The sequence below is a fragment of the Gasterosteus aculeatus genome, chromosome 4 (genome assembly GCF_964276395.1).
Source record: "Gasterosteus aculeatus chromosome 4, fGasAcu3.hap1.1, whole genome shotgun sequence".
NCBI lineage: Eukaryota > Metazoa > Chordata > Actinopteri > Perciformes > Gasterosteidae > Gasterosteus > Gasterosteus aculeatus.
In genome coordinates, this window is record NC_135691.1 from 13026472 (window position 1) to 13095199 (window position 68728).

The following is a 68728-nucleotide window of genomic DNA, read 5'->3' on the forward strand; positions in this document are numbered from 1 at the left end:
CCGCAAGGAACAAGCAGCACAGAAAGAAAAAAACACTCGCGGTGAACGGGGAGGCCCTGAAACCGTCATCCTAGCACACATAAAGAATCTTATGAACAAGTATCGGCGGTGGAATTAGCTCGATACAGTAGCACGTCGAGGCATTCAAGTGTCTATGAGTCAATAGCTTCATTCAGCACCGTGCCCGCGCTGGGTTACCCAGCAATTCGGTGAATACAAATCCAAAATTGAATTGTTCCTCAGATGATGGAGCTGACTGCGAGAGCATGAGAAATGAGCATGGCTCAAAGAATTCTTATTCATATCTTATGAATGCTCTCCATTGACACGCTTGTCCCTGTTTATATTCAAACACAATAGAACCAGGAAAATTCCCTCAGTAGAATGTTTTATGGAATCTGCCTTTTTGGCAATGAAGCCGTTAGCGAGTTAGCTAGTCAGCGCTTTACTTGGCTAATATGATGATTCATTTTTAAGGTGGATACAATCAGTTCTTTTATATTAGCTAACAGCATATTTTGTTATTTGGGGATTGAACAATTAGAAGCAGATGTAATGGATTCATTTATGGTAACTTGGGGGCGGCACACCCGAAAAAGAAAGTAATGATAACCCTACACACTTATTAGTGTAATGCTGGTTAAAATAATGTATTTTTTGGGGGAAAAAATATTATAATATGATAGTATTATTATTAACTATATTAGCAAAGCATAAATAATACACTCAAATAAATCTTAATCAGTGGTGTGTTACTTTTTTTGTGATCCATCAGGTAGTCGATGCATTGGGTCTCTGCGTTCCTCCTCCGGGGGTTTCCTCGGCTCTTCAGTCTGTTTTTATGTGAGTTTTCTTTATGTCTCTCAGGTCCCCAGATTTTCATTAATAAATACAATTACAGAGCCGTGTCTCTGCTGATGGGGCTGCAGTGAAAAAGACACGGTTGCTCACAGAGGAGTTCTGCCGAGCTGGAGGCAAGGCAAGATTTTACAGCCTGAACAGCAAAACATCACTGTTTAATAAATTGCCTGAGACGGTGAAAACTTAGGGATTTAGGGACAGGAGCTTTCAAACTCCAAGCACTCAAAGAAAGTTCAGATGTTAACACACATGACTGTGTGCATTTGTGAAAGGATAACTAGACGCTGCTGTTGACCTCAATCCTGCAGGGCACTTTAACAACTTTCAGCGTGATATTTGGGTTTTAAGGCCGGAGGCGGCACTGTTTTCTCATCTTTGTCAGCCAGCAGCAGGCCGCTTTTTAGTAGGGCTATTTCCATTTTATCGGTTTATAAATACTTTAACTGCACTTTTTTTAGCAAAAGATACACATTTTACCCCAGATACATGTATTTAACGGGTCTACAACCTTTATTACAAATGTGTCGAATTGGCCTTTAATTCCTACCCGTTCCTGTTTAACAGAGACAAAACGCACCCCGAAACATATAACTGAAACAAAAACGGTCAATGAATAAGTGCAAACGGTTATTGTTTTCTAATCCCGCTGTGCAGTGTCGCCTTGAGAAAACGCACAAAGCGGCCCAAAAAGCCTCCCTAACCTGTTTCGATCCTGTGAGGAAAAAGAAAAGCGTTTCCATGCAGAGTTCCACAAAATGGTCAGCAACGGCGAGCAGCACGGCATAAACAAAACTCAGGGAAAGGCCTCTCAGATCCCGATAAGAACGCTTCTTGGGATAGACACCCGGAGCGAGAGAGAGAATTCATCATTGTCTGGGGGAATGGGACACATTGTCCAATTCACAGGAGATTTATAGGTGGGAAATCAAACGCCGAAGCACATCAATTAGCCCAGGTTAGACCGCCGCAGGGACAGCGCGGTAATGCAAGGGGTGGAGACGTCTGAAACGATGTACTGCAATATGGGACGCTATTATTCTGTTAATTGCAACCGCTCTGGCTGAGATTTGATGTCTTATGATTGAATTTGAACATTTAACTGATTAATGGATATGGGTGGCTGGAGAAATTTACAGCCGTCATCTTCCAACAGCTTGTGGGAGTCACGAGCCTCAGTCCACCACTCAGCTCCCCGTGGTAAAATACCAAAGCGCCTATTCCTCCTGCACAACTCTATCATCTGCCAGGGAAAGCCTCTAAATCTTGTTATAAGCTCAGAGAGGATAGATAGGCACACCATTTAGGAACGCTGCATTGAAGCCCGCAGGATGTTATAGGAATTATTGCTGCCTTTTTTTTCTTTTTTTGACTCCAGAAAAACAATCCCAACAACAAAACTGGTTTTAATTGTGGCGGGTTGTGTTTGTTGGGAAAGAAGGCGGCAGATACCGAGGGGAATGAGACGTGTGACCTTCGTCTCAAACGAGGCCAGTAACCTCCTTTTTCCACAAAAAAAAAAAGCTCCTACATGTACTAGCCTGAAACGTTTTCAAAAATGGCTTATAAATCATAGGAGATGCATGTGCCTAACTATTCCGGTCCTGAATGATCTGCTTCTCTAAGTCATTGTGCCCGCTTCTTGAAAGAAAAGCGTGGCAAACGTGCTTAGGCTGAGCCCTCAGTCACAGGCCCGATGAGGGTTACTTTGAATGTCTTTCTCTCTCTACGATTTTACTATTTTATCGTCCAACAATTGAGAAATGACTTCTTGGGGGAGAGACAAGAGACAAAAGCATGTCTACTATACCAACAAACCATGGAGCGATCAGATGCATGCAGAATATGAAACAATGATGTTCTTTACATGGCATTTGTTTAATCAATATGATGCTGTTCTAGTTTGGGACTGTCAGGACACGGCATGCAGTGTTTTTGATTTACGGCTTGGCGATGCTGCCCTTCAGTGGCAGCTGACTAGAATCACTTTTTTATCCTGCAGATGAGTTGCAGGAATGAAACATATTGCGTGGAGTTGAAATAGGCTTTGATGCAGTGCTAGAGCAAATCCCTAGAAATTTAGCAATACATTCTCACCTTCTTGCAGTAATCAACGTCACGCCGGCAAGAGTTTATGGTGATGAAACGCTGATATTCTCATCCCCGGTTTTCTCCCTTATTTCCTCCCGCAATGTCAGGTGAACACCAGCGATTAGTCAGCGGGACAGCGTGAGCTCACATCATGACAAAGTGTACCTCTCCGTAGGTCAAGTGCACTCAAATGTCAGGTTGTGTCCCGAAGAAATAAAGACAGATGTTCGGTGGCACTTGCCTGAAAACAAATCTAAGTTGGTGATCCATCAAGCCCCCCAAGTTTCAGCCGCGCTCCGTGCACTGGTTTCATCACCACAAGCTCAAGGGCGGACGGATCCACAGGCCGCCTCTGGTTGCAGGCCTCGCAGATCAAAGTGTCTACATGGGAAATGAACTAAATTCATTTTGACTTTGGATTCTGGAAATGCCACATTCAATCTGCTAAAAAGTGATGTCCTCAGCTGGCTTTTTGGTAACATTCGTGTCAAACTGAGCGACCTGTGTTTAGAGGATCAGACGGTGTTGTTGCACTGAGCTCATCCAGGCACGCTTATCTTACCGTTCAGCCTGTTTGGGTTTAAATGCAAAGAAATGTAATAAACCATGTGTATTCTGTTCAAGATCATCTCTTTGATGATGCTTGGCAATATTTACCGGGGTTCTGAATGGATCCTTGACACGGGACCACAACTGTGTGTGCCACCCACATCACAAAGCAAAGCACCAAACAAACAACCCATGGTAAATAGCACGTCCGGAGCCTAAAACACGAGTAAACAATGTACACTACATCAGTTGACAACCCGTTCCCATTCAAAATAAGTCACTGGAGAGGATCACTCACGAAATTAGACGTGGTGAAGTAAAAATCACACAACCCAAACAGATGCAGGGGGCAGAGGGGAAGATTCTCACGCCGTCACCTCATCTCACAGGTGCTGCAGTTGCCCGTTTTGTCCGGCAGGTGTCACTCGACTACTGCACCTGGCGTGTTTCAAGCTTCCAACCTCTGGCCCGGTTTTTCGTCTGGGTCCTTTATTTTGTCGCCGACCAATCACACGGGAGGTGGGCGGGTCTTTGTCGTTACTACTACTACACGCAAAGTCTCGCAGAAGTTCGCGCTCGACCCGCTTACAGCTGCACCTTATGCGTCCTCACGTGAATGAGATGCCGAGGTAGAGAGCATCTGACTCGCGCTCCGACCGACGATGACACGCGACGGTTCACCCGCGGAGGACTTCTCGGACAAAGTGATGCTCCCCTGCACGTGCAACAAGAAGTGCAGGAGCCGGAGCGGCAGCGTGGTCTTCCTGGGATTATTCCTGCTGTCGCTGTCTCTGCACGCTGTCACGCTCGTCTGCTACTTGGACCTGCGGTCCGAGGTCAAAAGGGAAATTATCCACCAGAAGCGGGATACAATGTTGACATTTGCGGGCATCGACCCGGCCGACCCGGCGGCGGTGCTCGCGCCCGGGCAACCGCGACCGGACTCCGGCGTCGGCCGCGGCGGAGAGGGTCATGAGGTAAAAAAAAAAAATTAAAATAACTTTTATAATTTCATTTATATTCAATTAAATGAAACACACATCAAGTCATTTAATACGACATTGTTTTCATTTCTCGCACGGGGGCTGGTCCTGTTCATTCACCTCCGTGCGGTCCTCCCGGTTCCCGGATCACGGTGTCAGGTTGTGTACCTGTGCTCTGTTGTGGCATGTTTCTTATTTTACAGTAGCCTGTCAAAAAAAAAGTTAAGCCAGCTCATTTTCCAGACTAATAGGCTATTTTTAATCAGCGCTTTATTTATTTATATATATATATATATATATATATATATATATATATATATATATACATGGGGCAAATTGTGCCTCCTATTAAACAAGAAACTGCTCAAAAAAACACACCACATGTAACGCACTTGATCTTGTTTCCAGAGATCCCCCCCCAACAGGCAGAGGTTGATGCTCAGAGCTTATAGGCGGCAGTGCCCAGTTGGATTCACACACACTGGTCAGTCGCTGTGCTGCAGCAGGTGGACGGAAAAAACGAACTGGATCCCCAGCAGGTGCAAAGCCCCAGGGGCCGATGTAAATTCATCAGGACTTAGATGGAGCCGGGTCTGGTAGTTGGATCCGAGCCAGCCGCGTCCCACATGTGTTTTTCTTTTTCTGGCGGGGGCTGATTCAATGTTCGTTGTGTTGTCTGTGGCTTTGGCAACAGAACACGACTACCCCCCCCCCCCCTCCTCCCCACTCCCCTCTCTCCATCCCCGACCACCACACAGTGCCTAATTTCATCAGTACAAAGGGACCAAGCATGGGTCTCAACTTTGCATTGCTTGCTCAATTAGCTCCCATGTCACCGGTTGTGTAACCTTTTTCTGTTTTCTTGCAGAGAAACTGATCCTCTGCGTGGGGCATTGGACCGGACGCTTAGTTGTGCACATGCGTCAGCTCGGAGGGCAGGGGCGTTTGTTTCTCCGTGGGGGGAAGATTACAGATTGCTGGTTACCGGTGTTTGCTCTGCAACCTCGTCCCCTCGGCGGGATGCTCAGCCCATTCGTTTAGCCGTCAATGTGTCCTTTCGCCAGGCATGTTTTAGTTTGGTTTCCCCAGTTGAGGCCGAGTGAAAATGGGCCCGGTATTCAAGCCAGATGGTGACGCTTCATGAGGCGAAAGACTGTGGCCCAGCTGTAAATATTTAACAGCGCTGTGATGCTGTCCTCGCCAGATGTCTGCATTAAACAACCCTGATTACACATCCCACAGTTTACATAGTTGGAGAAACAGGAGCATGTGGCATTTGGACGCAGCAGCCGCACTTGTTAGTTTCTCGGGCTTTTCCTTTGAAGAATGTCTTTTGTGGAGTTTGAAATTGTTTATTACATTTTTCACGCAAGTTTCCATCAAAGCAACTTCAGTGTGATTTGATGCGATGTGCAGGTATACAGACAAGTGTAAAAGACACACCACGTAGACAGAAACACAGACGGCATTATGCGCTTAGTCATTGTATACGTTATATAGTATCGATGGGCGACCTCGGATCGGATGGACTTACTCACTTTGTGGTTGAGTGAGAACAATAGCCTTGAACAGCAAATTGAGTGTGTGTTTTTCAGCTTTCAACCGGTCTGGTCAGTGTCGAACGTCAACCGTCTTATTTTGTTCTCGTGGCTTTGCGGGTCAATCAGGATGTAAACAACTTTTGCTCAGTTGAGATTGTAGCATTGAGGGTAAAGTAGTTTCTTTTTCTGGAAGAAAAGATGTGAGTGTTTTAAAAATATTTTTTTTTCAGTGCCCTGTAACAAGACATATTGTGTCTCTTTGCATTTGGGAAAGTTGTTTTATTTTATCATAATAGTTTATGTGTATGTGTATCCTTTTGATATTGTATTGTGCTTATATTAGACAATTTTGGATCGAAATGTTATCAATCCACAACTGATGTGAATGCCGGGATCATAGATGAGGATCTACCTGAGTGCCATAACGCCACTAATGTCAACAGATGTTGTGGTTGTGGAGTAATCCGAGGCAAATAAGTAAACGAAGGCAGTGTGTGCTGTCATACTCTCTTTGTAACAATATAACACAATTTGAGCCAGGTCTATGAGAGAGGTTTCTAAACCCTTAGAGAATTTCCTAGCAGTAACACTTTTTTTCACACGAAGGTAAGCAAAAAAAAAAGCAGATGAAGTTTGATGTAGAAATGCAAATCAAACGGGTGTAGCTTCTAAATGAGGCCAGATCATCTGGCCGCGTATGATCCGGGACAAGACAAACACAGTTCCAGTTGGTATGCCCTTGAGCAAGACAGTAAACCCCAGTTGTCCTGCAGACCTGCGAAGTTGCCAACAGTAGAAAAAAAAAAAGAAAATGTAAAAAGCCCCTCTCGGGAGGTGTGTCTAGCTCTCAGGTCTAAAGCATGGGTGTAAGGTGGGGCATTACTGAATAAGTGTTGCTCGCAGTCAGCCTGACCCTCCGTCACCTGACGTAAGTGAGTGACACGTCATAAAAGTCAACCCGTGGAATCTCTAATGGTGTCAGCTCTGATAGCGTTTTGTATTTCAGGCCGACATTTTTTCTAATAACCATTATATGAAATGATTTTCTCCTCTGATGTATTCCTTTAAAGTCTCACAGAGAACAGATGCTAAAACATCTGGACTCTAGTTAACGGCTATTAAAAAACAAAAAAGTCGGTTTGATGGGACACAAAGTCCTCAGCAGCATTCAAGCTCTGGGGGCGCCGGGGTGGGCTGTCACCCACATCTACTCCAGATTGTGACCTGTGCAGGATTAGTTAAAACAGCAGTGTCATGCGTACGGATGGAGCGAGCCTCCGTTGCAGGATTTGTCATAAAATCACAAGGCAGAGGAGGTTTGAAACATCAGAGGTAGGAGGTCTCAAAACGTTCCCACTTAAGGCTGAATCGTCCTGGTGGACGGATAGAGCAGACGCCCAGTAAAGTTCAGAGTCGAGAGTCACAAACCTCTAGCAGAATAATAAATTCTCTAAGCGTTGGCGGCATTCTGCCAGCAGTGTTGCAACAATCTGAGGTTTGATTGGCTGCTGACAGGCAACATTTCCCTTAGGTTGTTCTCCATTTTTCTTTTTTCTTTTTTTAGATCACAATCTATGGACACTGTTATAAAATCTCCCAAGTTGGTTTGGAACACTTGGCCTTCCAGAGAACCGTGTCTTGATATTGGCCGAGGAAGGAACACTCCTTTTTTTTTTTTTTTTTTTTTTTTGTTAATTTGAAGGGGAAAACGAGTTGTCTTACTCATCGGTTCGCATAGCTTTTTAAAAGTTTGCAAAGCTTGCACAGCGGCGGTGGGGCACCCAGTCTGCAGCATCTGGCGCCCACAGCCACCGGCTCCGAGTTTCACCTCCTCAACCCTGACTTCACTTTCTCAACCGCACTTTAGTCATTGAAGACTTTTCTTTTAAGAGGCCTTTCTGTAACCAGAAGGTTCTGGAAACAGTTTGGGTAAAGAAAAGAAACGAAACAACACTTTTTTTTTTTTTTTTTAGTTTCAAAAACTGCATGAAAATGTATCAATGTCTGTGGTGTGAGTGTGGAATTGTGTAGAGATACCGGGTGTTGTAATAATAAGTGCTAATAGGGCACTAAGAAGTCTTGTGATCACTAAATTACACATCCCCGGGGTGACTGAATTTTAGTCATATCCTCACGGAGCAACGGGGAATCGCGTCGTCTGCACGCAACCCCCCCCCCGCCTCCCCTCCCCTCCTCTCCTCTCCTCTCCCCCTCCCACACTTTGAAGATTTGAAAGCCCTCTAATTAATAGCATTTTCCCCTTGTGCAGAAGAAGAATGGTTTACTCAATAGTTGGCACTTGGCGTACATACCAACACGTTGTCATCCTGATTTACTGTAACCCTGCGTGCCTTTGAAGGTATGGAGGCCGTGAATGTTGTAATGAAGTGAAATGAAGCGAGGGCCACTCCTCATAATAAAATGAATAACTTTCTTTTAAAGATCAGCTCAGCCTTCATGTGTAACGGCGGACGCAGCAGCAGTTGTGGTGGTAGCCTGGCCAGATTGCTTGTTTGGTTGTTGGTTGGTTTTTTTGTCGTTCTGCTCGTGCTTAATCCCGGGCCAGAAACTGGCTGTTGAATCGTGTTTGGCTGTCAGAACAGACGAAAGTGCGATGCCATATGCCTGAACATACACACAAGAGTCCTTTTGAGAGGTACGAGCCCCCTATACGCCAACAGCTGCAGAGGAGATGTGGAGACACCTGTGCGCCAAATGAACGGCGAACGGCGCTGCTCATGAGAACATCTGGACGTCCGTGTGTGTGTCGATGAGCAACTCCAACACATCCTCCTCCATCGGGCTGGAATTCCCTCCCGCGTGTGAGGTCAGACGCGGTCGGCAGCTGGTCAGCAATGTAGACTTTTAACGACTTTTGACCCACGGCCAGCTGGGGGTGTTTGACATGATGCGGCGCATCCGTCAACATGAGGGAGTTTGGGCGGAGGACGGGGAGGGCAATCCCACATCTGAGACGAGGTACGGAAGAAACTCAAAACCCCGTCTGTCTTCTTCTGGTCTTCTGAGGGACTCAGAAAACCACACGAAGAGGCACTGGGAGTTCACGCCGCTCTGGCGAAGAAGGAGATTGCTTGCCATCGGGAGGGGGGGTTGGAGTAAACATAACTATGTTTATTTGAGCGTCACAGCTGGAAACGTGGAATATGTCATCTCCTGCCCCCGTGGAAAAAAAAAAAAGAGAGGTCAAACTGTCTGTCAGTAGGGCCGTCTGATTTATTCCCAGTAAGAATAAATGATACCGATAATAAGCGCTGTTTGTTTTTCTTGGGAACACCCCACCACTCAGACCAGCCGCATCACATCCTTTTTCTTTTACTTTTACTTATTCACTCACCTCTTAATAGGGCCGTGACCAGGTGCCACATGAATAGGCATCGCGCTCACGTTGACCGCAATTCATCCTCCTTTTTGTATAACGAGGTGAATATACATACATATATATATATATCGTGTCGAGGTGACGAGACGCACAGACAGAAATGACTTGTGTTACAGCCCCGATTGGGACACACAATGACTGATGGCTGACAGTGTCTCACATCTTTTCAAATGGGTCTGTGCAAACATTATAGCCCGAGAATAGAAAAGACCACTTGCGCCTTGGGTTTCGCCTCTCAAATACTTGTATCACTCATTCATTTTGTTTGCTTCATCTGAATTACTACACAGTGGTATTCATGTTCTGAGGAGCGTCTAGGTGCATAAAGCAAATAGCCCTCTTGAATTTCCTGCCACAAGACTTTTCCACGCTGAGTATTTTCCTTTTTCTTTGTTTGTTTGTTTTTTGCCAGGAGAAGTTACTACACAGAAATGGCGAGTTGCATGCCACACAGGATAACCGGGGCATAACTCAGCGGGCGAAAAGAAGTCCCGGCAAGCAGCCAGAAACAGGTACGTTTGTTTGGATTCATCAGAATCGACCGATACTGTCTTGTCCTCGCGCCTTGATACAGGATACACCTCACGCCGCTCTGTTGGTCACCCTCAAACTTCCAATTCATTTGCTTTCATGGCAAGAAAGAAACCCAAATCCTTGCTTTCTGGTGCACCTGCATCAGTCTATTTGCTGGATATGTTTTTCTGTTTGTCTTGTTTGTTTGGGGGGGGATTTGTTACGGTTTAAATAACTGTCGGTGGTTTCAAAACAGGTTTTTGGTGGCGTCTCACTTTTTGTGGAATTTGCTTTTTTATCGTTGTGTCAAAAATGGGCATGGGACTGATTATTGGGACTGATTTCAGGAGGGTTCAGCTAATTTTTCAAACAAAAGCAAAGCCTGCGTTGATTTCCCCCGTCTCAAAATAATGTCGCTCCCCAAAATATCTTCTGTGGCCGTCGAAGACGCAAAACTTGGACTTCAAAATCCAAGCGTGCTCTTAATCAAGAAAATATGATGACTTCATAGTACGTCCATTCGTTTTAAGGAACCAGGTGGGCCGTTCCTGAACAAGCCTATCATCCGAGGCTCCGATGGCTTTCATTAATTCCACCGAATTGATTTATCGTAATCAATGGCTATGCGGAAAACCACATGGCCAATGTGTCTGAATTAGCTTTTGTAGATTTTTGTTTAGAATGTGAGCTATGCAATAATGAAAAATAAAAAAAAGCAAAGCCTTTTGAAGTTTCATGTCTGAGTGGAACAAGTGCAGCATGATCACAAGGCATTCCAATGTCTGTGGCGTGACACTGAATACTTGGGCGGGGGGGGGGCGGGTGATGGGGGGGAGGAGGGGGATTTTAGTGATTGTGTTTAAATTAGAAGAAAAAACTCACCTTTGAGACTTTCTACATAAATCAGTAAAGTCCCGAGCCTCTAAACACTAATCATTCCCAGGTCTCTCCTCTGCTCTCAGTGCACAGACAAAAGCTTTTGTAATCTCGGCGTGTGTGTGCGTGTGTGTGTGCGTGCCCCTGCTTTTGCACATGTGTGCGTATGTGTGCACTCTGGGCACTCCTAACGGGCACCAGATCCCAGATAGGGCTGCTCGTTAAGAGAAATCTATGCGGATGCATCCAGTCATTTAGCCAGAGGAGAAACACTGGCCATATGTTTGAGGGGGACTCAAACTGTGAGGTTTTAAGGTTAAATGGCCTTTGTAGTTGTAATGACATGGTAAACACAAGAGCAGCGAGACGGCCCTTTTGAAAAGGATTCTTCAGCTGCGCACAGAGCGTAAACACGGACGGACGGACGGACGGACGGACACACACACAGATACACACCAAGTGCATTTCGTCTCTCGAGCACTGACATAGATGCCCCATCAACATCCATTCATGAACACACGCAAACACACATGGCTGTAAAGGCGGGACGTGTACACACACACACACACGTGCACACACTTTCATCTGCATTCACCATCTGGGCTTAATTCAAAGAAAAGGATTTTGGCAGGATAAAGTATCTCTCTAATGATCTTCTCCAGTTCCACTGCCTGTGAATGCTTAAGGCACTTGTTCATACAGAGGAGGTGAAACCGCACTTACAAATTACTACACTAGAAGATACCACAGACTGACATACCTCCAGTGTTCAATGCCGAACATTTGAATCTGTTATTTTGGCCCGTTTAGGATACCTGAGATGTTATTTGAGATGAAAATTGTACAGGAGAACGTTTCAAGCTTAATCACACGTTTTTTTTTGTTTCTCACAGAATTGACTGGAAGGGAAAGAAGGAAAGAAAAGAAAAAAGGTAAGAAATATTTCTGACTTTTTTCTGGCTAGCTCGGAGAGGTCGTCCAAAAATACAACAACCACGTTGACAAAAAGCGTTTCCATATTTCACTCTGTCCGTCAGCCACATTGTTCCTGCCTTTAGATCATTTCTTAAAATATTTTCCGATTGGTATAAATAAAATTGACAGTCAAAAGATCTAATCGATCATTTTAGTTTGCCAACCGCTTTGCTTTCGCTCTTCACAGGGAAAAAGCGGCCTGTGCCGGGCCCCCCGGGTCCTCCGGGTCCCCCCGGCCCACAGGGGCCACCGGGCATCCCTGGAATCCCGGGTATTCCGGGAAGCAACGCCGTGGGGCCTGCAGGACCCCCCGGGCCCCCCGGGCCACAGGGACCTCCGGGCACTCCAGGTCCAGCAGGTATTAAAACTTATAGAAAAACGGCGTGATCTCGTGGCGAGATAGCCGGAGGACCGGAGAACACCCACGAGTTCAGAGATTTGTTCTTAGATTACAGTATTTTCCCAAATGTCGACGCGTTCCCACACTAGAAGGAGGCTCGGGTTGTCGAAATCGATGAACTCACTCCCTTCACTGGGAGAGCGTCCGATGCAAGCTGTCAAACATGGTGTGGGAGAGCAGTGATCGTTCTTTCAAACTATTTCACTGTTTGTTTTGTTTTAGTCATCATCATCGTCTCCTTTGTTTCCCCAACAGTGTTGAAGGCCAGAAATTGATCATGTCTCTCTACCTTATTGTTTCAGGGGTTCCCGATAAGACAAAAACAAAAGAATTCCAGGTAGAGCATGTCAGCTATTGAAGTAAAGTCTTACCACAGACACAAGCGCTGATAAAACAGCGGCTCCTTTGTTTAAATGTGTATCATGTGTTGCTCACCAGGGATCTTCTTTCTTTATTTTCTTTCAGCCTGCAGTGGTTCATTTGCAGGGTCAGGAGACGACCATCCAAGTGAGAGAAGGTGGGGCTTCCGTCCGCTCGGTCTCTTGTAGTTGCGGCGCTGTCTTTGACGCAAAGTCATTAACGTGTCAACACCCTTTGTCACAGAACCGGGCCTGCAACCGCTACACACGGACTTACACCACAACAAATGTATAACTTGTTGTGTTTTGGGATGTCGCTAACCATATTTACTTTAATAGGGTTGTGTATGATTTTGGTTAAGCGAAAGTAATCTTCTAGCTATTACACGATTAGTTCAGTAGGCTTGTATTTTAAATCAGACGTGTCAGACTGGGCCAGAGCTGAACCCTCGAATGTTAGCAGGTTGAAGTCATCCTGCATCATTTGTGTGTGTGTGTGTGAGAATCATGAGAAGGTTTATATATTCCGCCAGTGCTGAGCTCTGGTTGTAGTTAAACCCTGCTGAGAGCTGTTTTATGTTGACTGTGCGCCTCTTGTTTGTTTGTTGTTGCATGCTTAGATCTTTCTGAAGGCATCCTCAGGAACTGGAAGATGGTGTCCATCCATCACCGGGTGTTTAAAATGCACTCCCGCTCTGGAGAGCTAGAGGTGCTGCTGGACGGTGTCTACTTCATCTATAGTCAGGTAGAAGTGAGTACGGTCCTTGACGTAACTCTTATGATTTACAGTTCGGAGTGAAAAGACCTGGCAGCATATCTGTAGCTAAGCGTAAAAACCTATTCCATTGATCTACCCATCAATGTTTGACTTTTATTATGAGAATATTTTCACTCTCCCTAGGTGGACGTCTATAACTCAAACCCGTGTTCGCTACTCCGAAATTCCAGCTGTTCCAGTTTTTAAATAATCTCTTTAATATCGTGTGTGGATCTCTTTTGACTACCCCTCTTAGTCGGCTGTGAATTGTTTGTCCTCGCCAGGTGTACTACCTCAACTTCACCGACATTGCCAGCTACGAGGTGATGGTGGATTCCAACCCGTTCCTCCGGTGCACCTGCAGCATCGAGACGGGCCAGCGCAAGTTCAACACGTGCTACACGGCCGGGGTCAGCCTGCTCCGTGCCGGCCAGAGGATCTCCATACGCATAGTGTATGAGGACACGCTCATCAGCATGACCAACCACACCACCTTCCTGGGAAGCGTCAGGCTTGGAGAGGCTCCATCTGCTGGACAAAACTGATAACTACACAACCACCGGGCCTCTACGTGAAATGCCCCCCACCCCTCCTTCCCACACTCTGTTCAGAGGAAACTTAAATCCTCCCAGTAATTGACATTGAGGAAGCCCCCCCCCCCCCCACTTGGGGACTTTTGTCACCTTCACAGGTCTGCATTAAGAAGAAGTGTATAGTCCGCCCCACTTTGCCCTCACGTTGACTCTGTGCAAAGAGATCAGCCGTGATGAGCCTAAAAAACAAAAAAAAGGGTTCTATTTCTAGTCACCATCTGGTGTCAACACAGACGACATCTCTCTTTATAACCAGAAAGGACACTGCGCTGACATATACTTAATATTTACATATTGTCAAGTGCTGCTGAATGATAATCTCGTATCGCCAAAAAACACCAGCTATTCCAAATGCTCTATTTGCAGTTTTTTATAGTCCATGAGTTATGGTCATTTTAATTCATTGAATTATATCAACAGGTATAAGTAAGTGGTTTAACATGTGCTTATTAGCACCATATGCCACTGGGTTATTAAAAAAAAAGTTCAAAGCAAGTATAAAGGTATCTATGCAAGGCTGAGAAAAGAAACATTACAACTGGAGGTAAAGGTATTCACAGACCAACAGCACTATATATTTTGCACATATTTGCACTACAGCATCCCTGCAGAATATCAGAGATATGTTTTGTTACAGTGCTATTGTTTGGTCACCGTATGAATGAATCCATGTGGAAAAATGATAGTTGTTTATACGTCTCTGTACATATTGTATATAAAAAGGGATATACTTTTGTAAATGGAGTTGATTGATGGATTAAAATGTTTAATTTTCTGTCTAAATGCATTTGTCTGTCTTGTGTTTGTGTAGCTATGGTATTGATTTAAAGGGCTAAACGTGTCTCCTATTTTGGACACTGCTGGCACGGGTTTTGACAAGTGATGTTCTCTGTGGCCTTTGGCTCCATTAAAATGTTGCTTTTACTTTGCAAGTTTTACAACACACTTCAAATTTGGCTGTAATCTTTGTAGTATCTAAATTAGTTCCATCTTGAGAGGCAGGGAGAAGATGGTTCCTCATTTTGAAACTTTACATTTAGGTTTCCGGGGGTTAACCAGAGTGTGACCTCACCCATTTGAGTAACTTCAGGACATGCAGTCTGCGTCTTCCTTCTCACGATGCTTTACAGCGCCATATTGTCACTAGCAGCATTTATGTTTTGTCTTAGTGTTTTCCTGGTGCACAGAGCCAGTGTTTTAGAAAATGATTTGCGCAAACTCCAAGGGGACCTAATTTTACAATTCAATCAGCCACGTTCTGAGGGAGTCAATGGGAAAATGGCCAAGATGTCTGAAAGAAGGGAGGTATGTCACTGATTATGGAGGATGTAGTCATCTTGGACATTGTACTACTGAGATTTATGCCATTAGTGAGTGTTCAGATAGCGCTGCAATAACACATTTTGTCCTAATGCTCTGTTTTCTCTAAGGACATAAAGCCAAGTACTTTCCCAAACAGTCTGAGTTCTCTGAAGGTTTCTTCCAGGAGAGTGAAACGGCAACAGGGCAGCTGCAGAGGTGAACTAAAAATGTGTCCATTAGTTACGATCTAATCTTGTAGTGAGACCATAAACACTATATACTAAGTTAATTGAATTAAAGTATTATGTTTATTTCCTCCTCCTGCCAGCTCCAACATCATTCCTGCAGTTAACAGCTAACACTAACAAACAGCCAGACATAAAAGGTAAAACTGAATGCAAGTCTTTGGCTGTCGCAATGCACTTGAATGAAGTATGTCATGCTTTCTCCCATAGGAAATATAACCGTAATCCCTTGGACTGTTTCTGCGCAGCAAGGAAATGCAATTTCACAAAAGGAAAACAGAATTGTTGTCCAAGAAGATGGATATTACTTGGTGTTTGGACAAGTATGGGGTCACTCTTACTAAAGCATGTCGAAAAATGATTTTGTTCCAACTGGTCAACTAATGTTCTGCTTCATTCACAGGTGTTGTTCAAAAGCCCAAGTAAAGTCATGGGTCACATCATTCAAAGTTTGAGCTCCACTAGAACGGAGAGGACACCAACAGAACTCTTGTGCTGCCTGCAGGAGATGCCAGATAAAACTCCAGCCAATACGTGTTACACTGCAGGTCAGTGAGGCGATGCTGCTGCCCGGCACTGCGGCCTAAAAGATATAGTCTTAACAATTTCAAAAAGTATACGCCCATTTGCTTTCTTTCCAATAGTTAGGTGAGATCATTGATCCCTCTCTCATGTCTAGATGGTGAATATACAGCTACAAACAGCAGGTGGTAAGCTTAGCTTAGCATAAAGCACAGCTAATTTTGGCTCTAAACTCCCCAAGGGACCCCTACGTAGCGTATTTGCTTACACAGAAACCTGAATGTAAAATTGAGCCATTGTTGGACGGCTGATTATGCGCCTTGCTGGACTAGCTTTTGTCCAAAAGCAGTGATTATCTTCAGTGTTATCATCACCCTGAGGTTTTTTTCACACTTAAACTTAGTTTTTTCTGTACGTGACATACTATGTGCTAACTTTGTATGCTCTAGAGGTGCTAAGCTACGCTAGTTAGCTGCTGGCTGTAGCTTCAAGTTTGCTATTAGGGCGTAAGTGTGGTATCAATCTTCTCATTGAGCGCTGGGCAAAAAACTGCCTAAATGTTTCACAATTCCTTTAATTTAAGCGACCTCTCCACTAAATTTCCAAACACCGTGAGGGCATACCTTTTGTACATATGGTGTCCATCCCTCCAAACAGCTTCAGAGACTGTGTCCAGGAGCTCTAGACTTGGCCTCACTATGAAACTGTTTTTCTTTTTACTTGTCAGCCATCTGGTGTCTTCTCTGTTAATGCCTCTGTCTATCTATCCTCTGCTGCAGGTGTTGTGCAGCTGCTTCAGGATGATGAGCTTGAATTGGTGATCCCGTACAGGCCCCATTCCCTCATTTCTATGGACGCAGACTCCACGTTTTTCGGTGTCATACAGCTAAACTGAAACGAGACAGTACGATGATGATAATCACGCAGCTTGTCGCTGCCGGATGTGAGAAACTGTTAACTGAGCCGTGTGAGGGGATACAGATACAGGGCAGAGGCACTGACAGCAGCAGGGAAACGTTATTTTAATAAACTTCCTGTCTATTACTTTTAAAATCCTTTATCTTTTAAGCATTATGTTGGATATTTATATCAGGTACCCCACCCGAACCATCCCCTTGCATTATATTTATATGTGCTTCCACCTCCTTTCATCGGTCTATTTTAACATGTCTCTTTATACCTTGCTCCGCCTCCACTTCGTCTGTTTATTTGTTCCTCTCGTCTATTTTAGAATGGTTTCCGTTTACCGAAGACTATGTCAGGAACAAACAAAGGTACAAATTTATATCCTCCCGCTCGGGAGGGGGTTCCTGGTGGACACCAAATGCTTAACACTGTAGATACTAAAAGGTATCATGAAGACATTTAAGTTGTTATAAATGGAATAATAAGTCTGAGTACAAATAAATTGTCATATGGATTCATAAATCCTTTTGAAAGTATGAATCAGTATAAATGGCCTCATTAAACAGCAAAACATATTGTCTAAATACAGTTTTTTATCGAAAGTATTTAGATGCTTTTCTCTATAGAAAGAATATATATATATACGATCAAGCCTTTGTGGCCTTTACTGCCTAAATATAGAATACGCTGTGCCTATCTGGTGTCCACAGCTGCATTCCCTCTCCCTTTTTTTATGAAGCATGACTATAAGAGGATGTGTGTGTGTGCCAGTGTGTTTATGAGGTCAGACAACAGTAGTAGTACAGTTGAGCAGCAGCAGAAGCAACAGAAGAGAGAGGATGGTCAGACATATGTTCCCTCATCTCCTGCTACTCTGGTCAATCAGCAATGACCTTTATATAACTGGACTGACGTATGACCTGCCAAAGGTATGCTCACGATTTATAATCAACATTTTTTGTACAATAACATTGCAAGTGTTTGATTGCCACGGTTCCCTCTCTGATTGGTTGTGATTATTGTTCCTCTCATTTCAAGGAGCACTCTTGGAGCAACCAGAACCTCTATTCGGTCCCTCTGGATTTGGACGTAAGGCTCAGGAGGCTTGACCTGTCCAATAACTTCATCAGACAGCTGCACCCGCTTGCTTTGCCCAACTTGCAACAGCTGGACCTGAGCTCCAACCAGCTCGACCTCATCTCTGAGGGCGCTTTTGAAAACCTGGCTCAACTTGAGGAGTTGAATTTGTCCAGAAATTTGCTGAGCAAGGACATTGGCAATAACGGCAAAGCCCTTCAATCCATCATCAGATTGAAGAGTTTGGACATATCCATGAACGACTTGGGTGATGATGCAGTGGAACTGTATCTTCGAAACAAACCTTCTCTTGATCAACTTAAGATGACCGGTAATGCTTTGACAACACTTTCACCCAATTTGTTCAAAGAGAGTAAAGGTTTGAGGGCCATTACTATTGATGACAATCACATATCGGTGATAGAAGAGGGGACATTTGAACCTTTGAGACAATTAGAGCTGCTAAATTTGGCCAGAAATAACCTCGCACATATCTGTGATTTTAAATTACATCAAGTTAAATATCTGAACCTCAGTCGAAATTCAGTTGAGTTCTTTGTTACACGTGAAGATGACCAGTTGTACAGGCTTGAAATACTTGATCTGAGTCACAACAAACTCCTTTATTTCCCAATTGTTCCAAAAATGAACCGTTTGAAGTATCTGCATTTACAGAATAATTTGGTTGGTGCTTTAAATTCAGAGGTTGCAATGGTATCAGAGGCCAATGCTCTTTATAGTGAGATAATGAGCGAGAAAATTGTTAGAAAAAACAACTTGCACTCAAACTGGAGGCTGATGCCACTGATTTATATTGATCTCAGCTATAACCACTTCAGATCTTTCCCACTTGAGACTCTGAGCCTTCTTACATCATTGGAAACTCTGAATTTTAGTTTCAACTGTTTGCAAAACATTGCCTGGAATATAAGACATGGTGATGAATCAGGAATCAGCAGGCAGCTTTTCTTTCCATCCTTAAAGTACCTTAACCTTCAGAGTAACGGACTTGCATTCATTTCTCCACTTTTTCTCAATGCGCTCACGCAAATAGAAACATTAAATCTACAAGACAATTCTGTGCAACCTTGCGCCTCCATTGACCGATCAACACAGCAGATGAATCTCAACACCTCCTGTGTCGTCATTGGCCAGCTAAGGACTCTTAAACACCTCAATCTTAAGGAAAACAACATCAAAATGCTTCAACCGAACACATTTCTAAACACCGCTTTGGTTTCCTTGAACCTTGCAGGAAATTCCCATATGGTAGTCGGAAGGGATGCATTAGAGGGTGTGCAAGAGACTCTTCAGTCCTTGATCATCAGTGAAATGAACATGACCAGCTCTGATCTGTCTTTACCCTGCATGCCGGCGTTGACTCAGCTGAACATATCTGGCAACCGCCTCGATCTGCTACCAAGCAGTTTGAGCTGCTCCCCCCTGACAGAAGTAGACATAAGAAATAACCATTTTGAGTCTTTAAACAAATCTTTGATCCTTGATTTATCGGTGCACCTTAATATTATGTACATAAGTGGAAATCATTTTAACTGTTGTGACAGTAGCTGGCTTCTAATCCTAGATGGGCTGAAGATGAAACTGCCTGATGCCAATGACGCGGTGTGCTTTACAATTGATAGAAGCATTGCAATGAGAGAGTATCTGAGAAACCCTTCAGGTTATTGTTTGTTTCATACAAAAGCACAGGAAATTAACTTTGGAACAATGATCGTGATTGTTTTATTTGTTACTGTTATATTGACAGTGCTCATCATATTCACCAGGAAGGTGTGTTGCACACAAATATCCTTTATAGTGTGATATGTTAAATCTGATATCGTTGGTTTATTTTGGACATTATTCCATCAATGCACGTGGGTTACATTCAATAGGCAAGTGAAATACATTAGTGAGAAACTGAATAGCAAACTAAAGTAACTTAAATTCCTTTGAGTTGAATGGCTTTCTTTTTTTTCATTGTTATTCTTGTAGAACATGCATCACGCTGTATAACTCCCAAGGTGTTTGGTTAAGATACGTGTGCCAAATCGTTAATCAAGTGGAGACGTTTTGGCCCATCCTTCATTGTGAAATGTTTGCAACCAATTAAATGTTTTGCCTTGGCTCAATTTTTTGTGACGTCTGTGAGGCCTTGCACAACATTCCCAGAATCAAAACTCCTGAACAATTCAATAAAACGGCCACAAAAGACAATATATTTCCCTTTCTGCATCTGTTTGTGTTTTATTGTCTATAATTGTCTCTGGCCTTGGTAATTAAATACAATTATGCTGTACATGTTATAGCATAACAATGCTGTCTTGACAGTATTTTAGGGTTTAGGGGCACTTTTAAGGCTAAAGATATCCCCTAGAGGGGCTACTGTCATTCAGTGTGGGGAGCATTCTCACTGAGATTAAGGCCCCTCTATGGAGCAGCCTTGGGCTGTAGTTGTTATGCACGTTTGATTATAAATATCTTTAAGAAAAAGAGGTTATACAAACAACACATGAATGATCTTTGAGTTTTACACCACACTGCTGATGCAGAGACAATGAGGTCGGATGATGTTTGGAGAGAAATGTGCAAAAACCTTATGACATGTTGCTGTGTAAAATGAATCAGAAATTCTAAGGATTTAATTACATTTTGTATTAGCTCAGGGTTCACTGGGGAGAAACTGCTGTTGCAGGAGGATATGCTGTTAAGCAATCCTCTTTTATTGAAAAGTGGTGCCAAAGTTCCATTTTGCAACTCTGACTTCCGCTTTGTCCACCCGGTACAGCCACGGCTGCGATGACAGCATGAGCATCAAAACCACCAGGTTCGGCTTGAGCTAAATAACTGAAGGAAATATCTTTGTTGCCACACCCACAAGATTTAGGTACTAGATCAAGTAGCAGCTTGACAAGTTCAAGCAAAGAGCACTGGAAGAAAAGAACACTGTGTGGATAGTATTAGGTGTAAATCCAAAGGAAAGCGAGTGGCAAATTACATTCATTCTTGTACTTGGTAATATCAGCAGCAGCTTGTTTGTAGGCACATTGAGAAAGTATGAAAACTGTCACTGTTTTTTCTCTCTCCAACTGTAATTCCAGTAAACCACATCCTTACAAGTAAAGGATTGTCATTTGTTAGATCTGAGACGTGATGTGTCACTTAATAAGGATAATTTAATCTGACATTTTACCAAAAGTCACTGGAATGCCATTAATGTTGAACCTATCTTAAAATCTCAGTTGCTTTATCAGTTCTTCTGTTGACCCATCCCTTGACATCTCTGAGCATCTAGCCGTATGTTCTGCTCTCACAGCTGAGAGGACTCTATAACCTAATTCACAACTGGTCTACACTTTAGCTTGTTATGATTCACTTACTGTTACTGTACTGTTAATTTATATTGCACACATTTCATTTCATTTAAGTTTTTTTCTTTTACAACCTGCTCAGTTTTGCACTTTTCCTCGTCACCTCATTTCTGCCTTATCCTTACCTGATTTTTTATTTTATGTACAGTTATGTAAACATGGTATTCTTATTATTATTTTAATTTTAGTTTTAAAATTGGTCGGCTTTCCGGAAAGGCAAGTACAAGAATTTCAATACACATGGTGTAAACAGTGTGTAAATGACAATAAAAAATCTTTGAATCTTCGAATTTTCCTTTTTTTTGTGCTATTTATAGATCTGCTGACCTGGAATTGCAGCTGTGTTGATAAATGCATTGCACTCCTTTACCCATGTGGGCATGCTTTATGATTCAGAAATACTCATAACAATATTATTTACAATACACATGCTACTTATTTAAATTATTCATTTATCAGTTCAAGGTCAATTTGTTTCTCATTCTATCACATATAGCTGATGCTTCTTTATGCTCCATTTTTTTTGTTGTGTTGTGTCACAGCTTGAGGAAGGAAGTCGCTCTGTAGTCGGGGGTTCAGCAGTTGATACTTCCGTTTTTCTTTCCAGCAGAGTGAACATGCTGAGGTCTATTGGATTTGATTATCCTTTAAGCGCTTTGCAGGCATTTCTTCTCAATAATATCACTAAGTATTGATGGGTGCCAATGAAATTACTTTGAAATGAGAACAACCCGGTTTTTGTTTGTGTTCACAAACTAATACGTCAATTGTTCTTTTGTAATTTCAATTTTTTTTCATTATCCCTTTGACTTTTGTATCATGTAGCTGTATTTTTATTCTACTTTTCTAAATGTTTGCATCTCAGGAGGATTACAAATTTGAAAGCCGGGTGCTACATATGTTTCACAAAAAATATATCTTTCAATATAAATTAGTTTGAAAAACATAATTAAAACAGTATATATGAAATGTAGAACTTGTCATGAAAGCATTGGATTGGTAAATATGTTACGTTTACCAACAACAAGTCGGGCCGCCATTTTGGAAGTGAAGTCATTAGCACATAAAGTAACTCACTGTCACATGACTTCACCAGGTTAAAGTTCAAATCAAGGATAAAGCTATTTTAATGAACTTTCCAGGCTTTGTTCAGTGTCTGTGTCAATGGTGTCGCCGTAGGTCGACTCTGTAATACAACCATGTTGTTCATTTTTCCACCAGGATGGAGAACTGTGACGGCCGTGTCAGGTTGACTGGGATGCCGATTCCCAGCAATTTAAAACTCGGCTTGTAATTCCTTGTTTACATTGGCCTCCGTGCTTGTTCCCGGCAGGCCTGTAATTCACACATCACCGCAGAGGTCCCCGAAAACCTTGCTCACCAGAATCCAGAATGAGCATTCTTTAGTGCGACCCTGCTCTGCAGTTCATCCAGTTCACGCTCCCTCCAAAGAACTATGCTGAACTAATGTTGGTTTATTGGTTTATTTGAATGCCATTGGCTTAACTTCCTTATAACACAGTGTCCTTGAACAAATTATATGTAAAAGTTTGACAACATGTTGAGATTATTTTGGCCCCAAAGCCTCTAGTTAATCATTCGCTTTACCAGATAAAACTCAGAGATTCTGACTGTCAACTATCTTCAAGTGCTACATTTGACATTTGAATAACCAGACCAGACTAAATAACCCGGTTTTACAGTCAAACTAGAGGCTTTCCTTTGTGAATTAGCACATAACGCTAAGCTATTGGTAATGAGAGTCAGATAGTTAACGTCCAGTTACACTTCAACAGGAGGAGCGAGGCCGCCCGCTCGTTCTCACGGTGAAACAATGGCGGCTGAGTGGTTCAGGAAGACCCCTTTCCTTCAAATCTGAAAAAGACCCCTCAGAGACTTGAGTAACTTGACAACGTCTTCAACGTGGCTCGTTAATGTCTTTCGTGGGCTAAAGGAGGAGCGGAGCGGGTTTGACCAATGACAACTTTAATGGCATTGTGAATCTATCTAGGATTAGTGACACGTTTAACCAAGCTAAGCTAACTGGCTAGCTGACAGCTAACTGGCGATAGTGGCCTGTCGGAGGCTCCATTCCGTCCCGGACGACCATGACTACTCCGCAGCCCCCCGCAGTCTCCCAGAGAGTGCAGCTAACTTTCAAGCTGTTTATGCTGGAAATTGCCCGGAATACACTCGAACAAGAACTTGTCGACCTCACCAAAAAGGTAAGTTAATGTTAGCACCTACATGTTCCATATTACCTGTATATTAAATTAATTGAGTCAATGTTAGCTAAGCTAAGTTAGCAGTTATGTTAGTTAGCGAACGCCAGCGCGGAAGCCACATGGTCAGACATTAAAGATACTCTTCAGACATTAAAGAACTTTAACGTTATTTAATGTCAGTTGACTGAGATTGCGAAATTGATATGCAACAAAGTACTGATCAAAATTGCACGAGTGTGTTGCTAGTGTTACAATCAAAGCTTATGTCCAACTAATTGATTAACATTGTTAATGTTAGTTTAAATGTCTTTAACATGTTAATGTTAAATCAAGTTTTTTGTTTCTTTTTTACATTGCCAATTGATTACTAGAAATGTGTTAACTAATTTAAAAACTACTCCCTTTTTAAATTTATAATTCCACACATATGCCTAATGTTAGTCATATATACTTTTTCCGGCTTGTTCCACTTTCCCCTCAGGCCTATGAAGACGTTCAAGGTTTCTTGAATGCATCTATTCCCGCTGCTGGTGTGTTCTGTGATTTGGTTAAGGCTCTGGATAAAAAATGTGAAAACATTGACAAGGTCTGCGGGTCATTAAAACACCTCACAGTTGGTAAGTCCAGAAGTTGGTTCATGAGAGAGATTTTGAAGGGCCTTAAGTTAGAAATAATAAGTAATTACACAAATGAACACAATTATATTTTTCCTCCAATAGTTTGCTTGCAACATTTATTATTGTGTGTTTGACGTTCTCATTTGTAGACTATATATCCTACATGTTGTATCGATTTATATTTCTAATGTATTATCACAGCTATATGTGATCCACATATCTGTAATTCACATCGCTATGATCTAAGCACAGTGGTCCCCCAACCGTTTTCGCCTCACAGACCGTTTTCCTGTTAGACAATATTCCGCAACTCATTGGTTGTCGACTTCTGAGTAAGGGACTGATTTTCTTCCACAATCTTCTGTCTACAAGACACCAATCCAGCACTGCATAAATACAATTGCTTGGTTCTTAACAGATGATCTACGCATGTAAAACAAATGGATAATTTTCTGGTTTCCTATCATACAAATGACCTCGCAGCCATCAGCATTACTCAAGTTTTTGGTGTGTAATTTAGGAAAATATTTTACTTTGACCTTTTGTTTAACCCCCCCTCTTTTCTGCTTTTGTCACCTTTTACAGAGACACCTGAATCAATAACCCAAGCTGAAGACAAAGAACATTCAGTAATTTCTGAGGAGAAACTCCCTTCAGATGCTGCAATTCTTGCATCTGCAATTATTGAGAGACCTGAGAATAACCCGGAGAGACCACCACCACCACTGCCTCCCGTACAAGCTATACTCCCAGAGATCTGTAACACCATACCAATGAAACTAAAACAACTAATGATCTGGGGATGTGAGGAAGATGTCCAGGTGCAAGACCAAAAACAAACATCCTCTCAGCTGCTTCACTTCCTCAGAGCAAAAACTAAAAACATGGGTGCACTAGAGGCCACGGTCAAGAGCATGTGCGCTTCAAGTTTGCCACAGGGGCCTACTGTCAAAAAACAGGGCTACCAATTCAGACAAGTTGTGATAAATGCACTGGCTCCAAAAACATTATGTGCAGACATTGAGAACCAAGGCCCAGTTTTCCGGGTAAGGAGAGTGCAATTGAGTGGCTCTGTAACCTACACTTTGGTAATTGCAACAAAGACTGAATTATGGGATATTGGAGACATATTCACAGAGGTGGGACATGGGGAGTCTGAAGCTCATCGCTCTGATAACAAAGAGTGCCCAAATCAAACAGCTCAAGGGGACTCCAGTCTAAACATCCAGTTGAAGAGCCAAGCCCTCCAATGCACAGAACCTGAACATGTGAGCCGTGTGGCCGACGCAAAGGGACCAGCGGTTCATTGCATTACCATTCCTGACTTCCAAATACGGAGGTTTGAAGAGACTGAAGTTGTGGTGTCTTGTATTGTGAGCCCGGGCCACTTCTACGTACAGCACGCGGACGCCGTGGTGACGCTGCAGGCCCTGTTTGCCGAGTAAGTCCTTCAGCAAAGGCTCTGATCTCTGCTCGCTTATTCCCCGGTTCACATTAACAGAACGTATAGAGCCACTTCTCCCTTTTGGTTTGTTACTGCTTTCTTAGTAGATTTTTTTCTTTTTTTTAATAATCCACATGTTTTCGGTTATCATTATTTCTTCTTCTCATTTTGCAGCAGCTGCAACGCCAGTAGTTCACACGCCGAGCCAAGCTGCATTCCAGACATTGGAGCGAAAGTAATGGGTTGGTTCCCTAAGCAAGGACAATGGTGCAGGGTTCAGGTGACGAAGATCTGTGGAGTGAGTAGAGGTGCGTCCAGTTTTGTTCGTTGGAATGGTTTGGCTAATGCATACCTCTAGATGGTAGCAGTGTCACTTTGGCGTGTGGGAATTCCTTCATGTCCTTTTTTTTTTTTGGCTTCACCGTGCTGTGCTTGGTGTCTTTTGGTGTCAGACAATAATACCGCTGATGGTGCCGGGAGTGGGACATCCATCAAGTTGGAGGTGAAGAAGCTGGACTACGGGGACACCGCCTGCCTGTCCCTGTTAAACATCAAAGAGCTGACCCCAGAAATGGCCGTCCTTCCTCTGCAGGCTGTCAAGGTCTCGATGGAAAACGTAAGTGTGTCTCTACTCATGTTTGCATTTGAAAGTTAAATGCATAAGTCTGGTTCATTTGGAGGGCAAATAAATAGCTTTTGTCTAAAAGAAAACCTTTTTGCTCTTTTAATCAATTGTTAACTTGTCCCATTTGGTCCTGAAATTTGAAGTGATCGTCTCATTGCATTAGATTCATTGCTATTTATTGCTATTAATAAAGTATTAGGAATATTTCCCAAATTATTTTTTTATGTTTAACGCCATCTTTGTGTGTGTGTGTGTGATGGAACATGGTCGCCTTTTTACTTAATACAGTTCCATGTTTTTATGTCACGCACATTATCAGTTCAATGTGGCTGTATTGCCTGACGGTTTCAGAGAAGATAATGTTGCCAAAGCATCTAAGTGATGTGAATATTAACACGTTAGAATATTGCAGATAATCTCTCAGATTTGCATGCGTGACAGTGGTTATAATACTATGCTTGGCGGTGAATGTGTAGACTCTGTTAAAGCATTGCCGTTTGACCACCTTATAAGTCACAGCCTTCTCTATTGGCCATAGAAATGTAATTGTCTCAGTTCACGGTATTTATTCATTTTGTCTCCCCCCAGGTGACGCCTGTGAATGGGAGTGACTGGTCTGAGGAGGCAGTGGGCTGGTTCAAAGCAATAGTGCACAACAGAATGCTCTATGCCAGACTTTACCCGCAGGGGCCCACGGTTACAGTCGAGCTGTTCCTGGAAAAGGGAAAGCTTGGAGCTATGAGGTACTTAATTAGGAAGCAATCAGTCAATTGTGAATAATACAATTTAGAATACCCAGCACGTATGCCCTTTTGTTTCATTTGTTAGCTACTAACATTGTACAAAGAGGTTTTGTGACGTGGAAGATGTACACGGACTGAATATATATGCTTATGTTGGCCTTACAATGGGCATATACTTTACAGCACAACGCAATCTCTTAACGTTTCATTAATTTCATTCTTATTTCAGGAGGGGTGCGTCCCTGTCTTTGAGGCTGGCCCAGAACGGACACGCCAAACATAACAAACTGTGCAACATGGGTCTCGTGAAAATAAGTGAGTCTACTTCCAGTTTGGATTGTTTACATCTACAGTAGGTGACGCTGTCGCCTCTCTGACCAGAACCAAAATCATTTTCTCTCCCAAATCAATCTTGTGTTCGGCTTTTTCAGGCGCAACTCAACAGAAAAAGAGACAACAGCAGTTGGAGTGGGAGAAGTACCTCATCTCGTGCTATATTCAAAGTAAGAAGTAATTCAGAGTAGCGAAGGTTTCTAGTTTTGTTTGGCAGCCAACAAACCGTATCAAATCTGAATAGTAATGGTGGATATTTAAATATATATGTGTGTAATGTAAATGGCCATTGTAATAAGGCTGAACGCACTGATTGGACTGGCACACAATAAGTAACTTGTATGTCTGGTGATTGTAGTGTGTTGTAGTGAGTGTAAAGATAATGTTCTCTATAACATCATTGCAACTAAATAATATTTGTCCAGTATTTATGGAACGTACATTCATGTTGATTGTTTTCCTTGAGGATTTGATAAATATTGTTTTTATTAATAACTTTTTTAGACTGCATGTAGGATGTGTGGGGACCTAATAGTATTATTTAAACGTCTTTTTCGTCTTATTTAGAACATTTTCCCTTTGTACTTAACACCTGGCATTTGCTAAAAAACAGGAAGTGATCCGCATACAGTAGGTCTGTTATTTCCTTCTCCTTTCACAATAATCATTGTTTGAGCTGTGTTGGTTTAGTTGATATTTCTGTGTTGTACAGTGGCGGCTGTATTATTATTTTGAATTAACATTGTAGCTCTCCTTTCATAATAAAACTGTACTCCACAAGCGCGTGCTGTCTCCTATTGTAGATGAACGTGTCTTCCAGAGAGGGAATGTAAATGAGTTTTAGTTCATTCATAGAACTACCAGGCCACTCAAATCCTCCCACTGCATTTGTCATAAGTGATGCAGAGCAGCTCATTGCAAAGTGAGCTGCTGTAGACGATCAAAGTCCATCACACGTGACCACATTGTGTTTCCACTTGCAGTCTGTTGCTACTGTAAATGAATGTTTCTACTGTTATAGGCAGGAGTTTGAACACTACAAAATGTGCAATCTCAGTTGATCAAAAGACTTTTTTTTGTTCAAATGCTGTAGATTCGTCATAAGCACATGTGTGTTGCGTAGCAGAAGGACATTTCCAACTATTGCTTAAAATGTGTTAAATCCACGGTCATGAGTCGGCATGCAAAATAAAATATTTGGAACAGCACCTAGCACACAGTATTTTTAAAGTTAATTTAGTTCCATGTTTATAATTGCAAACATTGCATTTTACATCATCGCAGCAATTACATTTGGCACATAGTTAAGTTGCAAAAATCCTCAAACAAATGCAAGTACAGGTGAAATAAAATGACGTGTATGAATGTCATTTTCTACTACATTGTAACTTCCCGTATGTATTTTCCGGGTGACTCCGTGCTCTGAATGTCAGTGACTCCGATCAAAAGCTTGCTTCACTTCTCTGCCCTGCCAAGCGCGAGGCCTTCGGTGTCCACGCAGATTCCTCCTCTTGCCCGGGGTAGGCGGAAATCGAGGCGTTTGAACTGAATTCTAAAGAGTCTTGTTGCAGCCCAATAAAGGCCGCCATTGTATGTAAATAGTTTATATAAGCGCATATGACTGCCCGGTGCAGGGCACTGGCTAGTGGCGGAGGAATGATTAGCATTTTCCAAAGGCATGCTTCTCCATCCAGCCTCCTGGCTCGTTGAAACCCCCCCCAATATTTTAATTCATATCTTCTTGGTACACACTTTTGTGTACCACCACAGCTGAAGGTAAAATGTCCTCTCATTCAACCTGTTTTGTACTAACTGTCAGTATGCGATGAGGTAGTGTGTGTGTGTGTGTGTGATGCTGGTCACGCCGCATTGCCTCAACTATTGTCATTTATAATCACATCTTTTAAATGATTCAGCTTTTTTAACGTGACAGGTTTTTTTATTCTGCTGGATTCTGTGGTCTTTCTGACAAACAATAGAGGTCTCTCACTTGTCTTAAGGGGGAAAAAAAACAAAAAAAATGCTGGCTTGTTCCTTGGAGATATTTGCTGGCAGTCTGTCAGTCTGTCTGTAACTGGGCTGTAGGTCAGTTTGGGAGTACGGTATTAATTCAGGGTGAGCCAATCACGTGGCGCAGACAGTCTTTGGCAATTGGCTTCGTCGGCGTTGCGTCTCGTGACCGCGGCCGTAGGCCATCACCCCTGCTCTTATACGGCCGACTTGCCGCTGGGAAACTTGCTTTTCTGTTGCTCCTCACTCTGCCAGCTTGATGCTCGGTACGCACCTCAAGATGGTCATCTTTGGACCCGGCGCTGCGAACGCCGCAGACACCGCCGGCTGAGCGTGGTAACCCTCCGTAAAGAATGAAGTTAGACTTTTCAACAAAAGGACTCAATTGTTTTGGACCAAAGCAAAAAGGAAATAATTTACACAGATAATCCTTTGCTTCAATTAATACATTTTCTAAAATTTTTTAAGAATGTAGGTTATTTATCTTTTTCTCGAGATCTAGTTTTACCGGTTGTCTTTAAGCAAGAGATGTAGCTGAGCCTCCACCCGTGTGACCTACTCTGAAACGCGACCTCTATTCTTTGCAGAACTGGAGTCGAAAATGAACTGGGGGAGCTTTTACGCCGTGATCAGCGGCGTAAACAGGCATTCCACCGGCATCGGGCGCGTCTGGCTCTCCGTCATCTTCATCTTCCGCATCCTGGTCCTGGTGGTCGCCGCCGAGAGCGTCTGGGGAGACGAGAAGTCCGGCTTCGTCTGCAACACCCAGCAGCCCGGCTGCAACAGCGTCTGCTACGACCAGTTCTTCCCCATCTCGCACATCCGCCTGTGGGCGCTGCAGCTCATCCTGGTCTCCACCCCCGCCCTGCTGGTGGCCATGCACGTGGCCCACCGACGCCACGTTGACAAGAAGATCCTGAAGAAGACGGGCCGCGGCGGGCCCAAGGAGCTGGAGCTCATCAAGAACCAGAAGTTCCAGATCACCGGAGCGCTGTGGTGGACGTACATGATCAGCATCGTCTTCAGGATCGTCTTGGAGGTGGCTTTTCTCTACATTTTCTACTTGATCTATCCGGGCTTCAAGATGGTGCGCTTGGTGAAGTGTGCGTCGTACCCGTGCCCCAACACGGTGGACTGCTTCGTCTCCAGACCGACAGAAAAGACCATATTCACTGTGTTCATGCTGGCGGTGTCCGGGCTGTGTGTGCTGCTCAACCTGGCCGAAGTGGCCTACCTCATATTCAGGGCCTGCAAGCGGTGCCTCCGAGGCACCGAGGAAGAGTCCAAAGTCGCTTGGATAAGTGCAAGATTCTCCACTTATAAGCAAAATGAAATCAATCAGCTGATAGCGGAGCAGGCGCTCAAGTCTAAGTTCGCTGTGAGCAAAAAGAGCCCGGCCGAGAAGGGAGAAAGGTGTTCGGCATTCTGAAGCTCGGCCTCTTCTGTTGAACCAATCGCACACAGCCGTGGATCGCGTGGCTCTGCATTAATGTCCCTTATTCTGTACAGGCACGTTTAAACCATCTATTTATGTATATCTGATATCATTCAGTCAGTGGCTTATTGAGTCATTGTTTGTTCTTCCCCTTGTTCGTGGTGTTAGTGATACGGGTGGAGGCAGCCGTGAAGGCAAAGGACCGAGTCCGTTTTAGACCGAGTCCACTTGGGCGTGTGTCGTTTTAGTGTTTTTCCCATTTGATCACAGCGTGAGAAGCAAACTATGGATTAGTTCTAATTCTACAGTCCTGAGTCCTGAACAGTTGTATTTAAAGCAAATATTGACTTAATATTAAAATATTTTAATTTTTTTTCTTGGCATGTAGTAGTACGTACCATTGACACCACAGAGATTACAGTACAGATTAAAGGGATGAATAGAAAGCAAACTTTTCATTTACATTAAATATTGTGGATATGTACCGTATTTCATTCCAGTCAAAGCAAAGAACTGGAAAGGGCCGTAACGTCAATAAATGCCACTGCGTTCCAGAAGCAGCCGGTAAAGCCAACAGAAGTCATATTTTAGTCGTCTTGGTTAATTGACTCTGCGATGCAGGTAGCTGCAGTATTGATTTCGAGAAGATTTTGAGAATTATTTGTTGAGGTCCGTATGTGCACGACAACATGGATGCAAAGAAATAGGAAGGAAATGTGTTCATTATACGATAACAAATTGGGACTGACTTTCCGATAACTGCACAGAATGGTACAAAAGTCCAAATTTGTTGATAACAATAAATAAATATGATGGTTCAGCTTCATGGAGTTTAGAAACTGGTGAATTACATGTCAAAATGTGAGCTCGGCTGAGTAAGACTCTGAATTTGAAGTCTGTTTTGTCATGTTCGAAACATTTCCAGTGTCTGATGACCAATATTGTGAAATTGATAAATAGTGAGTCAGTAACACCGCAGCCACAAGAAACATTAAAATCCAACAATATTCTGAGACAATTACATTTTAGTCAACGCTTCAGTTGTAGCTAAATTATGTTTTAATGACTAAAAAAGCTCAAATAATCAAATATGACTTTAATCCAACTACAACAAGCTACTAAGTCTAAAATTACATTTGAAATTCTTGTCAACATTAGCACTACAGCTTTATTTATTATCCAACTTATCTAAGTGTGGAATTATTATAACACATGACAATTTTAAAACACTGTTCAGATAAGGACGGCTGTCGTTGGATATTATCATTCTACAAAGAATGAAAACACAAAATCACTTTAAAAAAACAATTTGACACACACATGTTACACACTACTGACCTAAGAATTGTGTTAAGTGTAGTCAGAAAGGTTGTCAGAGAATAAATGATATTTCATTAAACTACGCATCATTTCAGTACTGTACAAATGTCTTTGTATTTAATTGTTCTGCCTACTTACTTCATTGCAGCTCGTGTTTAAGGTGACATATTTTTGTTTTTGAAAAAAGTATTATTAATATCATTCAGTTTCTCTCTGGTCCTGAATGGCATGTCCAATACGCTGGTATCTGTTTATACAACTATTCTATACACACTATACATGGTAGTACATACAAAAACCCTGATGTTGATATTCATGCCGAAATGTACATATATGACTCCACACACAGGTAAACATTCCAGATGATGTAAAAACGATGTGTATATTATGTAATATACAGAAATAAAGTGCCTGATAATTTGACGGTTATTTAAGTTATAACATTGGAACTTGTTGCAATTTGTTGCTAAACGAGCAGCATAGAAAGATTTTCTACTCTAGTACTCAGATCCTGGTGTGATGTGTTTGAATGAGAACTTCTCCCCCTCCTTTAGCTTCCTTGTAACTTGAGGATGCAGATGTCTACTCATCTCCAAATCATGCCCCCCTCCCCCTCCCCCCCCCACCATGATAGGAGAGACCCTGGTGCTAAATTTAGACCACTTGTGGCCAGACGGCCTCAGAGGACACCATCATTGGCCAGCTGCCCTGTCAATCAGTGTCACAAGCGAGTGGAGGGCCTTCAACCGTTTACATTAAAGAGTGTACCCTGTGCCAAATTTAACCGTCGGGGGAGGGGAGGGGGGGGGGGGGCTGGACATGGTTCAGCTGAGAGTGCGTCCGGCAGGTTACGTGTGTTGTGCTCAGTGGGAGACCCCGAGGCCTGGATCCTGACTCCTGCCGCAGCTGGATTTGGAAGCCGAAGACCGAATCGGGGGGGAGTTTGTCAGTGTGAAACGGAGGTTGTGGGCAGAAGAAGTCCACTTTTCCTCTCCATTCAAGGACATTGCTGGGGGGGGGGTCGGCGGGGGCCCAAAGATCAGCTCCGCACTGAGGATTGTCGGCAGAGCAGGCGGCCTCATGGAGCCTAGAGGACGAGGCGGGCTTCCCTGCAGGGGATGCATGAGCTGACAAGGTGCGTTTATCCAGCATGCGGGATTCTTTGAGATGGTCTGTGAGGTGCAACCTCTGTGGTTTGAGGTACTTCAAGTACTACGGCATTTAAAGTTCAGACGCTTTACTCTGGTTGGATGTTGTGACCAAATGCTGCCGTTTATTTTGTTTTTTATAAGAAAACTGTTTTACGAGTCCATAATTATGTGTTCTTTTCTAAATGTGATCATATCATTACCCTTTATCATCAGGGATAACAGTCTGAGCGGTTTGATGTTAAAAGCATATATTTGTTTAAATTTGAAACCCAATACAACATAAATTCAGCAGTATTCAGAATCAACTTTCCCTCGCATCAGCATTCTGTGCTAAATGTCACAAGCAGAATATAAATATAAAATGATATATTCCTGGAGCTGATTGTACAGATATGAATTGAACCCTCTCTGATTCACACTTCCTCCACCACTGTCCACTACTTGGGTTTTTGATTTCACCTTGTGTGTGGATCATGTTCCCTGAGCCGTGTCGCCCAGGAGCCACAGAATCATGACTGGGGCCTTCACCCCACCCCTCCTCCTGTCTGCACATGCCAAATATATATATATATATATATATAGCCGCTTACAGTAACGATAATCCTGTCTGTGTCCACGTGGGAAAAAGAAACCTGCTGGGCAAACCTCCTCAGGGGAAGAGTTTTGCCCGAGTTCTGCTGACGTTTTAGAACATTTGTAGGTATCAGGAACACTGAAGCCACCTGGGCAAGTATTTTTTACCAACCACTTGTGTGTTCCTCCAGTCAAAGACCTGAGCTCACACAGCCATGGGCGACTGGAACCTGCTGGGAAAGCTTCTGGAAAAGGCCCAGGAGCACTCCACCGTGGTGGGGAAGGTGTGGCTCACCGTGCTGTTCATCTTCCGTATCCTGGTCCTCAGTGCCGCCACAGAGAAGGTGTGGGGCGACGAGCTGTCGGGCTTCACCTGCGACACGAAGCAGCCGGGCTGTGAGAACGTGTGCTACGACGTCACTTTCCCCATCTCTCACGTCCGCTTTTGGGTGCTGCAGATCATCTTCGTGTCCACGCCGACGCTGATCTACCTGGGGCACATTCTGCACCTGGTGCGGATGGAAGAAAAGGACCAGCAGAAAGAGCTCGCTCAGCATTCGGACAAGCAGGCCCTTGTTGCGGATGGTAAGCAGAAGAAAGCTCTGGTGAGGGACAATAAGGGCCGAGTGCGCCTGCAGGGGGAGCTCTTGCGTACATATGTGTTTAATGTGGTCTTCAAAACCCTGTTTGAAGTGGGTTTCATCGTAGCTCAGTACCTCTTGTACGGCTTCGAGCTGAAGCCCATGTACACATGTGACAGACCGCCCTGCCCCAATGTGGTCAACTGCTACATTTCACGTCCCACGGAGAAAACCATCTTCATCATCTTCATGCTGGGAGTGGCTAGCGTGTCTCTGCTCCTCAACCTCGTAGAGATCTACCACCTGGGCTTCACCAAGTGTCGCCAGGGCATCACCTTCAGGCGACGCCATCGGCTCTCCAGGGGGCTTCCCAAGGAGCCCAGCGGGGCCGCGGTGCCGTACGCGCCGAGTTACGACGACTACTTCCACCAAGTCCAGCCGGCCTACCCGCCTGTACCCAGCTACGACCTCCCCCCTCTGTCCGAGGGCACCGACCCGCCCTTCCACCCCTACCACAGCAAGGCGGCCTACAAGCAGAACTCTGACAACTTGGCGGTGGAAAGGAGCGGTGGCAAACCAGAGGAAAGTGACCCAAAGGGTAAAAAGGGAGCCGGGTCGGCCCCCGGGTCGGCCCCCGGGTCGGCCCCCGGGTCCCCTACGCAGGCCAGGCCAGGCCGCAGCGGCAAACACAGCAACAACAAGACTAGAATAGACGATCTGCAGATATGAGGAGGGGAGGTTTATGTTTCTTCGTGTTGTTCCGAGGCATTCGTACATGCTGGAATGACTCTCCTCTCTAAGATGGCAAACGCTTGACTCAGTCACACTCAGAGGGGAGTGACGCTCAGAGGGCTCACGGAGACGCTGCCGCTGTGCAGAAAGACCGCGGGCCAGTAAACGCATATCTACCGGGCTCGGGCTTCTTCAGAGAAGTTCTGATCCACCGAGTAGTGTCCCACGGGTGGCTTTTGTTTTGAAGGACTGGGTTGGATTTCACGTTAGAGCATTAATGGTATGCTGTACACATATATCATATCCATATCTCCACTACTTACTATTGTCACCCTGGGAATAAAAATAAAATCAACAGGCTGCTCAGGTTTTATATGAAGGTGCATGAACCTTCACTTTGAGCTTTGGGAGAAGAGTCCAGGACTGAAACTTCAGCTCTGGCTTGACAGGAAATCAGATAGGGCAAATAGCTAAATTTAACCTCCCTTTAACAGTTTTTGAGGTCACCATTCAGCATAGTTCACTTGCTTGGACTTGAAGAGAAACGTTGTGCAATACCTGACACCACATTGGACTCTGGGTGTACCGTACCCAATTCCGGGAGGTGCCTCAAAATAAATTGCTCTGGTCTCAGGAGTTCTTTAGTGCCTCTTTTATATTGCGGCAGCCACAATTGAGCACACGATTCTAAGCACATGTTTTGTTAATCCTCGTTTGTATCTGCGTCTGGGCCGTTCGCTCTCTGTTAAGCATCTGGTAAAAGCCATGTTTGTAAACTGATTGAAATAAATCTGTCTTAAATTAAAAGTAAGCAATGTGTTTATAATCAAAGTAAAGTCTTCATCAGGACTGAACTGCCACTGTTGTTTCAAATTTTTTTTTAAACAAGACCACTTCAGGAGGAGAAACAATGAATGCATGCATATTGCAGCTCTGCCTGTAAATCTTTACTTTTCATTTTTGAGACACTGAATGTCTGAAATTAGAAACAACCCGGTGAGTCATCGGTATCCACCCACAAACATTTCGATCGGTTCAGAACTGACGAGCTTGAGCGGGAACAAACGTGCCGGGTTAAGACCTCGCTATCCGTACATACACACGTGCACATCTTACACGCGTGCACACTGGCAACCCGGGTACGGAAACTTTGACTTTAACGACATGCATGCTGATGACGGAGGAGAGGTCTCATACCTTTTGATGAAGTATTCATCATACATCATTCATCATTTTTTTTCACTACCTAAAGAAGAAGAAATATGTATTCTACTCAACTTGTATTGAAACTATGAGGTACAATTATTATTACTATTATTATTATTATTATTATGACATGGTGACAAATTAATTGATGTGAGTTTTGAGTATGGTCCGATATCCAGCACTTTGAAATAATATCCTTTTAGTGGAAGGCCAGTTTTTGAAGTTGTAGTTGCATAAGAACATCGTAATATAAAGGTTTCTATTTTGGCTGAATCATGCAAAGTGTGTGATATATTAGTATTAGATGGCACAAGGTCGTTTTTATGTAAAACTGCCATGATTTTGATCAGTGAAATTAATAACAGCATCCTCTCCTCTGGCACTCAACTTTGATTAGTGAATTCAAAGCAGTTTGGTGGGAGAGTCTGTACATTGTGTTTTCAATATATATTACCAGGGATTTCTTTGTATCATCACTGTGACTTTGAGAAACATTAAAACACCCACAATATGAAATAATGCTAGTTCAGACTTTTGAAATAGTCCGATTAAATTGTTTGATAAAATCATTTAAGATGCGGCCCCTGGTTCGACCTGTGATATGTTAATGAATTCATCATTTTCACAAAGCTACCAAATCACATTATAGAATTAGCAAAATAAAGGAAAGTTATGGAAACACAAGAAAATAAATAAATAAAATAAATGTATAAATAAAACATATTTATCTTACCATATTTAATCATACAGCCCCGCAGTTTGATCAAAAACTCTAATGCAATAAACAAGGAAAAATGTGCAAGATAGTTATAGCATAATCAAGAGAAAGATTAAAACATTTTTTAACTGCAGATTTTAATAAAAACATGGACAATAATTATATTCCGAAAGTGTTTTTTTCCCCAAAATATTTACTACAAAAAATATCAAATAAGCAATAAAGTCATTGTAATTATCTCCTCAAAAGCACCTGCGCCATGGGAAACAAGGACACAACGACTATGACAATAAAGCCACCTGCATAATGTTGGATATAAATGCCATTCTATAACTCATTTCTGTAAAGCTCCCTGCGCTGCGATGCGATGCTTTGCTGAATAGTTGGAGCACAGTCCTCTACTGCCCTCTCGCTCTACTTCTGCCTAAACACTCAGATGCTGCTCATCTGAGTGTCGTGTTTGCTGTGCTCGCCATCTGCTGGGCAAAGGATATCCACATCCTGCTGGATATTTGAGTAGATACAAGTGAACGTATTCCTTCTGATGCATCTCTGTATGTGCGTCTACTAATATTCATTCACAGAAAGTGCTGAAGGTGGAATGCATTTTAGAAAAATCAAGGCTCACAGAATAAAATCATCAAAATGTTCAGGGACTTATGTGCACGTACTAATGCTCCTGTCGGCTCTCTGCGGCAACTTTTTTTTAATCATGAAACGTGTGATAGATGACAAAGAGCCATAAGCGAAGCCCGCCCTTGTGCTGCTGCTGCAAGGGCGGGCTTTGGAAAAAATCTGCCGCAAGGCAAAACCGGGGCTCTGATGTTCGCTGACTGAATCAGTCTGAATGCTTGCAGGCCTGTCACCTCATCACCAACACCAGCCGAGGCAAACTCACAGCCCAGTGCGCCGCCCCAGCAGCAGACTGAAAAACACAGTGTGTGAGCTGCACTGCGCAGCTTGATGAAAAGACACCCAAAGGAACAGAAATCAGATGCCAAAATGGCTTCTGAGGCCGTCACTTTGTCTCGCCGGTTCTTTATGTTCACATTATGTTGTCAGTGGGGAGCGATCGACTGTTGGCTGCCACCATGTGACGGCAGAAACTCTCCCCAGAAGTCAATAAGGTTTCAACAGACTTTATTCTCAATAAATTATATCGAGCGTGACAAAAATTAGTAAAATGGGAATTCTGCTTTCAAAGGGGATGTATTCAGGTAATCAATGAGTATAGGGGCAGTTTGTCATTGCATGTCGAGTTATGCTGTGGTGACTGATGAATTTGCTTTGGAGATGAACGCCATAAAAAAACGCGGCTTACAAATACTTTGTTCTCAATGGAAGCTTTGATTTAGACTCAGTTGAAGTCATAAAGTTGACATTATTCAGAAAGGTCTTGGTAATGTGTTGTATGATTTCCTTTAAAACGGTCCCAAGTGGTCAGTTCCTTTGAAGTTGATAATCAGAGTGCTCAATTGAATGGGTTTTATAGAGATGATACATGATGGTTTCAAACCTTTTCTACAGAAACAGCATTTGGACGTGTTTATTGGCATGTTCTATTGTTTTATTTATTTGTTAAATTTAGTAATAAACAAAAGTAGCTAAGATAAAATAAATTCACAGTATTTACATGTTTAACCAGGCTTCTGCCTCTATTTTACATTTCCATTTGCTGGACGGTCATATCACTAACATAAAATGACAACATAAAATACAATCTATGACTTAATAACGTGTTTCAATATATTATACTAGGAGTTTTACAAAAATAATATGTAATGTTTTTTCTATATATTCTACCATGACTCACAAATCTGACTGACAGCCTGCCGCAAGGCACGCAGAAGCAATGCATCATGGGGCAGTTGTAGCGAGGCAATGTCTCACACTGAGAAATGATTGCTAATCCACATAGCGTGCAGTGTGAACCCAATCCATCCTCAATTCATACGCCATTCCCTGTATAAATACTACTTCAGCAGGCCATTCATAACAAAGCCAGTACACTTTCTACGGCCTGCAAACTGGAAGACTTTTACGTCTAATATCCCAACATAAACTCACTGTGGATTTTCATTGCATAATATAAAAAGTGTCTTAAGACCTCATCGTTTTTTTTTCTGCCTGGCTGTTTCTACAGGTTTGAACAAAGACATACTGCTTTCAGAAAAAGTGTAGAGTTCATGTCCCCTGTTCACCGCTCATCAGCTACAGACCGGAGACTGGTTGAATGACAAGCTTAAACAAAAGAAATGGAAATAGCACAAAGTCCCGACATGTTTGCATCATTAGTGTAACGTATTACTAAACGCGAATAATAACATTCCCACGCTAAATTTGTCAAAGTCAAAAAATAGATATGAATCTGGATTGTGGTTTTGCAAATTAACCGAAAAAACACAGAGGCTTTGAAGATATTTAAACTGGGAAACTGAAAGTCCAATTTTCAATTTTTTTATTTAAGCAAATGAACCTTTTTAACCAAACCACATCACACAACTAAACTGAGAACAACCTCAAATGACCAAACATCATAGAGCACAAAGCATTCCTTGAATACCTGAATACAAATCGACATTGCAATCATATCCAAATTCAAAGTTACAAAATGTCACTATATGCTACATTGAACACATTGAATATTAAGAACAAAACATGAATTCATATGTTCCAAAATATAGTGTGAAGTAAAGCCAGTTTGGGGTTGATATTGAAGTCAAAAGTATGTGGCTAATAACTCAAATTTGAGGACGGAATGATCAATTCAGCACTGCAAATTCTCACAGAAAGGATGTGGAGCATTTTGGAATCGGAGTCTTTGAATATAAATATTTCAAGGACATACACTTTGTGTGCGTGTGTGTGTCTACTCATCATCCAAAACACAAGATGTTTTCCTACGCGACCAAATGTTGACCGTGCAGGGACTCGCAGCACTTGGCCAAACGGCAGCTTATAACAAAGCCTCTTAAAAACGGCGGCGTCCCCTCCACCATGCCAGCAAATAAGACAGTAGTTTCAGGCTTTAAACTTGCATTAAAGCCTGAGCGCAACCACATCCCCCAACTGCCTGGTTGAGCCCATGGTGGTTGGAGAGGTGGGGGAGGTATCTGCCCATCTCCTCCAGTCTTACGAGCTGATGGGGTCGTGCCTTAATCGTGCTTGCCCTTCCCTTTAGGCGCGCCTTCGTTCCAGGCTACATAAACAAACAAGGCCAGCACCACGTGCACAGCAAGCACGGCAACGATGGCTGCATAGAAGTAGCTGTCAGAGCTGGACAGCTTCATGGAACCTGAGAAAACAGTGAAGAAAAAGCATCTTCAATGGAAAAAAAAGGCCAAAGGTGTCTACGTCATCTTTCAAATAAACACTGTGTCAGTTCCCACAAAATGCTGCACTAAACGCTTGGTACCACGTGTTCAGTGCGAAAGACGCTCTGAGGGCACTCTGCCACTGGTGCAGATCCATTAATTTAAATTATCATGATTTTAAATAATTTTCAAAATGTTTTTCATCATGTGCAGTTAGTCATCCCGATTACATTATTTTTTGCGTTGATAAAAATAGTGACACAGAAACAGACTACAAGTCATATCAACCTCAGCCGGTGAAACTGAGCTGCAAAGTGACGGCCCCACACGTGTCACTGTGTGACAGGAGTGACGCACTACGGATCAAACGTAGGCTGCACGTTTGTTTCACTTTGTTTGGCTGCGTATAAAGAATGCCGTTAGTTCCCAGAGCGCTTTAGTGGCAAAACTATGTCAACGACGGCTTGAGAAACACTGGATGAGAGTAGCCGACAGTGTTGCTCGCCAGTTCAAAATAATAACATGCTCTCTAAGGTGGCCTTAAATAGAAAAGACATGACGGAAAACGGAACAACGGATGCTGCGGGTGTCCTTAGGTTTTCTTTGCATTCAATGTCATATCAAACACTATATACAATAAATTATTGTAATAAAATAATGTTCTTTTAAATTAAGATATCAGTTACAAGAATGCATTGATTTGCAGATGTTCTGGTGACAGATTGCTTTATTTATTTATTTTTTGTCCGATTCTCGTATTTTACTACAGTAGAGTAAAAGAGATAAATAAAATGAGGAAAGACAACTGTTTGTACAGACGGTAATGTCATTACACTCTGTACACTACCATGCATGTTTTATATGTACAGCTATGTTAAGTTAATATATACATTTTACTTGGCTACAAAGTGAAGAGGCTCGTCTGCGGTTTCCTCTCATCTGCACCAGAGGAGGTAAATCAGGTGACTCCACAGGGGCCGCCAGGTGCGAACCTTACCCTCAAAGAGGTACGCCTTGGTGGCAAAGTACAGTCCGATGGGCAGCGTCACCATCAGGATGGTGAAGAACAACAGCGTCTTGAGGGCTGACACCAAGGAGCTTTCATTTCTGCAGGAGTACAAGTTGTGTCAATCAGCCCGGATGGATTACGGGGGGGGGTGTCACGTGACAACTGTGATGGGTTACATGCTGAACACACATGCTGTGCCGGACGTCCTTTGGCGACGATTAATGATGCGTTCAAGGGTTACACCACATGGAATACACGTCTCGTGTAGACTTGCTGAACGTCGTACAGGGGGGGAGAGGAAGCGGGGGTGTTTTTAAAACAGACGTCAGCTCAGAGAGGCTAAGCTAAGAAGCTAGCTAGCTAGCCTGGTTAGCTAGCTCGGTTTGCTAGCTGCAGGTATAAAGCAACGTTATTACTGTTTCCTCACCCCCTGTAATAAGCCGGGGGCCCGGCGTCAGGAGCTGCTCCGACGGATCCGTCCATTGCTGGGCCGATCGGAGAGGAGGTTAAGATAGACGATGGGGAATATAGGCAGTGAATGTTAGCGATTCCCCCGTCTGTGATGTGGTGCACTGCCTCCGTAGCGCAAACGTCTCCTTCCGCATAGGGTCACGGGATTGTCACGTGACCAGGTGTGACGTCAGGTTGGTCTCGCGCGGATTCGTGTCTTTCAGAAATAAGAATGTATTTTGAAATCTAGTTCTATACAGTCTGTCTTTAAATACGAAGGTAACCCTTAACTATTAAGTGATATGTGTCTCCTCTGTTTTTGGTTTCGAGGAGGGACGGTGATTTGAATTGTAATATCCAGTTGAAGAGTTTTAAAGTCTTCTATTTTTAAGGACTGTCAATCAGGCTTAACAAAGTAAAAATAACTCAATAACAAGTATAGGCTGAGCATCCAAAATGTCCCCGAAATAGAAGCAACAAAAAGTACGTATGTCCCCTGGGGAAAAAAAGATACTGTTCTTGCCCTAAAGCAATGTCCGATTGTCAATAATCTTGTATAGGCTACATTTCTAAAAATGATTTATCAGATGTTTACTATTTTCATATATTTTGTGTGGTGTTTTATTTGACAGTAAGTGACAAAGTGACTACAAACATTAAGCTTTAATGTATTTCACCTAGGCCCGAAAAATATTTAAGAGTCGTTTTTCTCTCCACTTCTTACATGTTGAAGTAAAAGACACCTGTGTGGTTGTATGTAGTGTATGTAGTCGGTTTCACTAGACATTTTATATAGTTTGAGCTTGATTGCAAAAAAAGCAAGCTCAATTTGGATTCATCAGAGGTACTTTTCATTGTAGCGAATGGTCGAATCAGCATCACATCCCATGTCAGTCACACTTTGACATGTTCTTTTTGCACAGTTTGTGAGTGAAAATGAAGCATGCCACTTTCGGAGAGGAACACATCAGCTTTACATCTGTAGCCATAGTGTTAGTCCCACACATGTTCCTATAACCATGCTCCAAAAATAACAAAAATATGGATGTAAGCTTGCAAGTCATTGAAGGATCATTTGAGACATTTATGTGTCATGTCTGCGTGTGCACTACATTTCTGAGTAATTTATCGCTGCCATCCATTTACTGATTTGATAGTAGGTGTAAGAGACAGACATTTAGTCCATTTCGTCCTAACTGTACATATTGTCGTGGGGCCGCCTCTGTTTCTGGTTGAAGTCTCGCTGTCATGGTGTCAAGGAGCCAGTCAGAGCCATTATGAAAAATCCAACGATGTGTTTTAAAAAAATGATCATTTTACCCAGTTTCACTCTAATTATTTAAGAGCACATGTTGACAGAAAATGTCCTTATTAAATAGGTTTCTGTAATTGATTGTTGGATGAACCATAGACTGATATTTAATAAGAATAATGCAGCATTTGTTGTTTTGTTTGATGATTCCCTTTGGAGAGAAATATTGACTTTGGGAGTTGAGTTGACTTTTACCACTTAAAACCCAAAACAGGTATTTTTTTACTGTACGCAGATACCTCTGTCGGTATCAATATCAAACTAAAGTGTGTTTATCGGGCGCATTAGGCCTGCCATTATTGTTGTGAGGAACCTCAAATATAATTGTTCTACAAAAAACAATATATTTTCTCAATTTTAATGGACTGCAAGCATTTTTATAAATAAACACTTGTGGAAGTTCACACTGACCTTTTTTTAGAAACAGGTCATGCTATATGTTCAAAAATTCAAAATCTTTCCTCATCTTTTCTCATCTTTCCATTACTCTTTACTTTTCTGTTTACCTTGGAAACAAAAGCAAAACAAAACATTATGGTGGCAATATGACATTTAATTAAAAGTTGTATCGTCAGTAGAATAACACTGATTTTAACCGGCTAACGCTTCTTTGTTGCAAGTTCATCTTAGTACTAAATGGTCCTTGCACAAGCACATTGACCTTCGACCTTCCAGAAGTATTTCCCATGAGTCTCTCCGTCCTGACTCCCCTAGCTGTGCCTTTTTCATTCCATGTGTCACTAATGCTCAATGTCAAACATGAGGCACCACACTCCACACCACACCTGTTGTTTTGACCCAGTGACGGTGCCAATGTAACTAAATGTAAATGTAGTTTCCATTCCAAGTGTAGAGTACTAATAGAAAACACTTTGTCTGCTTTTACAACTGCCGCTAAAAGTGAGAGGATTGTTTTTTGCATTTTTCTTTGCATGTAAAAGTATAAAAGTAATAAGGTATGTATTCAAGCACTTTATTTTACTACATGTAACATGTTGTGGTAGTAGAATAATTTAATTTTATGGAACTTTATAATTTGTTTCTACTTCATATTCAGATACAGTATATTAAGAAGTCTTTGAAGAGCATTGTCAAAAAAAACTAAATTCTGAGAAAAAAAGCACATTCCCTTTATATTTAGATTGTTAGCACTCTCATGCACAAGACAGGAGTTGAACAGCTTGCTTGTGAAAAATATACATGTAAAAACGCTTTAGAGGACACAGCCAAGCTAACTAATATGTAACAAAAACAAGGGCTTCAGAGTTAACGTGTTAATTTATGCAATTATTGTGGCCGTGAGAGTTCAGAATTCTGTCTCCATGATTTTCAAATGTGTCTAGTTTTGTGTTTAAAATACAATTAAACAACTATGACTGGAATACACACCTTTTAAAGTTATTACTCGTTAATTTATAAGATTTAGTCTTTCTCTCTCTTTTTCTCTCTCAAAATGTGAGATATATGAGTTAATTTTTCTATTTAGTGTTTGGCAGATTATATAGCAGATAATATTGCCTTTTTTAAAGGCAACCCTCTCACTTGTAATTAAGTATATTAACATAGTTGTGTTTGTACCTTTACTTATAAGATTCAAGTAATTATTTCTCCACTGGCATCTGTCAATAAACAAGGGGCAATAGGGACATTTTTTCAAGTAGAAAAACATAAACATTTACATTTCATATATATATATATATATATATATATATATATATATTATGCAGTGCTGTACACTACTCAGTGTAAAAATAAAATTAAGGTATTTGATATAAACTATCACCATCACCCACATGTCCTGCTCTGAGAAATGTAGGAACGCATCACATGCATGAGGACACAGGCAGTGCTAAACCCCGTGAACAAACCCATTTGGAAACTTGCTATCGGGGCAGCAGACTCACCGTGAGATCACACTGCTGTAAAATGCACTGATGTGCAAGAGCTGTAGAAATTCCTCCGTGCACAGAAGGGCTGCATTTGTCTTCCTGTAGTGAGGCAATAATCATGGCATGCTACCGTTGCACCGTGTAGTGCTTCACTCTTCACGTGTTGTGGAAATAATCTTCATCTCGGCAGCCACGAGAAGGACGATATATTCTCACTGCTGCAACGTGATGACCGCAAATGCACTGCGCGGTTTTGAATGATATTTGAACATAATAAGTCGGGCCTCGTATCTGACAACTTGATCTAATTTATTATATGTAACTCCGACAAATAATTGATACTAACGATTTATGGTGTGCCTCGGCTGTTGAAAGCCTTGAGCTCACCCTACGGGGGAACCAAGGAGACAGTACGTGTGTAAATCTAGCTGACTGGAGTCAAAGCATAGATAGATAGCTCTGTCCTTGAACATTCAAAAATAAAAATTCCTCCACAAAGCTTTGTTATTCATATTTCATCACCGGCTAAACTGCCAACTATTTATTGACAAAGACACTATATATCATAATCAAAAGCGATCCACCATTGGTAGAATTATCAGGAAATGTTCTGCAGACCTGACTGTAGCCCAACACTCAGTGGACAAATGTAGTTAATTATCCCCTTGTGTTAGAAAACATAAGAGCACATTTACCTAAATGTCAAACAATTCCTTGGGAGATAAATAAATGTGGGCGGAATAAGCATTAAGAGGAGAGAATGGAGATAGGTTTGGTAAGGAGATGAGGATTAGTCTGTGACTCGTCAACATGGTAGAGCCGTCTCTGTCGTATTCCCTCAAGGCCCTTTAGCCACTCATCTGGAGCTGACCTGGCACTGGCGTGTGGGCTGCTTCTTTCTTCCACATCAGAGCACTGTCTTGTAAGATTGCGAGATGGATTGAACAGCTACTGCTCTGCAACTTGACAGCCCGCGATCCATCAAGGATTGACGTTCCACAATCGTCCATACAGAGTTTCATCCGGGCACATATCGGGCAGCCTGACCGGGCTTAGCTGCAGCAAAGCAAAGCAGGACAACAAAAAAAACCAGGACACTGATATGAAAGTAAATGTTGTGCAGAACATATTTATGAATCCTTTGAATTAGACATGGTGCATGTGCAATCTCTTTAATATTCCAGTAGCAGAGCATCATATCAAGAATGCGTCAGATTGACATCTTGGAGCCTCCACGTGAGGTGAACTGCTCACGGTTTGTTTGTCAGGTTGAAGTTGTGCCTGGAGGCTGTCAGAGCTCATCTCGGCGAAGGTGACGTGTGCTCAGGCGCACTTGCACTAACACGTAATTGCATCTCTTGCTCCTGATGCGTATCATGTCCCCCGGCAATTTAATAAACAAGGAGGATAGCTGTACTCATCTGTTCATCTTCAAAATGTCTAAATCATCCGGGGTCCAAAAGGGGATGTCTGAGGCTTTCATAATTTTGTCCTATAAATTGATCCAGCAGTCAACGCAGTTAAAAGACAGTTTGGCTTTACTGGAACATTTAAACTGTGAGAGAATACAATTTTACTATCAGAAGGCACATATGCTTCTATTAACACAGGTCCGTCCATTTCTTCACACTGGGCATCATGGCTCAGAAGTCAAGCCTGAGGGTGAAACAGCATCATAATGAATAAATGCAGGCTACATTCCCAGCGAGAAGGAGCTTGAGATATTTATACAAACCAAGGATGACATATGGAATGCAAATGTCCTTAATTTTCATAAAAGTTGCAATATGTCAGATACAGAGGTACTAACAGAGGAAGTAAAACAACAAAGCTTTAGAATCTTCCACCATTAATGCTGCATTTACGAGCAAAGAGATAAAGTGGGAAAATGCATTTATTTTATTTACCTTCTACCATCGATCTTTGCAAATATGCAGTGAGTTCTTCTGGGGCACACAATGGACGGATGGTGTGGAGATGTGGAAGTCCCTCATTCAAATAACAAGCTATCCAGTGCGAAGTGAAGTGACTTAATGTCTTTTGCCACATACTGTTACCTGAATATGTGTTTCTTGTTTTGTTTTTTTAAATAGAGTGCAGAATTACAAAGAAGGCACAATGTACAAGGGATCAAACTGATTGTTTTTCATCTCAACGCGAGGGAATAGTGTGTCTGACATGGTTGAAATGGTACATACAATTGCATCTTTGCAACAGATCCCATGAAAGGCACTAGGTAAAATATGGCACAGACCCGCAATCAGGCGACACAGAAACTTAATCTCAGTTTCCCAGCAAAACGTCAACATTATACATTTATCTCTGCTACATTATTGTTTGTAAAAGCAGGCAGGGGCTTACTCTTCAGTCCCTCTGTGCCACACTTGGAGGTCTCCATGAGAAGCAAACGTGGGATACAAAGACCAAGAAGAATTGTCTTGTATTCTTTGCGGAAGTTTTGGTTTAGCAGTCCATATATGACCGCGTTGAGGCAACTGTTAAAGTATGCCATGAAGTAGCTTGTGACAAAGAGCCACTCAGGTATGTTGGGCGCAACTCTCTCTGGGTTTATAGCTACTGCTAGTCCTATGAGGTTCAGCGGAGCCCAGCACACTGCGAACAAGACAAACACCACAAACATCGTCAGGAAGTTCCTCATATCACTGGGTTTTAGTTTGGTCCTTAGCTCCGGTTTCACCCGACGTTTCACTTGGATCACCAGCACCCATATCCTCATGTAGCAGTAGGACACCACCGACAGCGGGATGAGAAAGTGAATGACCACTACTGAGATGGTGTAGTATGAGCTGACTGTCTGGGCGAAAGTGCAGGAGTAGACGCGTGGGTCGTACTGCAGCGAGCCGACGAAGAAGTTCGGCACTGTGGCGAGTGCGGTCAAGAGCCATGTGAGGCCCAGGTAGCAGCAGGTGTTCCTCAGACTGTACAGCCGGTCGTAGTGGAGGCTGTGGCAGATGTAGCAGTATCGGTTGATGGCGATGGCCGTGATGTTGAAGATGGAGCCGATGACGCTCAGGCCCATGATGAAGCCGCTTGCCTGGCAGTGCAGGTCACCCATGGTCCAGTCATCATGGAAGATGGCTGTCAGGACCAGAGGGTAAGGGTACAAGGCCACCACCAGGTCTGCCACGGACAAACTCACCACGAAGATGTTGCCTTGAGAAACAGAAGAGGTGACAGAACAAGACATGACCCAAAGTGGTGAATGACGAAAGCATACAGCATGTCAACGGAGCACGTCAACGGAGCGCGTCAACGGAACGCGTCAACGGAGGTCCAACTGGGTTTTCCATTGTAAAAGAGCAGCTTCATTGTGCCCTCTGGGGCTCATTTTGATGAGGTATTTGACACTTACTCTCCACTGCACTGAACAACAATTTCATTTATTCTATCTCTATGAATGGTATATATAACTATCGACATGGGTTTGGTAAAGATATCCTTGGTGCCCATAGGATGAATCCCACTGACTTTCTCTCTTGTAGCCCCATGAGATTCACATTTGTGGTTTTTGGTGAACTCTTTTTTTGGATTACCATCACTAAAAACACATTCATGTCCCACTAATGATTCATTGTAAATTGTAATCATTTTAATATCTACAGTACTTTTGGTGTACTTTCAGTTTGGTGCTAAATAACAAACAATAGCAGCCTAATACGCTAAACTAGGATGGTATTTATTGAACCAGCTTAACATCAGTTTTAATCATGTTTTTATCGCCATTGCGAACAAGTTAGAGCCGCTTGGCATGGCTTCTTCGTCTGGTTTTTAAACTATGAAATTATTTCGCAAGTCACACTTGCAAGTCGATTCCAATAAAATTCATCAATCAGGCTGTTCAATTGAGCTCACAATAACCAGGATAAGTTTTTGGAAGACGTGAATCATAGAAAATGACATCCGATATTGTTACCGTGCAGCTGCTCTGGGTGCGGGTGGGCGGATAAAACAATAAATCAAACTTTAATGTGTAAAATTAAGACAATAGAAAACAATCGCAGTGATGCCACGATACAATATAAGTGGTGTTCTGTAAATGACTCATCAGCTTCCCATAGGTCTTGATTTGATATTGTGCAATAAAGGGCCTGTTGTGTATTGATCGTAAGTTTGTCCCTACGGGGCATCCATATAAAAGAGGGAACCGGCACTGGATGCGGGGTATTTGTTTGTGTCACGCAACGTCCATTAAACACATAGACAGCTTCGCACACGACTCGACCTTCTGAGACCTCCAAAGGTTAAGCAGGCCGTACAGACACAACAAAGAGCGCAGGTGGAGAGGCGGAACAAAGCAAAGGACCGAAGCTTCAGAGCTGGAGAGAGAGTTCTTGTTCGGAACTACCGTAACGGTCCAAAGTGGGTACAAGCAACTGTGGTCGCTCAAACAGGTCCAGTGTCCTACACAGTCCAAACACCAGAGAACATCATCTGGAGGAGACATGTAGATCAACTGTTGTCAGGCACCAACCTCAGTGATGACTCAGGTCAAATGACAAACCCAGAACAGCTACTGGAAGCCTTCCAGGGGTTTCAGCCATCATCTGAGCATCCACTGCCGCAACACAAAGACAGGGAAAGTGTTCCCTCCTCACCTGAACCAGGGGGTGTGCCGACTCAAGGTGCTGACGCACCGCCGCAGGGACTTACACCATCACCACTCAGACCCAGTGACAGTGGAATAGTAGACTTACCCGTACTTCGTCGGTACCCCACAAGAGAACGACGACCCCCGGACAGATTGAACATGTAGCGACGAGACTAACCTCCAACATTGGGGCAGAATACCCCCCAGGGTCAAGTCTGGGAATGGAGGTAGTCTACCCTCTTTCCCTAGTTCAGGGGAAGGTTATTTTGGGGTATCTGTTAAAGGTAATTGGGTACGATTGTTAAAGCAGAGGGGCTGTGATGATACTAAGAAGAGATTGTTTACGTCTGCATGGTTGGGGAAGTTAAAAGTAAAGGGGGAGGGATGTTGTGTATTGATCGTAAGTTTGTCCCTACGGGGCATCCATATAAAAGAGGGACCCGGCACTGGATGCGGGGTATTTGTTTGTGTCACGCAACGTCCATTAAACACACACGCATTACTTTCCTACCGAGTCTACTGTCCGATCCTTTTGTCGTGTTTGTCGAGTCCGCGACACAACAGGGCCTTTTGTGTGTGTGTGTGTGTGTGTGTGTGTGTGTGTGTGTGTGTGTGTCTGTATGTGAGCTTCACATTTTTTAAGAGTCAAGGTTTGTGATGAAGTGGAGATTTTTGCAGAAATGACTAGTTTCTGTCTGCAGAAGTTAAACCATGTTTTTTGTTTTATGTACTGACACACATCTTTTTTAATGATCTCCATTTAGAGTACTATCGAGCAAATCAAAATAAACCTGTAGGCCTACTGAAGGTTAATCAGTATTATTATGTTTCATGTCATTAATAACTTCTTTCCCGTTTCTGGCGCATCATTACATCACTGGTAAGAGTATAAATATTTGGGCTTTCTCTAAATAATCTCAGCTCATTTTATAAACATTGTTTGTCAGACATTGGGGTTATTCAAGGGTTGATATAACATAAACTACCAGCTGAAGTCTGTGAATGTGAAGGTGCTAGACTCTCAACAGCTCAGCAGCTGAAACAACAGCTTTGATTGGCAGATATGACGGGAGTGGATTTGAAATTTATGTTGGCCATCAATCCTCAATCCCGGCACCTCAGCGGCCGCACCTCTACAGTGTGTCTCATGTCAATTTACTTGCCTGAACTTGATTGAATGAATGGTAATGAGAACAACAAAGAACATGCAACATCATAATTATGTCATTGTATTCCTGTCATTGTGATGCGTTCTAACTTTTCTGTTTTATTTTTACAAGAAAGTCAGCTGTCAGGTGGAGTGTTTTCCCTCGTGTCCGACGTGGGTATTCGCCGGCATTCGCTTTCTAAGCTACGCAAAACAGCCCGAGCCGTCTCTCGGGCCCACTGGGATAAAAATAAAAGCATTTGCTCTTTATCCTCGAGTCAGCTCACTGGGCAAATCTGTCAGATTGTATTTGTGACGCTCACAGTGCTCGCCGTGTGCGTTTGTCATTGTGCAGCGTTTTGAATCCTCGCTCGACATCACGCGGCTCAGTGCTATCAAGTGAGCTAGTGGGACGGGGCCTGCTGCAACCTCGCGGCTCTCCGAACCCTCTCACCCCTTTATCATCAAGAGGATGAGGTAGGTGCTAAAGCACCGCTGAGGGGATTGCTGTGAAGCGGGCAGATGACTCTTTGTTTTGCTGGCGTCTATTATTAAAACGTTGGCCGAAACCGCCGCCTCCCGCTGTTTAATTAAACAACTTGGCCGGCTTGATGCTCATCACACCAGAACTCGGCACCGTGAACCATTATTGTTTTAGTGTAAAACAGCTGAACAACAGCGCTCTTGCCCGCTGACATCTATGGGAGCTATTATTATCATGGAGTGTGGCTTTAGAACCATTGAACCTAACGGCCGATTGGTTGCGGCCTACAACTTCTCTGACAGCATCGGCCGTGTCAACTGAGTCTCGCCGTGAGTGTCCCCCCCCCCCCCCCCCCCCCGAGAGTTGAGCGACCACCCTGTAAATCATCCTGGTGAGTCTCTGTCACATATCTGTCACATTTTGTGGCAAATGAAATATAAATCGAAACAAAACACACAAGGAATTATTCAGCTCTGGCGGAAGGGAACAAGATATATAAACCAACATCATCCAGACCACAACAAGGATGAAGCATTATTTATGGAATGAAGACCTGCATAATGTATAATTATTCACTCGCTATTCAACATATTCATGGCACATTTCTTAATTTTTACTCAATAGGTCTGTATATTGATAATAAAAGTAACACGAACTGGGAGCTCTCCGGATTATCCAACTCACACTCACCCCCCCACACGCAACCCAACACTCGCCGGCCTCTACAATAACACAAAATAAGACAATATCTGGACTCCGTAACTGAGACTTTCCACTTTATTATTTGGTGTGTTTAAACATGTGTTTATCTAAGTTTTGATGGGGATTATATGTTTTATGTTTGAATACAGAGGTTTTCCCTGCAGATGGGCTTCCTGATTTGGTATTAGATTTAATTTACATCATTAAAAGTAAGACAGGGAATAACGTGGGTTATTTGCCTGTCTGGCGCCCAACCTGTCCTTCGTTTTAAACACGCACCCCTACGCTACAACAATTAGGTATTGACGCCAAGTGAATTTTTAGTTCGACAAGTTGCATGGCAGCGTGATAAAACTGTTTTACAAAGATTTATGTTCCATTCTAATGCCAAACCCACCTTCTGTATCCCATTACCTTCACTGCTCATGCAGGAATCGTGATATACTGCGCTTTGATTTACTCGCCTACACTTTGAAAGACGTGCGTAGGATATATGTAGGACGGACAGTATCTCTTGGATTTGGCTGCACACCAGCAATGTGAGGATTAAATTAGACCTGGTCACTCTCACCATCATAAATAAGCAACAATAACCTTTCGGCAAGGGCTTTTGCACTGTCGTGACCACTCGGGAAACTCATCCTCAACGGGCCAGAGAATTTTACGGAAGAAGTTTCACATTAAAATGACAAAAGCTGCCTTTTGGTGATGCAGGCCGCCACGGGACCGGCCAAAAAACATCATGGTCACCGTCAAAGGCCATCTACCAATCAGATCTGCCGTGTCTGAGAAGATAAGACTCAAAGGCCCTGGTGGGCCCATGGTGGGCGCCACTCCAGACACCCAAGGATTATAGTCAAATATGAACATTTGAATAAGAACAGACCACTATTCAAAGAAGAGATTGGATGAAATTGATACATAACCCTGTATTTACCTTATCTAAGTGTGCTTTGGTCAAATAATCCCAATCTGATAGATATTCCGCCTCCCTGTTGACCACATTAGAAAACTGGAGGGCATGTAGTCATTTTTGTTGGGGAAGGAAGACATGTTTAATGTAGTGTGCTACAGTGATAATCCCCCTGGATCTGAGCCTTCAGTTTAAACTGGCTTCTGGTTTGACTCACTAACCACTGACTGAATTAACCCCCCCTCTGGACACTGTGCTTTTTAGGTTGTATTTATGATCGCAGGGTGACTGAGTAGATGTGACACATGATTTAACTAAATTCAATCTCCAAACCTTAAAAAACAGCACAGCTCCTGACATGGAAGTGCTTGTGCACACACATGCACACTCGCACACAGGCAAGTTCATTCTTTCGTTATTACCTCCATCTGCTCCCCATCGCCGTTTTCTTTTGCTCTCCCTCTCTCTCTCTCTCTCTCTCTCTCTCTCTCTCTCATGAGTGCATTTTCAGAATGTATTTTTAGTATGGTTAAACCCAGTGGGAAACTCTAACGTTAACCTCCATTGGCAGTCCTGTGCCACGCTCCACCCTCTGAAGATTCACTGGATTGATCATTTCAAAACAGAACATGTGGGACCAGCTCTGGAAACACATGAAGATATTGAGGACAAATTCATTCTCTCAGATGATATAGCATAATCTTTACAAAATGTGCACACATGCAGGTGCACATTTTGGGGAGTGTTGGCATATGAGGAAGCCGAGATGAAAGGTGCCGCTGCAGTGTGTGTGGAAGCAGACCTGCAGTCTGAACGGCGCGTGATGGAGAGAGGGATGTGTTCAAACCCGGCCTCACACACAGGCTTCCATTACAATATATGTCTGAGTGTAGACTGTAAATCATACATTGACCTCACTATATCTATATATATTATTGTACTATATTGCACCTAACCCAAAGAAGCTATCTATGACAAAAACTGATTTTTATGGACACGTCCAATGAAGTATAAGGGTGACATCACTAATCACTGCGGTGGCTGCAGTCCACCGGCACAAAGAGGACTACTGAACGGGCCGTTCGGCCCTATTGTTCGAGACCAGTCGACTGTGGAGATTTTGCAAACCAGATAATCAAATCATTCTTTGGGCTCCTAAACTCCTCAGCAAACAACTTTTGGCTACTGAGTGCAGGACCTCATTGGGTCTGTTATGTAATGTATTGTGAAATTGTAATTTAAAGCTAATTATTCCAAACACATAATGATCTAATCCGCTTGCCTGGTTTGCACTGTGTTGTGATCACTGAGTTTAGTCTTTTTCCTAACAGCAGGCTTTCTTGACTCTTACCTGTAGAGAGCTGCTGGGTATCATGGTACATGGTCCTTTAACTCCCGTATACGTTCAAGGGAGCAAAACGCCCCACAGTTTTGGTTTTATACTATTTCTTCTGTTTCCAACATCTCAGTATTCTATTTTGTTATTTTTGGAAAACAAAAACATGAGGTTATATCGTTTAAATACATTTTTCTATAATTCTACCAGGACAAAATGATGTGTCTTACGACTTCTTTGTGTGTAATTAACCCATGTGACTGTTTCTTAGAACATTTTCTTTCCCAGTATGTGCAAGACAACAAAATGGCTCAGAAAATCAAAATTTGTTTTAAATTTATTTAGGAATGATAAAAAAAATCCATAGAACGATACATAGCCTATTTGCTATATTAATAGACTCATTTTTAGTATAATTTAAGTTGAAATGTAATTTTCATTCACTGATGACAAAAAAGATTAATTCAAGTTTATTATGTGTTTTAAAAAAGAATGGCCTATTTGGTCCGGGGAATACTTTACATTGTTAGCGCATGCATAGTCAACATTGACAGGGAGAATAAAACCCTGATCTCCAAATGAACTATTTGTTTCACTGAGTACATCACATCTCCTCCATTCAGCCCAAAATGTACTGCACAGGCCTTTAGTTTAGGCAAAAATGAATTAAATAATCAACGTACGGACTCATTGAATGGAGCATGTAAATGACAGGAATTGAGTGATGAATACAACAGCATTCCTCACCATGGCTGCTAATAATTCAATGGAATCTCATTTAAGTGGGAGCGGGAATCATCTGGGAAGGAGAAGCAATGGAACAACGCCAGATGGAGGAGAGAAGGTTTTATCATTTATGAAGAGATATGAAGACAGACAGGCAAATCTGTGGACGCTTCCCCCCCACTCAGACTGGAGGCTCAGTTCAGATAGCAGCCTGATTGTCGAGCCCAGAGCAGAGGTCACAAGCTACAAGTTACATTACATAATGAGAGTTGTGAATGAAGAGAGAGGGGACGCAATAAGGCATCGCAGAGGTCATTCAGATGGACAATTCTCGTTTTTTTTGTTTTCAGACAATTAAAGAGTCTGCTTTTGAAACACATTTTTTTAAATTCTGAAATAACAAAAACACATTCATTCATTTTGAGGAAATGAAATGTACAGTGTGTGTCTGCATTGGCCTAAATTAGACACCTTTCCAAAAACACACGCTCTGTTGCGTCTTCATCTCTCACCTGCGTTCCTTAGCTTCTTGTTCCTGTACACCGACAGGATGACCAGCACATTCCCCAGGATGTCTACCACGATGGTGAAGATCAGCACGCTGGCCAGCGTGCTGGACAGCCCGGTGGACGAGGCGCCCGCCCGGAGGTCGCTCTCGTTCCGGGACGGACAGTCCGACCCGTTTAGCCCCACCGCCTCCCCAACATCCAAACCCAACTCCATCTTTCCTCAGGCTGCGGCGGCCATGGTGGCAATAATCCGATGTAGGGTGCAGCTGGAGAAGAAAAGAAAAAAAGATCTACATCCCCAAAAATTCCCAAATGTTCTCAACTGGAGGGAGTGTTGAACTAACTCATCCCGCTGTGCCTCCTGAGTGGTGGGAGGAAGAGGCGAACTCTGGCATATAACCTGGATATTAACGGACTGCACGCGGGGGAATTTAAGAAGTTCATTTCAAATGGGATAAAGATGCCAAGGGCTCCAGTGTCTACCCCTCAGTTGTAGATCCTCTCCGGTCACCAAGGCTCTTCCGTGGCGCGTTATTGTCGAGGAGCCATTTGTGCGCTCACTTGCGCGTAAAGGCAAAGCTCGAAGCGCGGGGCTCATTTACAGAGCAACAGCGATTCCAGTGTTGTTTTTTCTTTTTGCTGTTTGGTCGATGGGGGCAATATAAAGGCAATATCTGTGCTCAATTGGGTCTGTAGCGAGGCTTCAGCCGGTAGTTTAGTGTTACCAAACACTCTTTGCGCCGCGAGTCTTCGGTACCCGGCTCATCCAATAACAACACGTCAACAACACGCCAGGTGGAAGAGGTTGAGATCCGACTAAATGTGGGGGAGTGGAAAGTCGCACCAAGGACACTGTAGCTTACTAATCATTGGGTTAACAACTTGTCACGTTTTTTTTTTAGGTTTTATTAGCACGGAGCCTCTTCTCCCATTTGCATGGAAATGGCGCCTTCAAGTGTTCAGTAGAGAGCACTGCAGACAGAAAGATGTGCTCACTATGGAGTTTAGATTTTTACATATTCTACATGGTTATGTAAAGCTGTGTAAACCAAAGCGGGTGTCCGTCCCTGGTGACCTAAAAGCGCAGGTCCAAGGTTGCCTGCTCGTTTTCTCAATACATGTTGGGGAAGTCAAACGGGTAAAGTGCAGTACCGACTCGCTGTAACCCCAAATGACGGATTCCATCACTTGTATTATTTTGTTTTGTGCTCACAGAGTGTATAGAGATATTTTTGCTCGAATTACACAAATAAACTGACTGGTCAACATGTTTACAGTAAGATTATTATTATCATTTATTGCTGAATTCACAAGAAGTTTTGAGTATCCAGGAAATGTGTTAGAATTAGGAACACTTTTTTAATGTGCTGCTGCTGTTTTTTTTGTTTGTTTTCTCAGTATTTAACCCCTTGAACCATTTTGGCCCATATACCAAATGTAGAGATTTACCTGAGGAAGCTGTTGTTTGCTCACCAGGGATTGACAGTGCGTTACTTCTACAGTAAAAACCCATTAAAAGGACAACTATAAAAACAACTATGTGACAAACGTATGCGAAAAACTGGCTGCTGAACCAAAATAAAAAATGTTCAAATTCTATTCAAAGTGGCTTCAACATTAAGCTGCAGGGATAAATCCAAGTAATTGTATATATTGTACAGTGACTCGTATTATTCTAACTGAAAAAAAATAAGTTCTAATGCTTGTTGCATTCACATTTTCTGTGAGAAGAATAACACTATACTTTTGGTGTGAAATTCAGTGTGAAATGGATTTATTGTTCATTAAGGAACCAACATATCTGTCAAGAAAACAAATCTGCTGAAGAAGAAATTTAAGTGATTTCCTCTAAAATTTAGTCAAATTACTTATTTTTGTAAAATGGAGGGTTTTTTTCAACCTTGTGTTTGGATTCACTTGTTGTTCGTAACGGTTTAGAGTTTAACTTGACAGCAGACAGCACACAAAGTTTAAAAAGGCATCTCTTTTGCTGAAAGGCTGTCATACAAAGGGTCAGTGCAAACTTAACATACAAAACCCCCAAAGGGCCCAAACCAAATGTCCTCCCTACGGCCTTAAATCCTAAATCCTCGGGGACTTATACTGACATCTCATGGTAAATGGATGCAAGAGTCTGTGAGGGCCGTAAAGGGTGTAAATAGGAATGGGACAGCACTTTGCGCTAACATATCACCATAACAATGTCAAAAATATCAAGTCAAATTTATTTTATTTTTCTTCCTGATCTGAATGTCTTCCAGACAGAATCAACAGCTTCAGAATGTTACGTTTCATCAATAAATCTACACCGTCTTCAGATTTCATTAGTTGTTGTGCTGCATCTGAAATTCGCCAGGCTGAATGTGCCGTCGTTGTTTTCATTTTTTTAGATCTCCATGACTCCATGCAACTCTGTGCTTAATTTAACATTGCCATGAATTGAGGGTAAATCTCGTGGGTAAAGTCTGCAGAAAAGCTGACTTACGGAGCAACACTGTAAGAAAAATTCCGAATCATGGAACAACGCTTCGTCCAAACGAGTTGAAGGGAGAATAACAGAGAAGACTCATGGCAAAATCAGGGGGAGTAACTGAAGGCAGGTGTCGATAATCAATGCACACGAACAGGAACTGAAAAGACGGGATTTCTTAATATTCTACCACAATAAAACCGGTAACGATGAAGGAATGGTGCAGAAGGGAAAACAACTTTACTTTAAGCCTAGGGGACGTATTTTGCACCTTAGTAGAAAGCGACAGGTCTTAGGGAAGTGCAGACATAAACAAACGCTGGTCGTTCTATTTCTGAAAAACTGGACACACTTTGCGGATTTAAACGTTGGTTTCCCCCTCAGGCAAAGATGTCCTCCTCCCAGGATGTCAGCAAACACCATGTAGGATCAGGAAAATACCTCAGCAGACACGAAAGGCTGCTTTATGCTGCCAACTGCTTGATATTGAAGCAAATTGCTTAACTAGGCAAGCTATCCTGGACTCTTGTGTGACTAAGAGTAAGGTTTTAATTATATTTCTTATAATAAATTAGCTTAGCTAGCGCCACCACCGACACAATGGTGTGACTGCTAAATATGCGCCAAAATGGTCCACATCAGTAATTTTAATTTACAACAAAACTTACTGACTCTGTGTGTATTTAGAACCTCCCAGCACTTCTTCAGCATCATGCTAAAACGGCCTTGGAAAGATATGGGCTGTCTTAAGACAACTTTTACACAACATTTTTTACTCAAAATGTCGTACAGCTAACACGTGTGGGCAAACAGCCTGCTTACACACCGGATACCTGAGAAACATTAGAATATCATTGCGGCCGTGTCTAGTTTATATCTACACAGTGAGCTCTACGCCATGTTGCATTTTGTCTCTGCAGTAGAAGATGGACAAACCAAACACGACTGTTACGTTAGCTGAAGGATCACCTTTTAGGTGAACGCAGGTGTATTCAGTTATTTGCCACCTGCGACCTAACCACTACGTGCTTTCCATCGTCCTTAAGACGTTAGAAAATGAAATGTTATTAACTCAAATACACACATTTGAATCATACGTACTCCGTACGTACTGAGTGGAAATCTAGATACTTTATTTTGGTACTTTCCAAACATACTTTTCCTAAAACAAGCCACAGTTTACACTTACCATTCCACCATCAGTACACCTTTTATTGGTTCAATTCTCTATCAATGTATCGTTTTAACCGCAAGCGTTCATTTGCGTACATTGAAATTATGGCTAGGATTGTTAGCATAAGTACTTGGACACACCATGTGACACAAATCTAAGGCACTAGAAGTCATAGACTACGGTCCACATATCCTGCTGAAGCACACATACTATACAGCTAGAATAACAGCGTTAACGACAAAATATATGCAGCAGGATTTCAGGAAACACATGTGACGCTAGAGAGATCGCATTGAAAATACAAAGCAGGAACACATGAGACGGGTCTTCTTTTTTCAGACCAACCAGAGGAGCTCCTGCAGCAGTCCACGTAATAAGATGAGCGCCATCATAATCTGCGTATGACGAGCATCTCCAGAAGTGATCCATCCTTAAAATGGAAATATAGGCACAATTATGTCCTGGAGGGGCTAATCTCCGATTGGGACCAAGATCCGTGTCCAACCGAGCCTGACAAGGGGACACAGGTGGCATCCGGCAAGGAAAATCACCTCGCCCGTTTGTTTAAACATCTGCACCATCAGGGCCGATATGTTTTGATTACATCTTTGATAGGCCTCCTGCATATTGGACAGCACGCATGGATCTGTCTCTTCAGTTTAAGCCCACAGTCATTGCACAGGCACATGTGTCCACAGGTGTAGATCACCGTGTCCACGTCCTGGTCAAAGCAAATGGTGCATTCTCCGTTTTTTCCAGCAGAGGGCAGTTCTAAGGCGGTAAGAGTGGGAGAGACTGGGAGGCTGAGAGGGGAGCTGGGAGCCGTCACTAGATGAAAAGGGAGAAAACACCAGAGTTGGAAATAGAACAGACGCAAATGCACACAAGTGACTATTTCTAGAGTATCTTGTATTCCTTTTCAAGCTTGTTTTTTTTATTCATGAGCCACGGCCAATACTTTTTTTTAATCAAATCTTTATTAAACTATTGAAATTTCTAAAAAGTGTTCAGGCTGAAAACTGACGGATATTTCCATAATCAATTTGTCTGCAGATTATGTTCCCGATTAATATATACTTTGAAACACGCACTTCGTAAGTTGAAGTCATCTATGTGCCAAAAGTCTTCAATTACTATAATGCTACGACAAGGGAAAGCACCAAATGTTCCCACTTTAGAGGCTTAAAATAATGACTGGGTATTTTACCTTAAAATGACATGATTTATGAAGACGACTGCTGCCAATAATGTTTTTGGCAGTTGACCAATTGCTTACTCAACTAAACTTAGGAGTGAGTGTGTACCCAATCGTCGAGTTATACCTCCAACAATGTCAAAATGTCACACAAGAACGGAGACGCGTCGTCGCCCGCTAAAACGTCTTCCCTCTAAAACCTGTGACCTGGTGGGGTTTCCATGCTGTCGCCATGAGGGGACCTACCCAGAGAGGACTCGGAGGAGGATCTGTTGACGCTGAACGCCAGGTCGGAGTCGCTGTCGTCTGGACTGCTGCTCTGAGAGGTGCTGGGAGATGAGGAGGGAGGACTGGACTGCACGGTTCCTGTGTGGCAAACATAAACACAGATGAACAAAACCCAGATGATCACGTTCACGTAAAGCCTTTAAAGGGGGCCTGTCAGACAACGTGTGATAGGATTCCAAAACTGAACTGTTTGAGTGGACCAGTGAAGCTTTACATAGATTAGATATGCATGTTTGTGTGACTACGTGTCGTGGAGCGATTTTCTTCTAGTTTCCGTTTCGTTATAACGTTGAGCTGATGGGAGTTGCGGGACTTTGAGGCCGATAGGTCACAGCTCTAAAGTGAACAGGCACATGCTACGCAAATGCATTCCTTAGTCTATGAGAAAATAGCTGTAGAGCCTCTTACACTCAATAACAGACTGATGATAATTAACTTCCTTTTGGGGCGTTTATCATTTCAGTTTAAAAGATATTTTGTGAAATATGATTCGCCGGCTCTCGTGCCAGAGTGGATTCCAAACTTTTTTACCAATTTTTTATACTAAGACATAGTACACAGATATACAAGACATTATAGGCAACAATGACCTTGTCAAGGTCAGTTTTGTGATTTGCTTCAATAAAATGTCCTCTTTCAGACTGGTGGAAAGAAAACATCCAAAATACACATTTAGCTCTTTATTTCACTACTCTGCCGTTGTGAACCCAATTTTCTCCCAAATTGAGCTAAAGGGCGTTTTCTTTCAGACTCTCAGCCTGAAATCTCCACTTCAGTAGAGGGTTTGTTTATTGTTCATAGCTTGATTTGCCGACCACTTTTATTCCTAAAGTGACGGCAACATTTGTTGTGGGGTTTTTTTCATGGCTGTTGATCTTCAGAGGTCTGAAAACCTATGCCAGTTTGCACATATTCGATACGATTTGAGGATAAATAAATACAAATACAAAATCCAGATAAGTATTTCTCTCGGCATCTCATTTCAGAACTACATTAATAGACCAATTTGGAATATCGGGTGTCTTGATTCACGTCATTCCTCCTCCGTGTCGCTGTTAAAGCACTCGGCTTACCGAGTATCCTCAGTCTGTTGACAGCCCCGTGCAGGGTGAAGAAGGTCCACAGGACCTGAGAGGAGTCCACACAGAGCAGCCGGCCACGTCCCACTCCGTTCACCCCGTGGTGCACCTCTCCGCTGGGCAGCAGGCTGAAGCTGAGCACGTCTCCGGAACAAGGCATGGGGAAGCCCCGGTGCACTACCCAATACTCTTTGCGGTCCAGGAGCACCTCAGGGTCCGCCGGTAAGTCCCCGGCGTGTAGACTGGCCGGGTCGCAGGAGGTCAGCCCGAACAACAACGCCCCGAAATAGGGAAGGCCCAGGTGGCCGACTTCCACGTACAGAGTCTCCCCCGCGTGCAGCGGCCGGTCGCTGAACACCAGAGTCCGGCTGCTGTCCAGAAAGTGGATGCAGGCGGCCGAGCGGTCCGCGGAGAGCACCACGTCGGAGCCACGGACAGGGTGGAAGTGCAAGTCGTTGTCCAGCGGGGAAGGAAGGCCCCGGACCACCCTCGGGGTGCTGAATCCGGTGGAGGCGGACGAGGAGAGCGTGGAGGAGGACGGGGTGGGGGAGCAGCAGGGGGTGAGCTGCGCGTAGTTATTGATCTGGAGGTTGGCCATCTTGGCAGCAGCGGCCTGGTTGTTCTCCAGCTGATTGTTGCTGTAATTGGCCGAGTCGTGGCTGCTCTGGGGCAGATAGGCACTCAGACGGGCCGCACTCAGGCAGCTGGATCCCACACTCTCCGCGAACGTGCTTTCTGTGGTGGAAAATATCAAGGAGAAAAAAAACGAAACAAGTTTGAGACAAATTATGATGATCTGTCCCGCGTTAGCTCAGGATAGTTCTTTCCGTTGATTTTCCCTTTTTTGTCTGTGGTTCCTGGGGAAATGCTGGATGCTGAGAGCCTCTTTGATGTCTGATTCTGCTCTCAGAGCACTCCTGTTTTTATGGGCATATCAGAGGACTGCAACTAATGAATAATTTGCTCTTTTCCCAACTGATTAATTATCTATAAAAAAACATTTTTAAAAATGTGTTTGTTAGTCAGTGTTTAATGAGCTGTATCGGCGTGTAGTTTATTTGACTGTAACCAACTACTACTTCCCTTTCTTCCTTTGCACAAGATCTCTTAAAGTTTTATGCACAGTTCATAGTAAAGCCGAGGGGCTGACATAAATAAGTCCGGCGCGAGTTGTCCCAGGATGACTTATGATGCATTCCTTTATTACTATTTCTAGTGATGCTGGAGAAGTTGAGTGCACTGACCCTTTTAAAGCTCTTGGGATCTGCTGCTTTGACCAAACATGGCCATAGCTCTTGTCAGACTTAAGATAAACACGCTCCGTGAGTCGGAGAGGGAACCACGGGGGAGAGGGTGATGAAAATAAAGCATCAGGGAGAGAGTGACAAAGCGAAGGGAACGTGATAGTAAGAGAGTGGTGAGCGGTTAAGAGTGAGGCGTTTCCAAGGCGGCTTGATATCCGCGGTCCACATCCTGTTTATCGACAATGTGGTTCTGGTTTTCCAGAGAAACTGGTTTTGTCGCACAGATAGCACGATATTGAGCCACCCCAGGCATCACTTTCCCCGTACGCCTCTACCATTGGCCTCCGCGGCTGCAGAGCTTCACGTCTTCCGTTTTCTGAACGCTCAGGAAGCTGTGAATGTGTTGACTCGCTATAAAAATAGGTTTCCGAGGTCTCAGGGCTGTCAAAGCCATGCTGAAAATACATTGCTTTTTAGCTGACTCCGTTTGAAGTCCAATAGAAAAAATGAGATGCATATGAAGTGCGATGATGGATTGTGTACAAATTCACGACCGGTCAGTTGTGAAATGTGTTCCTCTCGCTTCCCCTTTTCAAAAATGCGACAGCATCTGCTCGCCTTGCTCCACTGCAGTCCTGACCAAAGCCATCGCTATACTGTAGGAGTCATTTGCCTGGGGGGAAATAAACAACAACAACAACATCATCATCATCATAAAGTGCCTACCGAGCAGCGTGACCTCCTGCGTGATGCCGTAGATATCTATAATGGCCCAGAGCGGACAGCCGATGCTGAGCCCGCAGTGGAAGAGGATGGGCTCTCCATCGTTGATGCTGTAGAAAACTCGTCCATGGCGGTCGGCCCAGAAGGACAACACGTTGTCCCTCAAGGCCAGTCTCTCGGGCAGAGCTTTGGCCCAGTAGCCGGGCCGCGTCACAAGGTCCGGGCAGGCGTACTTGGGGATGTCTGTAGGGATCAGTTCGCCGGGGTCCAAACTGGTGAAACCAAAGCGCAGTGCTCCACTCCAGCCGGTGTGCACGCCGCTCAGGCGAAGACGCACCTGACGGAACGCAAGTATTCCGAATTTTAAAAACTTCGGTCTTTTCACTCCCAGCACTTAAAATAGCGAGTGATACAGAATTTAGGACAAACCTTCTCATAGAGGTGGACGGGCCTGTGGCTGAAAGTGATGCCGTTGCAGAAGCTGTTCTTGCGCGTGGCGCGGCGAAGCTGCCCGTCCAGCCGGATGTTCTTGCCTTTGGCGTGGGGGTGAAATCGCGGTGACTCCATGTTGACGCTGACCGGAGAAGCAGATGTCCTTCTCTCCACGCCGGCCCCATTGTTGGAGAGGTTGTAGTACTGCCTGCTGGCCACCGGACGGGGTTGCAGAGTCGCATCTGCGGGCAGCGACGCATCAAGGGTACAGCGAGAGGGAGAAAAGAAAGCAGTCAGTGATCCAACCTGGTTGACCAAATTAAACGGCAGCGGGGTACGTGAACAGCAGGCCGGCTTTTGTGCGACTCAGGCGAGGTCAAAACAGGAATGTTGGTGACAACAGCTGCCGGAGAAAGAGATGAACAAATCAGCGCAAAACAACTCGTTTGCAAGTGGTCCATGGCAGTTGGGTTAGAGGGCAGAGGCCAGTTATGCAGAGAAACCCACAGTCTCACGCTCTTCCTTCCCGGCGTTGACACCATAAAGCGCCTCTGCTTCTCTTAACAAGTACATTAAATAGCCTCTTTTAGCGTGTGACCCACATTTGCAACTGTCCCAAATCAGTCGCCTTACCACACACATATGGGACATATATTTTATAGAAATAACACAAGATACATTTAGACAAAACCCATGATCACTGGGGAACATAGAAGAGACACTTGGCTTTTGTAAAATCTTATATTTGAGCAGTGCTGATATTAATAACGCTGTAGAGAGAAAACATTGCAACAACAGAAATCAGAAGAAAGTCAACGGCAGATGTGATAAGCCTTGGTCTTATTTATGGGCTACGCACACCCTTAGCCTCCAGCATAAACAAACCCTGAATAGCGCCTTTCATTCCGCCACAGTTATCTTCAGAAGTAGATTGAATCACACTGGACCTAGTCATTGAAGACACACCCGAATGAAAGGCTTAATCTTCGATCTCATCTTCACGGGAGTCAATGTCCTACTTGGGAAAATAATTTCTTCTTGAAGCATCGCGAAACAAATTAACAAGGATCAGAAATCAAACGGGAGAAAGTCGACATTTGCTTAAAAGAGATTTGTTTGGGCTCAACATTAAATCAAATGAAAGTTGTAGATGGGTGTTTATGGTGAAGAGACATATTCAAAGGGAGGCATTGTGTCTGCTCGCCTCCAGGGCCCCAGAGTGATTACATTTCTCTTTAAAATTCACTGTGATCTGGTGTAAAGACAATAACTCAGTGAAATGTTCCACAGTTCATTTCCAAAATTAGACATTATCACTGATTATATTCTAAACTATGAAGCAGCAGGAAGAACATCTGTAAGATCTCAAATGATGTTCGGGTGCCCTCCTTTTGCCTTTTGGGGTCGTAAAATACACTTTAGCTGAAGATGATGGAGAAAAACAAGTTGAGGATCAGCCAACGGGCTTTAGACTCAACTGCCCCAATGAAAGAGAGGCAATACTAAGAGTGCCATGGACCCTGGTTTGCCCTTATTAGATGAAAGGCATAGCCCACCAGGTCATACACACAGGAATATCCTGACCATATATTGACATTTCATGCTCTAAAAAAAACTTTTTTTAGTTAAAGAAAAGGCACAACATTTAATTCCTTCTCAACTCGGTGGTTACACACAGTTACGCCAAATTTCACTTGAACTCTAGAGGTCATTTAATTGAAAATTAAATATAGCATACAGGTTACTTCTGGAGAGGAAATATAGTTCACTTTTTCACCGCGCAAGGCAGACCAGAAGGTTGGAAGAGTCTATAGAGGGACCGTCATAAAAGCTGTGTCATCGAACGACTTTCAGGATGATTTTTTTTTTATGAATACCAGTCGCTTAACTCTGCGACTTGAAGGCAAAGGCAACATATGAACTCGGGCGAGAGCTAGTCTGATGCCAGAGATAGCTACTCAGGCCTCCTGCCAACAGCAATGTGGATTATGCTTGTATGACGGACCAGCGAAAGCATGGGAACAGCAAAAGATGGGAGACAGCCAGAAACACATCTAAGAAGCCAGGACTGGAAAGTCATGAGAAATACCGAAATCACAGCTGAACCACACCAGCAACTTGTTGGGGATGAGAAATGTGGTCATCATGCAAAGCTTAGTCTCGCCGCCATCACACTTCTGCCATTTGGGGTTTGATTGTGGGAGCGGTCTCTCCAGATGAAATAAAAAGCGCATCATACGACTGCAGAAGTCTCACTGCCGTGCCAAGGAAAGCTTTTAGAAATGAAAACCTGATTATGTGCATCCGTCTTTGATCAGGAGTCTATTTATTATGCCTCTTGGCTGTAAACGCACTCAGTGAGCAAGACCCGAGGCTCTAAGTTTAGGGTGCGTTTGGCTTCTGGAAATTGTCCAACATGAATTTGTTGGAAGAAACACCATGTGACATCGCCTGATACTCTTTTTACAGCTGATGACTTCATCACACATAAGCCTGCAAAGCGACTATGAACTGTTTGAGATTAACCAATGAATACACCCAGATTGATATATTGTGCACACGTTTAACACGAGTCCAGTAAACGAAGATATTCTATTAATTGTTAATCAAAACCATGCAGAGCCAGCAAGGACCCACGCTACGCCCGCTCCTCTGTGACTAACTGTTCTCAGACCAAACCCTATGTCAGCTGGCACCACATCATCACTGAGTGGGTCCGTTGGGGTGCGTGGGAGGCGACAGACATTAAATCAAAGTGATATGTGGAACTGATTGTCAGGTATTGTCTGGTGTTGCGACTACGATAGATTCTGAGGGCCCATAATCACAGCTTTATGCAAAAACGTTTAGCTGATTATGAATTCACATGCAGGAATAATTACTTATGGTAGCTGCAGAATTGTATATGCATTAAGGAGCGGTGTTGTAGTTATTGATCGGTTTCTAGTTCAGCTTTTTTGTTATGGAATTCTTATTTGTCCTCATGTTTCTGATGGGATTCATGCATGACTTTGCTGCTGCAATTTCCCATTAGGATTAATTAAGTATCCTGCTCTATTCGTGTATGAAGCAATTTTGTATTTTAAAAAAGCCCACAATAATAAATTATGTCTGAATTACATGTTGTAAACAAATTTAGTAAGTAAGTAATTTTAAAATCGGACATGTTTTACCATCAATGGAGGAGTTTGTGAATAATATTTTACAAGTTAAACAACCCCCAATATCAATTGTCAAAAACTACTAATGTCTTTGAGATGATAGATCTCTGACTGTTCCACTGAGAATATTTAGGTGATGGTGGTCATAATTGCCGCCCAACGTTTGCATGCTCTGTTTGGTTTGTTTTTCTTCACTCCAGTGTACAGACATCATCGTGAAGATCTTCATAGAGTTCTATGAGTAAAAAGTGCATTCAGGGAGCGATGGTCTGGTCTCGTTCCCGGGGAATCACGCTCAACTCCCCGCGATGGGAATTGCGCGCGTCCGGAGCAGCCATGCACGTGTCCCCGGCCATCAAACGGCTCTCGCTCGCTCGCACACACACATTGCAAGTCTCGTGGATCACACAATAATCAATACTAAAGTCTTACCTGTCAAAGGTTTGGGTGTCGTATTCCCCATTACACCCCGAGATTCCTTGCACCGGTTGACAAGTGAATTCCGATTGCACCGCGTCTGTGCGCATCCATGTATCCTCGGTCCGATGCGTGTCCGCCTGGAGCCGCTCCGATCGGAGAGGATCGGTGCCTTCGATACGCGACGGATCTCCCCGATTTGCAGCGTGGACGCGCTCTCTTCTTAATGTCAAACCCCGAGCCGCTGCGACAGGCTGACACCTCCGACGGGTGCACAGCAGCCTCCCCCCCCTCCGTCCCCCTCCCCTCTTTGGTGGAGCTCCCCTCTGCACGACTTTAAAGACACAGTAAGCAGAGATCCCTCTCAAGAGCGATGCCTCTGAATAATTCATTGAGTTGTCCACTCGGAGTCTGTGATGGGGCCTAATGAGCGTGTCGCCAACGAGACAAACGTCATGCTTGAGGATGTGTCATTAAAGGAAGAGGGCTCGTCAGCACGTTTGCATGTAGAGGGTCTGGCAGCATGATGCAAACTTTGATAAGATAATGATTACAAAATCACTGATCATGTTGGGTTTTTTTTACATCCTGAGCGTGTTGAAATGAACATTTTGGAAAACTGTTGTTTGAATCATAGATCCCAAGGACCATCACAAATGAATTAACCATCCACATGTTGGACACCCGGACATGGATTGCGCAGTTTTAATAAAAGTCCAAGCACCATATGAGGAAACCCCCTCATTTCCCACCCCATCCTCTGCCCTCCCACAGCCTTGACTGCTGGGCTCCTCTCAAGCTGTTTCCTGTCTTCTTGACTACACCGCTCTCTGAGGAGCCATGGCCTGCAGGGCTTATGTGATGGGACAGCGCGTAACTGTTTAGCAGTGAGGCACGGGGTTCTACACCAGCTATTTTTGTAAACATCCTCATCCAAGAAATGAGAATGAATGCAAATGTAGATGCAAAAGGAATTTTCCTTGATGTCAATGTAATGTTTGCGACTAATTGGGATACATGAGGCAGATTAGGAACTGACCTTCTTCTTCGTTTGTCCAGGTCGACCAGACATGACCCGCATCACACGCAGAGGAAAGGTGCCTCTGCAGTTGCC

General features: G+C 43.3%; 8 protein-coding genes across 16 annotated transcripts in view; 5 read left to right on the top strand and 3 right to left on the bottom strand.

The window, feature by feature from the left end:
• Positions 1-4024: 4024 nt before the first annotated feature.
• eda (ectodysplasin A) lies at positions 4025-14678 on the top strand. 2 transcript variants are annotated; one of them, XM_040174684.2, is made up of 8 exons: positions 4025-4475; positions 9835-9934; positions 11705-11743; positions 11974-12144; positions 12489-12523; positions 12652-12703; positions 13166-13290; positions 13587-14678. In XM_040174684.2, the coding sequence occupies exons 1-8, from the start codon at positions 4161-4163 to the stop codon at positions 13845-13847; spliced, it is 1098 nt and encodes a 365-aa protein (XP_040030618.2). In that variant the 5' UTR covers positions 4025-4160; the 3' UTR covers positions 13848-14678. The 2 variants fall into 2 exon arrangements, with proteins under 2 accessions (XP_040030618.2, XP_040030617.2); XM_040174683.2 differs by having other exon boundaries at positions 4042-4475; positions 13166-13296.
• A 286-nt stretch (positions 14679-14964) lies between these two features.
• On the top strand, positions 14965-17713 carry LOC120817977 (tumor necrosis factor ligand superfamily member 13B). Of its 3 annotated transcripts, XR_013467607.1 has the most exons (8): positions 14965-15200; positions 15326-15413; positions 15526-15582; positions 15653-15765; positions 15846-15990; positions 16744-16868; positions 17196-17238; positions 17642-17713. XR_013467607.1 is itself a non-coding variant. In XM_078102295.1 (7 exons), the coding sequence occupies exons 1-6, from the start codon at positions 15015-15017 to the stop codon at positions 16857-16859; spliced, it is 705 nt and encodes a 234-aa protein (XP_077958421.1). In that variant the 5' UTR covers positions 14965-15014; the 3' UTR covers positions 16860-16868; positions 17196-17392. The 3 variants fall into 3 exon arrangements, 2 of the variants coding, with proteins under 2 accessions (XP_077958421.1, XP_040030619.2); XM_078102295.1 differs by lacking the exon at positions 17642-17713 and having other exon boundaries at positions 17196-17392; XM_040174685.2 differs by lacking the exons at positions 17196-17238; positions 17642-17713 and having other exon boundaries at positions 14966-15200; positions 16744-17017.
• Positions 17579-20182, top strand: LOC120817974 (transforming growth factor beta activator LRRC33). The gene is made up of 2 exons (XM_040174681.2): positions 17579-17799; positions 17909-20182. Exons 1-2 carry the CDS (start codon positions 17710-17712, stop codon positions 19769-19771), a joined length of 1953 nt encoding a protein of 650 aa, XP_040030615.2. The 5' UTR covers positions 17579-17709; the 3' UTR covers positions 19772-20182.
• Positions 20183-22811: 2629 nt separating this feature from the next.
• Positions 22812-32176, top strand: LOC120818186 (gap junction beta-1 protein). Of its 3 annotated transcripts, XM_078102296.1 has the most exons (9): positions 22812-23543; positions 24025-24160; positions 24746-25601; positions 25779-25912; positions 26057-26220; positions 26818-26972; positions 27202-27287; positions 27404-27475; positions 29903-32176. In XM_078102296.1, exons 1-9 carry the CDS (start codon positions 23427-23429, stop codon positions 30742-30744), a joined length of 2562 nt encoding a protein of 853 aa, XP_077958422.1. In that variant the 5' UTR covers positions 22812-23426; the 3' UTR covers positions 30745-32176. The 3 variants fall into 3 exon arrangements, with proteins under 3 accessions (XP_077958422.1, XP_040030999.2, XP_040031000.2); XM_040175065.2 differs by lacking the exons at positions 22812-23543; positions 24025-24160; positions 24746-25601; ... (3 more) ...; positions 27202-27287; positions 27404-27475 and adding an exon at positions 28938-29081; XM_040175066.2 differs by lacking the exons at positions 22812-23543; positions 24025-24160; positions 24746-25601; ... (3 more) ...; positions 27202-27287; positions 27404-27475 and adding an exon at positions 29500-29651.
• A 687-nt stretch (positions 32177-32863) lies between these two features.
• LOC120817896 (gap junction alpha-3 protein) lies at positions 32864-35914 on the top strand. 2 transcript variants are annotated; one of them, XM_040174559.2, is made up of 2 exons: positions 32864-33205; positions 33986-35914. In XM_040174559.2, the coding sequence occupies exon 2, from the start codon at positions 34010-34012 to the stop codon at positions 35102-35104; it is 1095 nt and encodes a 364-aa protein (XP_040030493.2). In that variant the 5' UTR covers positions 32864-33205; positions 33986-34009; the 3' UTR covers positions 35105-35914. The 2 variants fall into 2 exon arrangements, with proteins under 2 accessions (XP_040030493.2, XP_077958425.1); XM_078102299.1 differs by lacking the exon at positions 32864-33205 and adding an exon at positions 33319-33391 and having other exon boundaries at positions 34008-35914.
• Positions 35915-39472: 3558 nt separating this feature from the next.
• vma21 (vacuolar ATPase assembly factor VMA21) lies at positions 39473-41974 on the bottom strand. The gene is given in 4 exon segments (XM_040174562.2): positions 39473-40326; positions 41343-41452; positions 41782-41924; positions 41927-41974. Coding segments are annotated over 4 exon segments (426 nt in total). The 5' UTR covers positions 41960-41974; the 3' UTR covers positions 39473-40186.
• A 4146-nt stretch (positions 41975-46120) lies between these two features.
• mtnr1c (melatonin receptor 1C) lies at positions 46121-56297 on the bottom strand. Of its 2 annotated transcripts, XM_040174561.2 has the most exons (3): positions 55435-55556; positions 54212-54324; positions 46121-48179 (listed from the first exon to the last, which is right to left on the bottom strand). In XM_040174561.2, the coding sequence occupies exons 2-3, from the start codon at positions 54240-54242 to the stop codon at positions 47314-47316; spliced, it is 897 nt and encodes a 298-aa protein (XP_040030495.2). In that variant the 5' UTR covers positions 54243-54324; positions 55435-55556; the 3' UTR covers positions 46121-47313. The 2 variants fall into 2 exon arrangements, with proteins under 2 accessions (XP_040030495.2, XP_040030494.2); XM_040174560.2 differs by lacking the exon at positions 54212-54324 and having other exon boundaries at positions 55435-56297.
• Positions 56298-59010: 2713 nt separating this feature from the next.
• Positions 59011-68728, bottom strand: part of neurl1b (neuralized E3 ubiquitin protein ligase 1B) — a 21439-nt gene continuing 11721 nt past the window's right edge. The window contains exons 1-6 of one of the 2 annotated variants that reach the window (XM_040174641.2): positions 67630-68728; positions 64034-64278; positions 63608-63941; positions 61632-62372; positions 60517-60636; positions 59011-59903 (exon numbers count right to left, since the gene is read on the bottom strand). The exon at positions 67630-68728 is cut by the window's right edge and continues 160 nt beyond it. In XM_040174641.2, the coding sequence (XP_040030575.2) occupies positions 59656-59903; positions 60517-60636; positions 61632-62372; positions 63608-63941; positions 64034-64278; positions 67630-67660 (1719 nt within the window). In that variant the 5' untranslated portion in view covers positions 67661-68728 and the 3' untranslated portion in view covers positions 59011-59655. The remainder of the gene's footprint in view (positions 59904-60516; positions 60637-61631; positions 62373-63607; positions 63942-64033; positions 64279-67629) is intronic. The other variant, XM_078102297.1, reaches the window with a different exon arrangement.

Coding starts and splice junctions, on each gene's coding strand:
- LOC120817977 (XM_078102295.1), top strand. CDS start 15,015: ATGCTTTACAGCGCCATATTGTCACTAGCAGCATTTATGTTTTGTCTT. Junction 15,583..15,652: donor CAAACAGCCAGACATAAAAG/GTAAAACTGAAT, acceptor TTTCTCCCATAG/GAAATATAACCGTAATCCCT. Junction 15,766..15,845: donor ATTACTTGGTGTTTGGACAA/GTATGGGGTCAC, acceptor CTTCATTCACAG/GTGTTGTTCAAAAGCCCAAG.
- LOC120817896 (XM_078102299.1), top strand. CDS start 33,334: ATGCTGCCGTTTATTTTGTTTTTTATAAGAAAACTGTTTTACGAGTCC. Junction 33,392..34,007: donor TTACGAGTCCATAATTATGT/GTTCTTTTCTAA, acceptor GAGCTCACACAG/CCATGGGCGACTGGAACCTG.
- LOC120818186 (XM_078102296.1), top strand. CDS start 23,427: ATGACTACTCCGCAGCCCCCCGCAGTCTCCCAGAGAGTGCAGCTAACT. Junction 27,288..27,403: donor CATGGGTCTCGTGAAAATAA/GTGAGTCTACTT, acceptor CGGCTTTTTCAG/GCGCAACTCAACAGAAAAAG. Junction 27,476..29,902: donor CATCTCGTGCTATATTCAAA/GTAAGAAGTAAT, acceptor TATTCTTTGCAG/AACTGGAGTCGAAAATGAAC.
- LOC120817974 (XM_040174681.2), top strand. CDS start 17,710: ATGGTCAGACATATGTTCCCTCATCTCCTGCTACTCTGGTCAATCAGC. Junction 17,800..17,908: donor TGACGTATGACCTGCCAAAG/GTATGCTCACGA, acceptor TCTCATTTCAAG/GAGCACTCTTGGAGCAACCA.
- eda (XM_040174683.2), top strand. CDS start 4,161: ATGACACGCGACGGTTCACCCGCGGAGGACTTCTCGGACAAAGTGATG. Junction 12,524..12,651: donor CAAAAACAAAAGAATTCCAG/GTAGAGCATGTC, acceptor ATTTTCTTTCAG/CCTGCAGTGGTTCATTTGCA. Junction 13,297..13,586: donor TCATCTATAGTCAGGTAGAA/GTGAGTACGGTC, acceptor TGTCCTCGCCAG/GTGTACTACCTCAACTTCAC.
- mtnr1c (XM_040174560.2), bottom strand. CDS start 55,645: ATGGAGTTGGGTTTGGATGTTGGGGAGGCGGTGGGGCTAAACGGGTCG. Junction 48,180..55,434: donor CAAGAAGCTAAGGAACGCAG/GTGAGAGATGAA, acceptor CTGTTTCTCAAG/GCAACATCTTCGTGGTGAGT.